Source organism: Mobula hypostoma, chromosome 2 (genome assembly GCF_963921235.1).
Source record: "Mobula hypostoma chromosome 2, sMobHyp1.1, whole genome shotgun sequence".
In the NCBI taxonomy this organism is placed as follows: domain Eukaryota; kingdom Metazoa; phylum Chordata; class Chondrichthyes; order Myliobatiformes; family Myliobatidae; genus Mobula; species Mobula hypostoma.
This window is the reverse complement of record NC_086098.1, coordinates 235,877,499-235,934,407: the sequence shown is the minus strand read 5'-3', so window position 1 is coordinate 235,934,407 and position 56,909 is coordinate 235,877,499. Positions and strand designations below refer to the sequence as shown.

Here is a 56,909-nt window from a genome sequence, read left to right as displayed (position 1 = left end):
TGTTGTATCCTTTGATGAATTAACATACAGATTTCAGGTGATGACACAGACATTGGAGGTGATGTGGATAGTGTGGAGTGCAGTCAGAGGTTACAGCATGACTTCGACAGGATGCAAAACTGGGCTGCGAAGTGGCAGATGAATTTCAACCCAGATGCATGTGAGGTGGTTCATTTTGCTAGGTCAAATATGATGGCAGAACATAGTATTAATGGTAAGACTCTTGGCAGTGTGGAGGATCAGAGGGATCTTGGGGTCAGAGTCGATGGGAGATTCAAAGCTCCTTCGCACGTTGAGTCTCTGGTTCAGAAGACTTACACTGCATTGCTTTAATCAGTCGTGGGTTTGAGTTTAACAGCCGATAGGTATTATTACAGCTTTATAGGACCCAGATCAGAGCGCACTTGCCATACTGTGCTCAGTTCTGATCACCTCACTACAGGAAGGATGTGGAAACAATATAAAGGGTGCATAGATGATTTACAAGGATGTTGCCTGGATTGGGGAGCATGCCCTCTGAGAATAGGTTGAGTGAACTCGGCCTTTTCTCCTTGGAGTGACGGAGGATGAAAGATGACCTGATAGGGGTGTAGAAGATGATGAGAGGCATTGAATGTGTGGATAGTCAGAGGCTTTTTCCCAGGACTGAAATGGCTAACATGAGAGGGCACAGTTTTAAGGTGCTTGGAAGTAGGTAGAGAGGAGATGTCAGTGGCAAGTTTTTTACGCAGCAGGTGGTGAGTCCGTGGAATGGGCTGCTTGCGACGGTGGTAGAGGTGGATATGATAAGGTCTTTCAGGAGACTACTATATAGGCATATGGAGCTCAGAAAAATAGAGGGCTATGGGCAACCCTAGGTAATTTCTAAAATAAGTACAAGTTCGGCAAGCCATCGAGGGCCAAAGAGCCTGTATTGTGCTGTAGGTTTTCTGTGTTTCTATGATGTGTATTTTATTAGCACAGTAGGCCAAAAAAACTACCTGAAATTATAAGAAGAGCTTAGAATTGAATTGAATTGACTTTATTACTTACCTCCTTGATATACACGAGGAATAAAAATCTTTTGGTTACGAAGACCAGAGGAAAAGTGTTTTAACATTGACGGAAGGAGCAGAAAATGCAGCCCAGCAAACAAAAAAAGATTCAATAAACTGGTGAAGGAAAAAAAAAATCAGAGGAAACGAGCAGGAAGCATTAGAAGAAATACAGCAAGTTTACGTAGATAAGTTAAATAAAAAGGAAAACGGGAGAGAAACGTAGATTGCGTGAAGGCTGGTCCTGAGACCGTAGATTCTAAAGCAAAGAAATGGCGGAGAAATAAACAAATGATTTGAGTTTGCTTTCATGGAAACACGTCAAAAGAAACCGTCCAGAAACGTTCATCAGCAGCGCAGTAACGTACTGGGGTAAAAGCAGAAATGTTGTTTTATAGAATTATCTGGCTCTGAAAAATAATAAATCACTGTGAGCTGATGACGGTCTGCGCAAATTTCTGTAAGCGATGGCACAGTAGATCCATTTCTGTCCTACAAATTTTACATGTTTCTACGATTAATCTCACCCTTTAAGAGAGGGAGTAGATAGTGGGCGATATAAAGATGGAGAGAAAGAGAGAGAAAGGGGGCAGGGAGAGAGAGAGAGAGAGAGAGGGAGTTTACCTCTGTACCACGGGGGAAATCAATACTGGAGTGCTGACATGGCAGCTCGGAAAGTGAAATGCAAATAAACAAACGCTGCTCTAGAATTTTCATAGCTAAATTATATCTCATAAACCTGTTTGTTTCTTGATATAGAATATACGCAATAAAATGTGTGAACCAGAAGGTACGGTGTATAAACAAATGGATTTGCCGGACTTCAATAAATATGTAACTGAAGAAGGAGTATTGTGGTCTTCCTACCGTTATGTCAGAGGATAAGATGCATGAATAGATGAGGACAATCAAGTGTCCTCCGTCGTTCCTACATTTCTTTTCTCAGTCACATTCTCCTGCTTTCTTCCTGTAACCTTGAACGATCAATAATTTTTCAATCTCTGCTTTCAATGCAGTCAAGGATTCACCCTCCCTGTCCCTATATGACTACAACATCCTCATATTCACCACCCTCTTGCTGGTTTTGATATATAAATATACATCCATAGCGAATATATATCCAACCGGCAACTCAATCAAAGGTCACACATTCGAAGTAAGTGTACGTCCATTCAGAACTGCAATGGTCAGAACATAGCATATAGAGAACAAGCTGTTGCCCATGCAGCCGACTCCCCTTCTCTACGCAGCCTATACAGTCTGACACCAGAGGCGTAACAGGAGTTGCCAGTCAGCGTTGAACTCAATATAGGACTGCCTGATGGACTCCAGTTTCAGATATGTATTCTGGGTTTACTTCCGAAGTCTTCCCCATGAGTGGGTATTGTCTCAAGGCAGTGGAAGTTTGAGTTCAGAGGTTTCCTTCTCGTAGATCAGCTGCCAACCACGGCTAACGAGCCCTAGCTGGCCGAGGCAAATGGGTTTCATGTGCCAGTAAGCCGCCTTTGTCTCTTAATAGTCAATAGTGTAGCATTGGATTAATGGAGTATTGGAATATCCTGTTAATAGAAATGGTTACGGCGCGGTTAGCAGTTGAACATCAGGTGAAGTCCAGAATCTAAACTTGGTGGTCAGAGGCTATTTCACACGTACGCCATTAGGACCATTTCATATGTAGTGGTAGCTCACCCCCACGACCCAACACTCCCTCCACCTTCCCCACCAGAATATGACAAAAAAGGGCTCGTGTGCTTGCATACGGATCTCTGGAAGTTAATACGTAGATACAATAAAACAAGCAATAGTAAAAAGGCTTACATTAGCATGTGTTCATGTGTACTTGAGCGTTAAACGATGATATTCTCTTCGTCTTAAGCCCATCACCCCTACTGGGGCAAAGGCTGCCGACAGTAGCACGCCAGAGTCCTGTGTCCTGAGCCGAACGTTGACCCAGTTTCGTCCACTTTCACCACACAATTGCATACGTCTTCGAGGCCAAAATCCTTCCTCTTCTGTTGGCGTTCCTTTAGCTCTGGGTTTTTATGGGGTGGGCTTGCTAGACCCAGGCCCAACCCTCCTACTTTCGCAGACGGGCTTGCGACTGTCCATGGCGGATGCCTTCCTGCAATAGGGAGTTAGTATGATCAGAATTGGAATACCGTGCAAGGGTCAGATCTCTCGGGAACGATATGTGATATCACTGACGAAAAGAATACGTTAATGGTTAATATACTGGTTCATATGAAAGGAAATTTAGCAGACCGGGCCTCCTTATATTTAACGAAAGGCCATCTAACTGAAACAACAGGATGGAAATGATGGAAATACAGTGGTAATAGTTTTCCTGGTGAGGATATCTAGAATCAAGTGTCAGAGTATCAAAACGCAACTTCTGTCACTCCGGACCGAAATCAGAAAGTTTTTTTTTCCGTGTGTGTGTGTCAACTTGATGATCAGTCGCTAAGTACATTCAAGAAGGAATTTCAGGGATCTTTAGATACAAGTTGGCGCGTGGCCAAGTGGTTAAGGCGTCGGTCTAGTGATCCGAAGGTCGCTAGTCCAGCTCAGCTGAGGCAGCGTGTTGTGTCCTTGAGCAAGGCACTTAACCACACATTGCTCTGCGCCGACCCCGGTGCCAAGCTGCATCGGTCCTAGTGCCCTTCCCTTGGACAACATCGGTGGCGTGGAGAGGGGAGACTTGCTGCATGGGCAACTGCCGGTCTTCCATACAACTTTGCCCAGGCCTGCGCCTTGGAAACCTTCCAAGGCACAAATCCATGGTCTCACGAGACTAACGGACGCCTATATATATATATATGTTAGACACAAGATGAATTGGTACATATGGATATAGTACAGAAACGCGGAACCCAGGGAAATTATTACCAGCAGCGTTATTCAATGGCAGGGGAGGCGTGATGGTCCAGTGACCGAAAGGCGAACTACTTTCTTTAATCATTTTGTAATGGCTCACACTGCAGTTCCAAAGCGGCGGTTTTGAGGGTGATGATCGTGGGGCCAATACAGGAGTTGTTGGAACTGCGGACTTCCATGATAAAATCGAGTAGCTGATCCTGGGAACGTTTTTGTTATGTCAGGTGATGCATTCTTTGCCATTAATTAATTACCCGTCCTTACACAACACATTCAAGGTCTCTATCACTCATGTTCTCAGTGCTATTAATTAATTTATGTTTTAAATTTGCACAGTTCGTCTTTCTTTTATTCATTGTTTGTTTGTGTATCGTTTTTCATTGATTCTATTCCATTGATTTGTTCTATTCCAAATACCTACAGAAAATGAATCTAGAAGTAGTATCTGGGCTCTAATGTTCCTTTAACTACTGTGGATAATGCTTTTCATACTCAAAAATAAACAGATTCCACAACATTTTGGCTCACTCTACAACTCACGTCCTCAATATTATATATCGATCAGTCTATCTATCTGTCGGTCTCTCTCTCTCTCTCTATCTATCTATATTTATTTATTATAATATTCCTATTATTATTTACATCGAATTTTCCCAACTCTTGTTAGTAAAACATGAAGTCCAGGCATGGCCAAGCATGATCATTTGTCAATTACTAAGAACTTTCGGATTATTCGAGTGCTGTCTAGTATTGTGGCTTTCTGAAGATTTACATAGATATTACTGAGTAGATCTCATCGTTTAATGCGATTGTGTAGTTCCTTTGGGATGACACCATTTGTCGATAATACTATCGAGACAATGTTCAACTTGTTCGTGTTCCAAAGTCTTTCAATTTCTTCTTTCAATAATAATAATTATTATTATTACTACTATTGTTGTATCTTCTCAGTTTGTCTTTTGCGGATTGATGATTCTTCAATTGCAGTTTTGTTCGACTCACTTTCAAAGAATCGACATCATGCTCTCATTATTATATATTTTCTTCTTTATATGAATATTATTATTATTTGTTTTTTTTATTTTCGCAGTCTGTTTTCTTTTGCACACTGAATGTTTGTCAGTCTTTCTGTGTAGTTTCTCATTGATTCTATTGTATGTCATTTTTCTACGGTGAATGCCTGCAAGAAAATGAATCTCGGGTGACATATACAATCCTTGATAATAAATTTACTTCGAACTTAAACTTTGAACATGAGTCGATTAGGATTTATGAATTTTTGCGATTAGCTTTATTTAAATCCAAACAGAAAAGAAAAGTAACAGCGGTGTTTATGACATGGTTTTCCCAAAGCAGGAACTGTGTCAGTACATTCATAAGTCTGTTTTGAAGGCGGTTACAGGGATTTTTTGCAGAGAGTAGGCTTGATCGCTCGATCAGGCAGACATTAGCTGCTGCATGTTGCTAAGTGCAGCCGTCAATCGAATGTCTAAAATCTTGTCCACCCCCAATCCCTTTTCTAGATATTGATCAGACCGGATTGCCTTGGATCTTTGATGTAACACAGCTAAACAAAAATATTTTCAAGGTCGAGGTTAATATTTTTACCGTGATGAATTCACAAACAATAGATTCCAGAGGGCAGGTGGTCAGTCTCCGCCCCCATCCTGCCTCTGCCCCCTCCCACTCATTAACATCCCCGGTTAATAAAGAGTCCGGAGCGTCCAGTTTGCAGACACTGGAACCGGAGACGCTCCCGGTGTTTGCATAGTAGCGAACAGTTCGGTTGGATGTTAGGACGTTCGCTGACTGAAGGAATGTCCCCGGTTCTGCATCTCCTGTGGGCTCTAATGGTCCATTTACCAGGTGAGCGGCGGGTTAGTTAACGCACGAATTATCCGCAAAAAAGAAATTCGTTGAAACTTTGAAAGCCAGTTTTCTGAGAGTCTTCAGCGATTGATAGCAGTTCTGGTGGCTGCAAGTCACCTGGTAGTTTTATTGTGTCTCATTACAGGTATCCTGGCGGTCCCAGTCCTCAATCAGACCCCAGTGCCCGGTCCTGTCTCCGCGGGGCAGACTGCCCGTTTAGAGTGCCGGATACAGAACGGAAACGTTGCAAGTTACACATTTGCTTGGGACCGACATTGTCCCGGGAAGAGACCGGAGGGGGTGATTAGTCATACCACGAGTAATATCATTTACAGAGGACCCGGCATCACCGAACGTTTTCAACCGTCCAGAGACACCTCCGCCAACAGTCACATCCTGACCATCTGCAGCTTGGAGCCCGGCGACTCGGCCGTCTATTACTGCAGAGTGTGGGAAAGTGGTGTTGGTTGGTTCTACGGACCGGGGACGATTCTGGAGATAAAGAGTAAGTAATCCTCTCGTTTTATATCAAATTAGGCTTTCGAAGAAATCTCCATTTCAATCGTGCTGTTAGATGGCTCTATCCTGGCCGAAGTATCGATCTCTCTTCAAGGCAGAATTTGCACATTCAGTTCGGCATCCTTGGCTATTCAGATCCTCGGGAGAACACGATTATTAAATGTCGGGAATTGCTTCCACGTTTTGTTCATCCTTTGAAATTTCCCACACGAGGCAGAGCGACTCGAAAGTCCCAACTTTTAATCCGTAAATCCCGTCCTCATATTCCAGTTGTCGCCAACTCATCTCCCGCACTCAACCCTAAATTTATTAGAGGTCAATCATTCAAACTAGTGTTAACAGGCATGATACGTGATAAGTCAACGTTTCCTAGCTTGTGACAGAGAATGCGTCATTATTGCCAAATACAATGAAGGATAATAAAGGACATTGAAGATGACATACAGATAAAACACTCATCTCTCTGACCCTTTCTGTATCTTCGCCGCTTCGTGCTGCCTTATTGGATGGCGAGATATCGATATCTACCTTGCCACTCCAATACCGGGGCGCCCCCGTCTATGAACGTCTAAAGCTGGAATATCCAAAACCACATAATGGATAGAATATAGATTTGGGGATTTGCCAGGCTCATCACTCCACCCCACCCCGTAACCTCCCCCACCCCACCTCATCCCTCAGATACCTTCCACAGCAAAGAGAACAATACCACCGGGACGGTATCAAATGCGTGAAAATTACCAGACCTGACCTGAGGGGTGGGCAACAGTCTACCAGTACCAGACCTGAGGGGTGGCAACGATTCCATGAAAGGGACCGTCGATGGGTCGAATGCCCGCACTGTGTACCCAAGATTTCACCGATTGTCTGTATAGTTGGTACATTGTGATCATAATTTGACGGGAGCTCGGTCAGTGTGTGGCGCTTTTTAGGAAATTCACTGGCTAATGATGATATTTTCCTCCTCCTCCCATCGCCTTTCTCACACACAGGTAGCGAGAGCAGAAAGCCCTCGATTCACTTGCTCCCTCCCTCTCCCGATGAGACCGGCTCGGGTATTGCCACTCTATCCTGCCTAGTGAGCGGCTTTAAGCCGGGCTTGGTCGCGCTGCGCTGGAACGTGGATGGCGTGGAGACGGACAGTGGTGTGATGACAAGCGCCGTGTCCACGGACACCGACCAGACCTACAGGCTGAGCAGTTACCTGCGAGTAACCACCGCTGCCTGGAACAAGGGCTCGAGTTATTCCTGCAGCGTGAGCCACAGCTCGCTGAGCTCGCCACTGCGAAACACCATCTCTTCGTCCGCCTGTGCGCAGTGAGGCTCTGCCGGTTGGCAGCTCACGAATGCAGTGAAAACTGCACTGATGCGGTGCAGCCGCCTTCTGCAATGTAATTCTGTAGAAAATGTCCATTTCTGGGAACTAATAAAATGTTTAATAAATACAGAGTTGAATGTTCTGATCGCCCATCGTTCGGTACGCGTAATCCTATGTAGAATGTTTCCCTCTCTGCTGTGTCTGAACTTTTGCTGTTTGTAGAATGGGGGGAGAAACACTAGGAGACGGTGACCGTATTGTAATTGAAATTTGTAATATAGCACTTAATTAAGAGGCAACTCAGCGGCGGGTTTACAATCGGTCTGTCTTTACTCGGCTGTTCTCTGGGCGTCGAACGAATTAGTAGTGAGTAACATGACAACTTTAAACTACCTGACATAGACTTACGGTGAAGCCAGTTTAAACGGCTCACCCGCCCCTCCTTATCCAAGCCGTTCTCCGTATACTCTATCTTCAAGGATCAACAATCAATGTTATTCGCCATATACAGCATTAGGAATTTGCTGCAGTGCGTTGGCGTGACATGAAACAGAACATTGAAGCATTACAAGGAATAATTATATAAAATTAAAGGTAGAAATTAAAATCAGCATATGGAATAAAATGTGCACAAATAAATAGCAGCATCTATGTACAATGTACGCAACATATAAAACGAGGTTTAAAGTATTTAAAGTGCAGCGCAGTCACTGGGGTAATAGATGGGGATGTGAGTGTTGCTACAAATGCTTGATCAGATTAATAGCCTGCGGAAGTAACACAAACAAATTGCTGGAGGAAATCATCAGGTCTGGCAGGATCTATGGAAATCTCTCGGCTCGAAACGTCGACTTTCCATAGATGCTGCCTGACCTGATCCGTTGCTCCAGCATTTTGTATCTGCTGCTCCAATTTTCCAGCATCCGCAGAATCATTTGATCGCCTGGGGGAAAATACGTTTAAGGTGATGGAGATGGCGCGAAATACTTGTTTTGATAATTCTAAAACGCTCTCAACTAGAGTTTATTTTGAAAAACAAAGGCAGTTTGCAAGTTGCGTGGTGTCTGCAATGATTTTTCCTGCCCGCCTTTTTCTCCTGGACACATGCAAGTCCTCCAGTGATGGTCGACTGCAGCCAATGACATCTTCAGTTCGTCTGGAAGTTCGCTGCAGATTTTGTATTTTGTCAGAGGATTCTGCACCAAACCAGAGAGTAATGGCTGGTGTGAGAATATTCACCAGTTTGGCAGGATAGAATTGACCTCCCGCCATCACCTGTTTCTCTGCTTACCTTCTTTCTATCCCGCGCCCCCTCCCCCCACGCCCCGCACTTGTTTATCCGGCTAATCCTTAAGCATCCGCTTGCTGTGCGCCTCACCCAGTCCCTGACCGCATCGTGTTCAAAATCCGCCACCGTCTGAGCAAACTCTGACCTCCCACCATGAGTGGTACACTGTCTCCATCTGCGTTAGTGACTCGCTCAATCCATTCACGCACAAGTCTCAAAGCTTCAAACGCCCACTATTCTACCCCTTTTAAATACCGTACATCTCGTGGGTGTGGGTGGGGGAGGAGTGGTAATGGCAACAGGTTATTTAACCACCTAAATCTGTGACCGGACCACATCCGATGTGAAGTGTCTGCTCCATTTCCAATGCGTCCCTGTTGAGACGCGCGGTCTAGTTCCGTGCTCAGAAGTTCTGGCGGAGGAAGATTTAAAAGATGGCGAAAGAGGAATATAATTATATAATTATATAATGCACAGAATCTGGGGTACGTCTCTGTGGGATGCTGATAAACACAGTTGCTCTATCTGAATTTACACTTCATTGCCATCCTGACACTTTTTCATCAAGCCTATTTTATATCCAACTGGCTGTCCCTTCGCAAAAATATTATCTTCTTGACAAGCCTCTTCTAAACCTCGTCTAAATTCACTGTTGAAAACACTAGCAGGATGCCGGACGTTCCGGAGGGTCAGGGGGCAGAGGACAGTGAACTTGGCATTACCAGAGAGAAACACCTTGGAAGCCTGAATAGTCTGCATGTATGTAACTCACCTGGACAAGTTGGTTTCACCCGGGAGCTCTGAAAGTGGTGGTTGAAGAGATTGTGGAGGCATTACTAATGATTTTTCACGAATAAACTGATTTTGGCCCAGTTCCGGAGGAATGGAAAATTGCAAATATCAGTCTACTCTTCAAGAAAGGAGAGAGGCAGAAGAAAGAAAGATATACTCCAGTTAGTCTGACGTCAATGGTTGGAAAGATGTCGGAGTCTTTTGTTACGTGGTTTCATGGCACTCGGCGGCACGTGATAAAAACAAAATCCGTAGTCAGCGTAGTAGCCTTATGGGAAAATTTTATTTGGCATGTCTTTTGGAATTCTTTTAAGTTACGACATGCGGGATAGACAAAGGAGAATCGGTTGTCTGTTGTTCACTTGAAGTTTCAGAAGACCTTTGACAAGGTACCACATATGAGTGTTACACGAGCGTGGCGGTGGACGAACCCAAGTGCAGAATACGGGCGCGGGGGCAGAGTCGGGAGGCGTTATTGACGTAGCGAGCGTGGAATCGGTAACCAGGAGAGTCTTTACCCGGACTCCTGGGTTGGGAAAGAATCCAGGAGCGTTGCTAGACTTGGAACTGACAGTCCTAAGAACCATGAAACGAGGTTACTCACACCGGAGTCGACCAACGAACTGACAGCACCTTGTTGTGATCACTGGGTCTTTATACTGCATTTTCTGATGGAAAGCAGCTGTGTGTAGTTAGTGGAACCGGGGAATGATCAAATTAAACGGGGGGGGGGGGTGGTGGTTTGAGGCCCAATTCCTGAGGCAAATAGCAAGGTGGGGGATTGCCAGAAGGGACCATGATAGGAACACTCCTTCATCGGGAGCCTCCAGGCGATCCTCCAGGCCTGTGTGGATGGCCCCGATGAAAGTCGTGGATGAGAGTCATTGTCATACTTTATTGATCCCGGGGGAAATTGGTTTTCGTTACAGTTGCACCATACATAATTAAATAGTAATAAAACCATAAATAGTAATATGTAAATTATGCCAGGAAATAAGTCCAGGACCAGCCTATTGGCTCAGGGTGTCTGACCCTCCAAGGGAGGAGTTGAAAATTTTGATGGCCACAGGCAGGAATTACTTCCTATGACGCTCTGTGTTGCATCTCGGTGGAATGAGTCTCTGGCTGAATGTACTCCTGTGCCCAACCAGTCCATTATGTAGTGGATGGGAGACATTGTCCAAGATGGCATGCAACTTGGACAGCATCCTCCTTTCAGACACCACCGTCAGAGAGTCCAGTTCCATCCCCACAACATCACTGGCCTTACAAGTGAGTTTGTTGATTCTGTTGGTGTCTGCTACCCTCAGCCTGCTGCCCCAGCACACAACAGCAAACATGATCGCACTGGCCACCACAGACTCGTAGAACATCCTCAGCATCGTCCGGCAGATGTTAAAGGACCTCAGTCTCCTCAGGAAATAGAGACGGCTCTGACCCTTCTTATAGACAGCCTCAGTGTTCTTTGACCAGTCCAGTTTATTGTCAATTCGTATCCCCAGGTATCTGTAATCCTTCACCATGTCTACACTGACCCCTTGGATGGAAAAATCCGTCTGCCTGTTCGTCTGAGGGTGGAAGCCGGATGACAGGCTGACCGGTGCACCTAAGGCTTGACGGAAGGCCTCCCATACCTCCGAAACGAACTGGGGACCTCGATCGGAGACGATGTCCGCGGGGATTTCGTGGAGGCGGAAGACCTGTCGGACCAGAAGATCTGCTGTTTCTTGAGGATGGGAGTTTAGCGAGGGCTACGAAGTACACCGCCTTGGAGAACCGGTCGACCACGGTGAGTACGGTGGCGTTTCCATATGCAGGGGGTAGACCGGTGACGAAGTCTGAGGCGATGTGCGACCAGGGACGACCAGGAACAGGTATAGGACGAAGTAAACCCGCAGGTGGCCGATGAGAGGCTTCTCCCCGGGCACAGATGAAACATGCCGAGACATAGGAACAGGTATCCGCCTCCATGGACGGCCACCAAAAGTGTTTTTTTTCCAGGAGCGCTAGGATCCGATCTCTCCCGGGATGGCAGGCGAACGGAGATGTGTGCCCCCATGCCTGAAACCTGACGGACACGGGCACATACAGGCGATCGCCGGGGTCCTTTACCGGGGTCGGGGTCGCCCCGTTGGGCTTCTTTTACTTTGGATTCGATCTCCCAAGTGAGGGTGGCAACAATGCAGGATGGCGGGAGAATAGTCCCTGGGCTGGAAGTGTTCTTCTTGGAGTCGTATTGGCGGGAGAGCACGTCCGGCTTCCCGTTCATGGACCCTGGACGGTTTGAACCGTCCAAAAAATAATGTCCAATGGGCCTGGCGGCTGTTCATACGTCTGGCGGTCTGAATATACCCCAGGTTTTTATGATCACTCCACACCACAAAAGGTTGTTCTGCCCCCCCGCCCCCCCAGCCAGTACCTCCATTTTTCCAATGGTAGTTTGACCGCCAGGAGGTCCCGATTCCCCACGTCGTAATTCCGCTCGGCGAAGGACGGTTGGCGAGAATAGAAGGCGCAGGGGTGAAGCTTTTCGTCCGAACTTGATCGTTGGGACAGGACTGCTCCAATCCCGGAGTCAGAGGCGTTCACCTCGACAATTAATTGACGGCCTGGGTCCGGATGGACCAGGATGGTAGCGGTGGTGAAACACCTCTTCAGGTCGGTGAACGCCGAGGTCAGCTTCGGAGTCCCAACAGAAGGGGCTAGTAGACGAGGTAACCAAGGTAAGGGGGCTGCCACTTGACTGTAGTCTCTGATAAATCTGCGGTAGAAGTTTGCAAACCCCAGGAATCGTTGAAATTGTTTGCGGGTCGTGGGCCTAGGCCATTCTTCCACCGCCCGGATCTCCTCGGGGTCTGCTCTCACCTGCCCACTCTCAATGATATAACCCAGGAAGCTGACCGAAGGAACGCGGAACTCGCATTTCTCCGTCTTCACAAATAACTGGTTTTCCCACAGTCTCTGGAGGACTTGACGGACATAGTGAACGTGTTCTTGGGGCGGGGAGTTAGAAAATATCAGGATATCATCGAGGTAAACGAATACAAACCGATTAATAAAATCCCCCAGTACATCATTGATTAGGGCTTGAAAAAGGGCGGGAGCATTGGTGAGGCCAAACGGCATGATCCAATATTCGAAGTGGCCAGAGGTGTATTAACGGCTGTCTTCCACTCGTCCCCCTCCCTCATCCTGACTAGATAGTAGGCGCTACGAAGGTCCAGCTTTGAGAAGATGGTGGCTCCATGCAGTGGTTCAAAAGCCGAACTAATGAGGGGTAGAGGGTACTTATTCTTAACTGTTATACTGTTTAGGCCTCCGTAATCAATACAAGGACGAAGCGACCCGTCGTTCTTTTCTACAGAGAAGGAACCGGCGCCTACTGGGGAGGATGAAGGTCCGATAATGCCCACCGCGAGGGACTCACTAATGTACTTGGTCTCTCTGTCTGGTCCGGATAGGTTAAAAAGGCGACTGGTGGGTAGCGAGGCCCCGGGGAGAAGGTCGATGACACATTCATATGCGGAGGCAGGGAAAGGGCCCGTTGTTTACTGAATACCGGTCCCAGGTCATGGTATTCTGTGTGGACTCGTGGGGTTCCGGGACAGGCGGGGTCGCGGTAGCTTCCCTCGGAGATGGGGCTGACCGCAGACAGTTGGCGCGGCAAGACTGGCTCCATTTGGCTATCCTCCCGGTAGACCAGTCGTTGTGGGGATTATGTTGGGTTAGCCATGGATACCTTAGAACTATCGGGGCTTGAGGTGAACGAATGAGACTGAATCGTACCTCGTCCCGATGCTTGCCGGATAGGATCAAGGTCAGGGGCGGTGTACAGTGGGTCACCCGAGCCAGCAGTTTTCCTTCCAGGGCCCGGGCATCCAGGGGGTTACTTAGCGGCTCGCGAGGTATTCCAGCCTGGGAGGCTATGTCTTCGTCCAGCAGATTGTCCTCGGCACCGGAATCCACCAAAGCGGATAGGGACAGAGACAGTCGTTGGTAATTCACCGTAGCTGGGATCTGCATCCGAGTCTGGGGGGCTGAAGGGAGTATCGTCCGGCTCACCAGGGCCCCCTTTTTCACTATTGATCCCTCCCTTTAGGCCGCTGAGGGCAAGTATCCCGGAAATGTCCTCGCTGGCCACAATAGAAACAATCCCCAGCTCTCCTCCTCCGAAGTAGTTCCGCCGGAGAGAGCCGGTTCCGTCCCATCTGCATCGGTTCCTCCCCCAGGGTGGTGGGGACGGTCGCAGCAGGAGCTGCACTTGGAGCGGCTGGGGAAGGGAGGCTAGCTGAGACTGATAAGGTGGACTGTGGGCTTCCTCGAGGAGCGGAGCGACTGGTTCTTTCTCTCTGTTGCTCTTGAAGTCCATTATCGAATCTAGTGGCTGGCGAGATCAGAGAGTCCAGAGAGTCCAGACAGTCCGTGCCGTCCCTCGCTGCCAGTTGATCCTTTATCTTGTCCGAGAGGCCTATCGAAACACCTCCCGTAGGGCCTCGTCATTCCACCCTGAGTCTGCTGCTAAGGTTCGGAACCCTATGGAATGCCTTGCTACGCTTCGCGAACCCTGGCAAAGAGTCAGCAAGCGCTTAGCGGCGTATTATCGCGAATGGGTTGTTCGAAGACCTTCTTCATTTCAGCAACAAAGGAGCGGAAGGAGGAACAAACCTCTGGTTGGTTATCCCATATCGTGGTTGCCCAAGCCAAGGCATCCCCTCGTAACAGCCCCATGATGTACGCAATCTTGGATTTATCTGAAGTGTAGGTACGTGGCTGTAGCTCAAAGACCAGAGAGCATTGTAACAGGAAGGCCCGGCACCTCCCTCGGTCCCCAGCGTAGGGTTCGGGCTCGGGTACGTATGGCTCTCGAGGGGACTGTGTTGCTGATCCCAGGGGCGACGCCATCCCGAGTGGTGCAGGTTGGGTAGTCGGGATTGTTGGAGTGGACGGAAAAAGGGAAGTGGAAACTGTGTCCACCTGTTCACTGACCTTCCGTACATTCGTGGATAGCGTCCGAAGGTTTTCCTTGACCTGCCGAAGTAGTTGGTCGTGGGCGCCCAGTAGGTAGCCCTGGCTGGCGAGGGCCTGTGTACGGGATCCGTGTCCGCTGGGTTCATTAGGGCCAGTTCATTCTGTTACACGAGCCCAAGTGACGAACCCAAGTGGAGAACCCGGGCGCGGCGGCAGAGTCGGGAGGCCTTGTTGACGTAGCGAGCGTGGAATCGGTATCCAGGAGAGTACTTACCCGGAGTCCTGGGTTGGGAGACAATCCTGGAGCGATGCTAGACTTAGAACTGACAGTCCTAGGAACCATGAAACGAGGTTACTCACGCCGGAGTCGACCAACGAACTGGCTTGTGATCACAGGGTCTTTATCCTGCATTTTCTGATGGCAAGCAGGTGTGTGTAGTTAGTTGAACCTAGGAATGATTGGAAATTAAACTAGAGGATTGAGGCCCAGTTCCTGAGGTAAATAGCAACGTGGGGGATTGCCAGAAGGGACCATGACAATGAGGCTGCTTAACAAATTAAGAGACAATGGTGTTGTAAGAAAGATTCTAGCATGGACAAAGTACTGGCTGATTGAAAGGAGGCAAAAAGAAGAATAAAGTGAGCCTTCTCTGGTCCGCGGCTGGTGACCAGTGGTGTTCCACAAGGTGTCGATTGGGACCGATTCTTTCTATGTCAATGATTTGGATAAAGTAATCGATGGCTTTGTGGCCGGTTTCTCAAAAGACACGTGAAGGAACAGGTAGTTTTGAGGAAGTACAGAGGCTACAGATTGACTTAGACAGATTAGAGGATTAGGCAAAGGAGTAGCAAATGGAATACAATATCATGCACTTTGGTAGAAGAAATAAAAGGGTAGACTAGTTTCTAAATGTATGGAAAATTCCAGAATCTGAGGTGCAAAGCGAATTGGGAGTCCTTGTGCAGGATTTCCAAAATGGTAATTTGCAGGTCGAGTCGCTGGTGAGGAAGGTAATTGTGATGTTTGCATTCATCTCAGGAGGGCTAGAACATAACAGCAAGCGTGTAATATTGAGGCTCGATAAAGCACTGGTAAAGCCTCACTTGGAGTACTGTGAGCAGTTTTGGGCCACTTATCTAAGAAAGAGTGGGTGACATTGGAGAGGGTACTTAGGGGCATCGCGAAAATTACTCCGGGATTGAAAGGTTTCTCTTATAAAGAGCGTTTGATGGCTCTGGGCCTGAACTCACTGGAAATTAGAAGAAAGAGGAGGTGACCTCACTGAACCGTATCGACAGTTAAAAAGTCTCGATAGAGTGGATGTGGAGAGGATGTTCCCTATGTGTGTGAGTCTAAGACCAGAGAACACACCCTATTTATAAAGGGTCGTCCTTTCAGAACGGAGCGGAGGAGGAATTTCTGCAGCGAGGGGCCATATCATTGGGTATATTTAAGGCAGAAGTTGACAAGTTCTTGATTAGTCAGGGCATGAAGGAATACGGGGAGAAGGCAGGACACTTGGGCTGAGAGGGAAAATCGACCAGTCATGATGAAATGTCGTAGCAGGCTCGAAGGGTCAAATTGACTAATTCTGGTCCTATATCATATGGTAATATTCTTACCATATTCACACGTTGTTCTTCATCTCTTCAAAATTCGTTTCCCCGTCACAATTTCCAACGCACAAAGCCATAATGACTATCCCTAATCACTCCTTGCCTTTCTAAAGGCTGATGGACCCTTAGCAAATCCTACAATAGCTTGTCGCAGGCTTTTATTTCTCTGGCTCTTTCCTGCAGCACTTTTAAAAAGCCAAAGTTTCAGCCACACACTCATCTTTTGGTACCTCGTCCCTGGGTAGTTATGTTGGAAGACATGTGGGACAAGATGGCGGCGAAGACAAGTTGACAGAATGGATACATTCACTTGGTAGCGAGGATGGGTGAGGTCATGGTCGAAACGTCGGAGGGCAGCAGACATCAGAGGGGATGAGTTGAGAGAGAGAGAGAGAGAAGGGGCGTGTATGTATACTTCAGAGACTCGCAGTGCAGTAGCAGATCAGAAAAAAAAAGAGATACTTCAAATGTAAAAAATCCACATCAGCACATTCAAAATGCCGGTGGATCTCAGCAGGTCAGGCAATATCTCTGGAAATGGATAAAAATCGTCGCTCAGGGACGAACGGGATTGGAAAGGAAGGGGAACGCGTCAGAATTTTTTTTAAGTTTCTTTAATTGGCAGGGTCGCGTTTAATATGTGTTGGGTAAAACCAGATTGGTGATAAAGGATATGAGAAGACTGAATTTCATAGGAGAGGAGAGAGGGCCATAGGAGAAAGAGAAGAAGAAGAAGAAGAAGAAGAAGAAGAAGAAGAAGAAGAAGAAGAAGAAGAAGAAGAAGAAGAAGAAGAAGAAGAAGGAGAAGAAGAAGAAGAAGAAGAAGAAGAAGAAGAAGAAGAAGAAGAAGAAGAAGAAGAAGAAGAAGAAGAAGAAGAAGAAGGGGTGCCAGGGTGGAGTTGATAGGCCCATGAGTATAAGAGGTAACCGTGGGAATTTCAGACCAAGAAAGGAGGAGAGGAAAAGAAAAAAGAATAAAAAACATTACCGGAAGGAGAAATTGATCTTCAAGCCATCAGGTTGCAGGCTACCTCAGCAGAAAACGACGTGTTTCTTCTACACATCAGGATGGCCTCATCGTGGCTGAAGGGAAGGCCATCAACAGACATGTTGGAAAGAGTCTGGGAGTAAAAGTTCAAACTGTGCCATCTCGTGTTACCAATTTCAGCCCCGGGGAAAAGCCTCTGAATATCCACACGATCAATGCCTCTCATCATCTTACACACCTCTATCAGGTGTCCTTTAATCCTCCGTCGCTCCAGGAGAATAGTCTAAGTTCACTCAGCCTATTCTCATTAGGCATGCTCCCCAATCCAGGCAACTTCCTTATAAATCTCCTCTGCACCCTTTCTATCGTTTCTTAATGTCTATATGCTCAAACTTTTCAGTCCTCTGTAAGACATCCCTATAATCGCCAGGTCCTTTTCCGTACTGAATACTGATGCAAATATTTCATTAAGTACCTCCGCAACCTCCTCCGGTTCCAAACACACTTTTCCAATGTCACACTTGATTGGTCCTATTCTCTCACGTCTTATCAACTTGCTCTTCACATACTTGTAGAGTGTCTTGGGGTTTTCCTTCCCTGCTCGACAAACGTTCTCATGACCCCTTCTGGCTCTCTTCATTTTAAAGCTTCTTCCTATTCATCTTATAATTTTCTAGATCTCTATCGTTACCTTGTTTTTGAACCTTTCGTTAGCTTTTCTTTTCTTCTAGACTAGATTTTTAACAACCTTTGTACACCAAGATTCCTGTACCCTACCATCCTTTCCCTGTCTTACTGGAACGTACCTATGCAGAACGCCACGGTAATATCCCTTGACTATTTGCACATTTCTGTCATACATATTCCTGAGAACATCTGCTCCCAATTTATGCTTCCAAGTTCCTGCCTGATAGTTTCATATTTCCCCTTACTCCAATTAAATGTTTTTTCCAACTTTCAGCAGGGCCATACCCCCACCTCTTTTGTCTCCCTCCTTGTCCTTTCTGAATCATCTAAAACCTTGCACTCTAAGTAGCCATTCTTGACCCTGAGCCATCCAGGTCTCTGTAATGGCCACAACATCATAGTTCTGATCCATGCTCTAAGCTCATCCGCTTTGTTCAAGATACTCCTTACGTTAAAACAGTCACATCACAAACCATCATTCTGAGCGCATCCCTTCCCTATCACCTGCTTATCCTCCCTCTCACACTGCCTACAAGATTTCTCTATTTGTGAGACAACCGCCCCTTCTTCCGTCTCTTCAGTTCGGATCCCATCCCCAGCAATTCTAGTATAAACTCTCCCCAGTAGCCGAAGCAAACCACCCTGCCAGGGTATTGTTCCGTTTCGGATTCAAGTGCAACCTATCCCTATTGTACAGGTCACGCCTGCCCGAAAGGAGGTCCCAATGAGCCAGACATCTGAATCCCTGTTTCCGACTCCAATCCCTCAGCCACGCATTTATCCTCCCCCTCACTCTATTCCTATACTCACTGTCGCATGACACAGACAGTAATCCCGAGATTACTACCGTTGTGGTCCTGCTTCTCAGCTTCTTTCCAAACTCCCTGTATCTCTTTTTAGGATCTCCTCCCTTTCCCTACCTGTGTCGTTGGTACCAATATGTACTACGGCCTCCGGCTGTTCAGCTTCCCACTTCAGGATATCGTGGTTGCGATCAGAAACATACCGGCTCTGGCACCTGGGAGACAAACTACCATCCGTGTTTCTTTCCTGAGTCCACAGAATCGCCTGTCTGACTCTCTGACTATCGATTCCCCTATCACTGCTGCCATCCTTTTCCTTTCCCTACCCTTCTGAGCCGCAAGGCCAGACTCTGTGCCAGAGGCGTGGCCACTGTTGTTTCACCCAGGTAGGTTATCTCTTCACCACCTCCCCCCACCCACCTGTACTCAAACAGGAGTACCTATTGTTTAGGCGGACAGCCACAGGGGTACGCTCTAGTAGCTGACTCTTGTCCTTCCCTCTCCTAACTGTAACCCACTTATCTGTCTCCCGAGGCCCAGGCGTGACTCCCTGCCTATAGCTCCTCTCTATCACCTTTTCACTTTCCTTGACCAGACGAAGGTCATTGAGCTCCAGTGCCCTACCCCTGTCCCTAAGGAGCTGCAGCTCGACGCTCTGGTGCAGATGTAGCCATCCGGGAGGTGGGAGTCTCCCGGACATCCCACATCCAACACCCAGTACAGAACACCGGCCTCGCAAACATACTTCCTATTCCTATTCTTCACAAGTAACTCACCTCGCCTCGACCCGTTATCGCCGAGGCCCCGTTGAGCCAAGCCCTCCTAATCCAACCCAGTACTAGTTGTCCATTTTTGGTCAATATCACACTGAACCATTCCTGTCTATGACCCTCTTAAGTGTCTTTTGAATCAAACTCCATCTGACATTTTCAGCCTATTTTCCCAACTGCTCAACATCACGCTGCAAGCTTTAATAGCCTTCCTCACTATTCTCTACGTCCCAATCTTGGTGTCATCCACAAAATTGCTGAACCAGTTAACGACATTGCCGTCTAAATTATTAAAACAGATGATAAGCAACTACTGACCCAACAGCGATCCCGTGTAACATCACTAGTCAGTGTAATTACATGTTGCCTGCAGCTTTAAGGATATTATTACAATGTTAGCGTATTGTGGGAGGATGCGGCTTTAAGTATTCAAGTATCACTACCATTGAAATGGAGACTCGCATGTCCTTAAGGTGCATTTTTCAGTCTTAAAAATACGAATTATTCAATCTCTCGGGTAAGGATCTGAACAGAAATCCGTCAATCGCGTAGCGAGTGGCTGCACCGGTGTGATCTGAATATTTGCAGACAACGTGTTAATTCTCAGGTTGGTGACAATGCATTTGGAAGTAACAAAATGCTTCACATGTCTCTTCCTCTCGTGATCTTTCTCTCAGGAAAGATCAACCTCCAGATATCACATACGAAAGAATATCTAAATTGTCTACCATTGATTTGTACATTGTATATTACATTGGGATGACCAAAGGTTAAAAAAATCCAACGAGATCTTCAAAGTTAGATCAGAGACTGGGACAGGACATGCAGTTATCTAACTGAATTTCCACAAGTGAACATGAGGTGGCAGTAGAGCGCAGCCAACGACCTTGGTGGGATGTGACCTGGAAAATAGATTTACAGTAAAAATGAAAGGGAATATTTCATCAGATACAAGAGCAATTCACTCAGCTACCGAAGATCCTTACACGCGTGCAGTGGAGGGAATTCAGCCCCTTGAGCTTTTAAATAAGTTCCGAAGACTACTTGATTAATCAAATGACGTTCACTGAAGGAAGATGGGCCTATTCATCACCTATTGTAAGGGCATACGAAGTCTTCTTGCCTACAGTCACAAGACTCATTTATTTGCCCACAACTCATTCCCACTCACAATCTTCACCACCACGGTGTAGCAATGTGATCAACAATTAATGTGAGATCCAGCTTCTTGCAGATATTCACGGGAACCACGAAATACAATAGAATCAAAGAAAAACTTCAATCGTTGAAGGATCAGATAGAGGGAGCTATGAAAGCCAATGTCGAAAAAGCTCTCTTTGCGGCGTTATCTACTTGTGAAGCAACTTTAAAAGAACTAAGAGTCTGTATGCCCAGATCCCTTTCTTCTATTGCACACCTCAATGCCCCGCCTTTCACTGTGTAAATCCCACCCTCGTTATTCCGGCTGATGTGAAACTTTTCACACTTGTCTTCGTTAAAATCCATCTGATATTTTCAACCTAAAACAAATGAACGCAATTGGAATTATTTCAATCTCAACATATTATTTTCATCCCAGTTCCATTGAGGAAGTTTGTATGTAAGTTCACTTTAAAAATGGTAGTCAACATTAACTAATTTGCCATTTCTGGAACAGAAAGGAAAAGATATATACTGAAATCGTTTGGCTCAAAACGTCGACTCTCTATTCATTTCCATAGATCCTGCTTAATCTACTGAGTTGTTCCAGCATTCTGTATGTGTTCCTCTGGATTTCCAGCATCTGCAGAATCTCTTGTGTTTATGGCCTGAAAATTGTTAAATTAGTACCCCGTCTTTCAGGTTATGAAATCCCATCACATGTTGACTGATCCATTTTTGAACTATATCACGGTGCTTCATAGATTCTTCCAAAGACTTGAAAGTGTTTACATAAAAGTTTTCTGCTGGAGGAACTGCACATTTCTAACGCGGATTACAATAGTTTTTATTTATTATTGCATGCTATTCTGAGCATGGTTCAGAACACAGAGAAGTTTTGTCATGGTATTCGTTGTTATATGGTCATTCCAAAAAGCCGATCTGCATCGAAACAAGCGTGCTTCTTTTCGATAAAACTGGCTGAGTTTTATCTTCCGCATCGAATGAAGGTAGTATTAACATTTTTTAATTGCCACAGTCGGCTGTGGATGCTATTGGATATATAATATTTAAATCGGAGGTTCACAGGTTCTTGATTAGTAAAGGTGTCAAAGGTTACGGGATAAAGGCAGGAGAATGGGGTTAAGAGGGGTAATGATTGATTCTACTATGGTTATTGGATATATTGAGATTCCCTGCGAGAAAATAAATCCAAGGGTTGTATATCGCTCCATATATCCACTTCGATAATAAATTTACTTTGAATCTTGATGATAGATCAGCCATAATGGAATGGTGGAGGAGACTAAATGAGCCGAACGGCCGATTCCGGCTCCTATATCCTATGGTCTAATACTGTACGGTCTGAGCAGAAGAGTTACGGTGCTTTCTTCTTTCTCCTGTGGTAACTAGTACAAATGATGGTGATTAATGAAATTGTGTATTTTAGTTAGTAGCAAAGGCAGTGTTAAAAGGAATGAATCAAATGTATTCCCACATGTTCTCCACTCCACCTCCCCACCCCCACCCCTCACCGTCTCCACCGAGTTATTCTTTGCTGGCTCATCAACACACTAATTTAACATTAGGTTAGGAAGCAGTGAGGAAGAAAAGTTTAGCCTTTTGCAGGAAGGTGAGATTTCAAAAGTGTGGAGTGCCTGCTGCATCTCTACTGGCCCGAGGTTAGACTATCTCTGTACTGTAAACAGGTCTGTTTTCTGAATGAAATCTTACAATCTATAGAGACTGTGTTCTCTGGATGAGAGGGTCGAACGGTGAGCAGATACTGAGAGGGATGCGCTCAGTCTTTGCAGCTAAGAAAAATGACAGGCGAATGCTTTGAAAGTCAGGATACTGAATGAACTAACAGAGTATATACGAGGTGAAACTGAGGATTCTCTGCCTCCCTCCCAGAGATCTGCTCTTAATTAATCACTAACAAAGTTGCAGACTGGGATCGATAGGTGCTTGGGCACTGAGAGATTCCAAGGAAATGAGAATAAGGCCAAACGGTTCTGCAGCGACCCTGAGTCATGAACTTATTGAAAGAGGAGCGCATTCCAGGAGCGCACCTGTGTTTTGTTCACCGTTTATGTGTCCGGGAACTTCATCAGTATATGAAATATCATAGATTGCTTCTTTCTCCTGTGGTAACTAGTGCAAGCGTTTGTGATGAAAGAAACGGTGCATTTCAGTAAATAGCAATGGCTATGTTAAGAAGAATGTTTATATGCATTCCATGTCGTCATGTTCCTGTGAAAGATTATAGTGCGCTGCGTTTAGTTTCAAGGAATGAGAGAGACTGCAAGCCGTCAAATCCAATCTGGCTGACCTCCAAAAGTTTCCCTGGACATGCAACTCAAACCGACTGTCCGCTTACCATTATGAATTTATCAGAGTTGTGACTGTCAGGTCCCACTCGTCACTCCCTGTGTTGCATTCTCTCTCTCTCTCTCTCTCTCTCTCTCTCTCTCTCTCTCTCTCTCTCTCACACACACACACACACACACACACACTGGTACAGTTATTTGTTGTTAAGAACGTTTGTCGTGCTTCAGCATCGCCAGAATACCTAATATGCCTTTTGGAAGAAAACACTGTTTAAAAATATGAGCAATTTAGAGATTAAACTTAAGTCGGAGACTTTACCACTAATTGCATTGCCTCAATGGAAAATACTTCAGTGATTTTAAATTCGCCATCTGTCTCTTTACCACCCTCCCGGGACCCAGTGACCGCACCACCTGCACCGCTTAACAAACAAGACAGAAACAGCATCAATTTGTGTAACTGCTGCTAAATAAAGTCTGTGCAAACACCGCCCCGGTCCCCACGGGGATATGACGGAGTCCACATCTGCATCAGTGTCACTCGCAGACACAAGCTGACTGAGTTTGGGAACCATCGTCAGCGCTGGGTCTGTTGTGGGGCAACAGGCAAATATCCGAGTTCATCACGGAATGATTTAAGATCTCAGATCACAGCTCCCCCAGACTGTGTTCGCGTCCCCAAACCAACTTCACCCAGACAAAGATATAGAAGGGAAGGCGGGGGGTGGGGGGGGTGGGGGGGGGGCACATTCGGCAATCCAACCCGCAAAGCACTTCAAATAGCCCAGTTTGGTCCCTCGACTACAACTTCCCTTTTCTGCACCTTCTCAATCTCCTGCAATTCCCACTTTGCTGACAAACACACTCGTTATTTTTACTTCGATATCATTCTGGTCAGAGTATCAGTTATATAGAGAACCCCAGCAAATATCTGCCCTACCCTTTGATTGGTTCTGGTCACCTCACTACAGGAATGATGTGGAAACTATAGAAAGTGTGCAGAGGAGATTTACAAGGATGTTGCCTGGATTGGGGAACATGCCTTATGAGAATAGGTTGAGTGAAATTGGTCTGATCTCCTTGGAGCGATGGAGGGTGAGAGGTGACCTGATAGAGATGTATAAGATGATGAAAGGCAATCATCGCGTGGATAGTCAGAGGCTTTTCCCTAGGGTTGAAATGGCACAGTTTTATGGTGCTTCGAAGTAGGTACAGAGGAGATATCAGGGGTAGCTTTTTACTCAGAGAGTGGTGAGTGCGTGGAATGGGCTGCCAGCGACTTTGGTGGAGGTGGACACAATATGGTCTCTTGATCGACTCCTGGATAGCTACATGGAACACGGAAAAATTGATGGCTGTGGGTAACCCTAGGTAATTTCTCAAGTAAGTACATGTTCGGCACAGCATTGTGAGCCGAAGGAACTGTATTGTGCTGTAGGTTTTCTACGCTTCTATGCTTATATATATTTTATGAAATTAGTTGTGGTGTCCAATAGTAACACCCCAATATTATCATATTTCACCGAGGGCACGTCACTGTGGCATTGGGCTGTTTACTCGTAACTGTGGTGCGCCATACATGCACATTGAAATATATATTTTATGAAATTATTTGTGGTAATAATTTGTTTTATGTGTTGTGTGTGATGTGTGTTTTGTGGGTGCGCAGTGGTTGGGTAGAACGTTGTTTCACTTGGTTGGGTATACTGCCAGTCAGATGGCAATAAACTTGAAATTGAACTTGAGTTTGAAATCAGAATGAACCAACTTACTTCAGCTGGAACTGATCCAACATTGACAACGAACCACATAAGGAAGCACTCGATAGGGTTTGTCAGAAACATGGACCGTAAAATACACGTAACGAATGAAAGAAGGCTAGATGGCTAAGGAGGCTGATTTGATAAACACACAGCGCACCGCTTAACATCTCAAATACAATCTTGATTAACTGAGCAATTAAACCTGAGGAAAAAATATTCAAGCTCAGTGGATGCAAAGATCTTTGGCGAGATAGTGGTGGGTTGTGGGGCTAGAGAAGGAGGAACCTCTCGCTCTGGAAAGAATTTCTGATGCAGACTGGGGACAATAGAAGGAAATATGGCTCCTCTGCTGTAGAAATATTGTAGAGCTGAAATGTGGTGATGGGGACCTAAATCATGAACAACAGAGCCGAGGTGATGCTTTACGAAGGACCTTCCTCCTCGTGTGAGATCAACTGAGTCACAGTGAGATCAGACTGGCCCGTCCAATTATGTTTTAAATATAACTCCTCTCATCTGCGATGATAGTGATGTGTATCAGGACATATTCACCATCGCTCAGCCAGCTTTAAATCACATAAAATGGGACAGAAAGTCTTACCTTCACATTTACCACTGACATAAAGCAGAGTATTATTGTGTCAATATAGATAAGAACTGTGTTGCAAACCAGTTTGCTTATTTCCGGAAAATCTCTGACAAATGACCGTTAAGCGAACCAAACATTAGGCCAGGGACTAAATTGCGGCGAAACATTGGAGGAGCGAAGAATCGGCAGAAGTTCTATGCACCACAACTAAGCATGGCAGATTGGCGCTGGAGTGAGAGCAATCTACAGGTTGACATGGGAAGGGAAGAGAGACTCGATAATCGTTGATTCCCGTGGAAGCCAGGTTTAGCAGTTCGTTGTACGGATTCTGGATATTTGGAGCAGCAAAGCAGAACGTACACGGGAAAAGTAGAAATGTTTTTTTAATAGAAATATCTGGCACTGAAAAACACGGTCAGCTGACAATATTCTGCACAAATTCCGTAAGCGATAGCGCAGTAGATCCGTCTTGGTCCCGTAGATTTTAAATGTTTGCACAGTTAAGCTCAGCCTTTAAGAGCGGGAGTAGAGAGTGGACAACAGAAATTGGGAGATAATGAGAGAGAGAGAGAGAGAGAGAGAGAGAGAGAGAGAGAGAGAGAGAGAGAGAGAGAGAGAGAGAGTGAGAGAGTGAGAGAGTGAGAGAGAGAGAGAGAGAAAGAGAGGGGGGGTTTAACTGGGAGGGAGAGACAGCATGTCAGTTTCCCTCACTACTAAGGGCGAAATCAATATGTTTATCAATACTAGAGTGCTGACATGGCATCTCGGAGAGTGAAATAAAAATTAACAAAAGCTGCTCTAGAATTCTCATTGTCAAATTATATCTCATGAATCTGCTTGATTCCTAAAATAGAATACACACAGTAAAATGTGTGAACCAGAAGATGTGGCGTATAAGCAGATGTATTTGCTGGGCTTCAATAAATACGTAACTGCAGAAGGAGAATTGTGGTCTTCTTACCGTTACATCAGACGGTAAAATGCAGGAATAGTTTAGGCCAATCGTCCCATCGCGTGTCTTCCGTCATTCCATTATTCATTTTCTCAATCACATTCTCCTGCCTTTTCCCTGGAAACTTGAACAATCAATAACTTATCAATCTCTACCTTCAATCCAGCCAGGGATTCGGCCTCCATGCCCCTGTAAGGCTACAACATCCTCATATTCACTACCCTCTGGCTGGCTTAGGTAAATAAATATACATCGATAACGAATACATATCTAACCGACTTCTCAACCAAATGTCACAATTCGAAGTAAGTGTCCGTCCTTTCAGAGCTGAAATGGTCAGAACAAAATATTTGTGCGCAATGTTATTAAAAGACGAAGAAGAGACAAGTAGCGAATTGTACAAATGTATTTAGACACATATCGCTCACAGAAACAATAACGGGTGAGAGCAGATTGAGGAAAATGATTTTAGCGGTGGCGAAGTAAATGAGAAGCGGAACTCCGCTAAAGTGAATTTATTGATTGTCAATAAACCGATAAGCAAAGAACACTGAGAGAGAGAGAGAGAGAGAGAGAGATGGGGGGGATGAGGGGTAGAGCTGGAAAGAGAAAAACAGAGGAGAGAGAGAGAGAGAGAGTGGAGGGCCTGAGAAAGAGAAGTGTTGGGTTGAGAGCAAACAGCGGGTGGGGGGGGGGGGTGAGGTAGAAATAGATGAAAGAGAGTTGACCTCAAGAGGCGGCAACACGGCGTATTCACCGGTAGTGCGCTAATGGAAAGCTAACGAGCTAATAAGGTACTTGAGACACAACAATACGATAAGCCTGAACTGATGCGATTTATGAAAGTAACAACATGTGTGATGATTCAGGTTGAGTGACAAAAAACACAATACAATAGCTGGTAATTAGTAAATATCCCGCATAAACAGAATATTTTATTAGAATTTAGCAAAAGGTCTTGCTCCATTTATGTCAAACAGTAGAATATAGGAGTGGAATTTGACCATTTCTCCACTCACACTTCTGCGCCTTCTAATCATTTAATCATCATTGAATTTCATTTCAATTCTATTCTTCTGCCTTCTCTCTTCATCCTTAACCTCTTCATCCACAATAACCTGCCACCCAGGCCATGCTCTTTTATCGCTGCTGCCATCGGGCAGGAGGTACAGCAGCGTTAGATCTCACAGCACCAGGTTCAGGAAGAGTTAATACCCTGTAAAGATCAGGTTCCTGAACCAACGTATATAACTTCGCCGACCTCAAATCTGAACTGATGGATCTCAAGGTAGCATTAAAGAGACATACTTCCACTTTCATAATAAATTTACTTTGGCGTTAACTTTGGTAAGAATTGGCGTGTATCACGAAAAAAACAGCTGCCTTCGCCATGTTCTCCGTATTATTTATTTTCTTATGCACTTATTATCACTTTAATACTTTTTGCTGTTCACAATTTATATTACATGTTTGACTGAGGGAGCTGCGAAAGAAGAACCGAGGCGTGATGACAAAAATTTATTTGCTCTTTTCGGCGTTTCGGAGGAGTTAGATACAGATGGAATCCGTAGGCCAGCGAGTTAAGACATGCGGCTAAACACGAGATCGTCTATTTTTGCAGATACAATAACATTATGCATTGCTCATCAATAGGTTCGGATTTGAAAAATCTTGAGTCTGCTTCTTTTGAGAATCTACCCTGGTCGAGCTCGACCATAGATATCTCGGCCTAGTTGTCTAAGTTGTAAACACACGCCAGGGCAATATGATATAGACTGCAAGCTGTTGCCCATACAGCAGGCTCCCCCTCTCTACACAGCCTATACAGTTTGGCGCCAGTCGCGTCGCAGAAGTTGCCAGTCAGATCTGAACTCAACATAGGACTGCCTGAGGGACTCCATCTTGAAATATTTCCTCAGGGTTTTCTCCCGAAGTCTTCCCCGTGAGTGGGTATTCTTGAAAGGCAGCGGAAGTTTGAGATCAAAGGTTCCTTCTCGTACATCAGCTGGCAACCACGGCGAACAAGTCCTATCTGGCCAAAGCAAATGTGTTGACGGTACCAGTAGGCTGTATTTTCTCTTAATAATCAATACTGAGGCATTGGATTAATGGAGTATTGGAATATCCTGTCAGTTGAAATAGTTATGGCGCGCTCAGCAGTTAAACATCACGGGAAGTCCAGAATCTAAACTTGGTGGTCAGCGGGTATTTCACACGTACGCCATTAGGACCATTTCATACGTAGTGGGAGCTCACCCCCACGACCCAACATCCCCTCCTCTCCACCAGATTATGACAAAACTAGGGCTCGTGTGCTTTCTTACGGATCTCTGTAAGTTAATACGTGGATACAATAAAGCAAGCAATAGAAGAGAGGTTTACATTAGCGTGTGCTCATGTGTACTTGAGCGTTGAACAATGATGTCTGCTTCTTTTTCAGCTTGTCACCCGTACTGCGGCAAAGGCTGTCGTGAGCAGCACGCCCGAGTCACCACACGACTTTATACGTCTTCTCGGCCAACGTCCTTCCTCTCCCAGGAATGAGGATTTTGGAGCTTCTGGTGGCGTCTCTGTTCCTCTGGGTTTTTACGGGATAGGTTTGCTAGACCCATTCCCAAACCTTCTCCTTTTGCAGACGGGCTTGCGACTGTCCTTGGCAATAATAAAGGGAGCTGGTATGATCAGAATTGGAATACTGTGTGAGGGTCCGATCTTCCCGGGCAGGATATGTGAAATCACTGACGAAGCGAATATGTCATTGATTAATACGGTTGATTTCCGTATAGAAGGAAACAAAGCAGACCGGGACTGTTTGTTTTTTTTTAACGAGAGGCCATCTAACTGAAACAACGGGATAGAAATGATAGAAATACAGCGGTAATAGTTTTCTTGGTCGGGGTATTTAGAATCAAATGTCAGTGTATCAGAACACAACTTGTGTCACTGCAGGCCGAAATCAGAAAGAAATTTGATTTTTTTTCTGTGAACTGGATGATCAGTCGCCAAGTACATTCAAGAAAGGATTTTGAGGGATCTTTACATACAAGAGGAATAGATACATATGCAGAAACGCGGACCCAGGAAAATTATTACCTACAGTGTTATTTAATGGTAGGGGAGGCGCGATGGTCCAATGACCGAAAGGCCAAATGCTGTCCTCATTCATTTTATAATGGCTCACACTGCAGGTCCAAAGCGCCAACAGTTTTCAGGGTGGTGATTGTGTGGCCAATACAGGAGTTGTTGGAGCTGATCCCCGTAGCGTTTTTGTTAGTCAGATGATGCATTCTTTGTCATTAATTACCCGTCCTTACACAACACATTCAGGGTCTCCATCACTCAAGTTCTCAGTATTATAAATTAATTTGGTTTTAAATTTGCTCTGTTTGTCTTTCTTTTACTCATCATTTGTTTGTGTATAGTTTTTCATTGATTCTATTCGATTGTTTTGTCCTATTCTAAATACCTACAGAAAATGAATCTAAAAGCAGTAAATGGACTCCAGTGGTCCATTTACTATGGACTCAACTTCAAGGACTCTTCGACCCATAGAGTCCTTGACGTTCAGTCCATAGGCTGCGGAATCAGTTCAGTTTTAATTATGAGTGAAATTATTTATGTATCAGTCTATCAATCTTTCTAACGACACCGGTGCCAAGCTGTATGGGTCCTAATGCCCCTCCCTTCGACAACATCGGTGGCGTGGGGAGAGGAGTCTTGCAGCATGGGCAACTGCTGGTCTTCCATACAACCTTGCCCAGGCCTGCGCCCTGGAAACATTCCAAGGCGCAAATCGATGGTTTCATGAGACTAACGGATCTTTCTATCTATATTTATTTATTATTGTTATTATTATTTGCATCTCATTTTCCCAGCTCTCGTTAGTAAACCCTGAGGTACAGGCATACCCAAGCATGCTCATTTGTCAATTACTAAGAACTTCCCGACGAATCTAGTGCTGTTTAATATCGTGGCTTTCTAAAGATTTACTGAATAGCTTTAATTGATTAATGCGATTGTGTACTGCCCTTGGGATGATACCATTAGTTGAAAATACTACCGAGAGAATGTGCACCTTGTTCCTGTGCCAAAGTCTTTCAAATTCCTCCTTAAGTAAAAATAATTATTATTGTATTTCCTCAGTTTGTCTGTTGTGCATTGATGATTGTCACTCTTTGTATGTCGGTTTTCATCGATTCTTTTACAAATTTTGTTCTACTCGCTTTCAAAGAATCTACGATCATGATTTCGTTATCATATATTTACTTATTTATAATGAAAATGATTGCTATTTATTTTTCTATTCTCGCAGTCTTTTGCACACTGACTGTCAGTCTTTCTGTGTAGTTTTTCACTGATTTTATTGTATGTCATTGTTTTACTGGGAATGCCTGCAAGAAAATGAATCTCGGGTGACATATACAATCCTTGATAATAAATTTACTTCGAACTTAAACTTTGATCCTCAGTCGATTTGGATTTATGAATTTTAAAATCAGCGTTATTTAAATCCAGACAGAAAAGGAAAGTAACAGCGCGTTTATGACATGGTTTTCCAAACGCAGGAACTCTGTCAGTACATTCATGAGTCTGTTTTGGAGACGGTTACGGTGGATTTTTGCAGAGAGTAGACTTGGTCGCTCGCTGAGACAGACATTAGCTGCTACATGTTGCTAAATGCAGCCGTCAGTCGAATGTCTAAAATCATGTCCACCCCCAATTCCTTTCCTAAGTATGGATTAGACCGGATTGCCTTGGATCTTTGATGTAACATAGCTAAACACGCGTATTTTGAAGGTAGAGGTTAATATTTTTACTATCATGGAATTCGCAAACAGTAGATTCCAGAGGACGGGTGGTCAGTCTCCGCCCCCATCCTGCCTCTGCCCCCTCCCACTCATTAACATCCCCGGTTAATAAAGAGCCCGGAGCGTCCAGTTTGCAGACACTGGAACCTGAGACGCTCCCAGTGTTTGCACAACAGCGAACGGTTCGGTTGGAAGTTAGGACGCTCGCTGACCGAAGCAATGTCCCCAGTTCTGCATCTCCTGTGGGCTCTAATGGTCCATTTACCAGGTGAGAGGCGGGTTAGTTTACGCACGAATTATCCGCAAAGAAATTCGTTGAAACTTTGAAAGCCACTTTTCTGCGAGTCTTCATCGATCTATAACACTTCTGATGGTTGCAAGTCACCTGGTAGTTTTATTGTGTCTTATTACAGGTATCCTGGCGGTCCCAGTCCTCAAACAGACCCCAGTGTCCGGTCCTGTCTCCGCGGGACAGACTGCCCGTTTAGAGTGCCGGCTACAGAACGGAAACGTTGGAAGTTACGCCTTTGGGTGGGACCGACATCGTCCCGGGAAGAGACCGGAGGGGGTGATTGGTCATAGCACGGGTAATAGCATTTACAGAGGACCCGGCATCACCGAACGTTTCCAACCGTCCAGAGACACCTCCGCCAACAGTCACATCCTGACCATCGGCAGCTTGGAGCCCGGCGACTCGGCCGTCTATTACTGCAGAGTGTGGGAAAGTGGTGTTGGTTGGTTCTACGGACCGGGGACGATGCTGGAGATAAAGAGTAAGTAATCCTCTCGCTCTATATGAAATTACGCTTCCGAAGAAATCTCTGTTTCAATCGTGCTGCTAGCTGGCTCTACACTGGCGGAAGAATCGCTCTGTCTGTTTAGTGCAGAATCCGCACATTCAGTTCGGCACGGTAGGTCATTCAGATCCTCGGGAGAACATGATTATCTACTGTGGTGAATTACTTCCGCATATGGTACATCATTTGAAAGTTCCCACCCAAGACAGCACCATTCGAAAGTCCTGTCTTTTAAACCGTTAATCTCTTCCTCATATTCCAAAGGCCGCCAACTTAACTCCGGCACTCAACCATGAATTTAATGTAGGTCAATCAAACCAATGTTATCTGATACGTTATAAGTCAACGCTGTTGCAGTTTGTGACAGAGATTGCGCCATTATTGTCAAATACAATGAGGAATTAGAACAGACACTGAAGCTGAAATACTGAAAAAAGAAACGCTCATCTCTCTGAGCCTTTTTGTATCTTCGCCACTTCGTGCTGCCTTATTGGCCGGCGAGATATCGATATCCACATTGCCACTCCAATTCCGGAGGCAACCCTTCTGTCAACAGCTAAAGCTGAAATATATATAGCCACATAATAGATGGAATTTAGATTTGGGGATTTTTAGGTGTCTTCTCCCACACCCATCCCCGACCCTCGCAACCAACCAGGTACCTCCCTATGCAGAGAGAACAATATCACCAGGCCGGCATCAAATGCGTGCAATTTACCTGACCTGACCTGAGGGGTGGGCAACAGTGTCATGATAGCGTCTGTCGGTGGGTCGAATGGTAGCATTCTGTACCCATACTTTTCACTGATTGTCTGTATCGTTGGTGCATTCTGATCATAGTTTGACGGGAGTTCGGTCAGTGTGTGGTGCTGTTTTGGAAATGCACACATTAATGTTGATATTTTCCTCCTCCTCCCACCACCTTTCTCACACACAGGTAGCGAGAGCAGAAAGCCCTCGGTTCTCCTGCTTCCTCCCTCCCCGGAGGAGACCGGCTTGGGTTCCGCCACTCTATCCTGCCTCGTGAGCGGCTTTAAGCCGGGCTTGGTCGAGCTGCGCTGGAGCGTGGATCGCGTGGAGACGGACAGTGGCGTGACCACAGGCGCCGTGTCCACGGACACCGACGAGACCTACAAGCTGAGCAGTTACCTGCGGGTTCCCGCCGCTGCCTGGAACAAGGGCTCAATCTATTCCTGCAGCGTGAGCCACAGCTCGCTGAGCTCGCCTTTGCGTAACACCATCTCTTCGTCCGCCTGTGCGCAGTGAGAGTGTGCCGGCTGGCAGCTCACGAATACAGTGTAACCCGCACTGGGGCTGTGCAGTCGCCTTCTGCAATGTAGTTCTGTAGCAAATATCCATTTCTGGGAACACGAAAAATGTTTAATAAATGCAGAGATGTATGTTTTGATCGCCAATCGTTTGGTACACGTATTCCTATGTCGAATGTTTCTCACTATGCTGTGTCTGAACTTCTGCTGTTTGTAGAATGGGGAGATATTCACCAGGAGACGATGACTGTATTGTAATTGAATTTTGTAACACAGCACCTAATAAAGAGGCAATTCAGCGGCGGGTTTACAGTGGCTCTGTCTTTTATCGGCTGCTCTCTGTGCGTCGATGAATTAGTAGCGAGTAACATGACGAGCTTGAACTACCTTTCTTAGATTACAGTCGAGTCAGTTCAAACGGCTTATCCGTCCCTCCTTATCCAAGCCGTTCTCCGTGTACTCCATCTTCAAGGATCAACAATCAATGTTATTCTCCATATACAGGTCAATGCATTAGGAGTTTGCTGTGTTGTGTTGGCGTGACATGAAACAGAACATTCAAGAAATATAAGGAATAATTAAATAAAATTCAAGTTTGAAGTTAAATTCAGTATATGGAATAAAATGTGCACAATAAGAGCATCAATGTATAATGTAAGCAACATTATAAAACAAGGTTTAAAGTATTTACAGTGCAGTGCAGACACCGGGATAATAGATAGGGTTACTGCAAATGTTTGATCAGATTAAAAGCCTGGGGAAGTAACAAATTGCTGACAGAAATAATCAGGTCTGGCAGGATCTATGGAAAGCTCTCGGCTTGAAACGTCGACTGTTTATTCCTTCCTCTCGATGCTCCCTGACCTAATGTGTTCCTCCATCATTTTTTATCTGCTGCACCAAATTTCCAGCATCTGCAGAATCACTTAATTACCTGGGGGAAAAAAAAACGTTTAAGGTGATTGCGATGGCGTGAAATGTTTCTCTAAATAGTTCTAAAACGTTCTCCACTAGGTTTTTTTTTTGGAAAAAGGCAGTTTGCAAAGTGGGTAGTGTCTGCAATGATTTGTCCTGCCCGCTTCTTTGTCCTGGACACATGCAAGCACTCCAGTGATGGTCGACTGGAACCAATGACATCTTCAGTTCATCTAGCAGTTCGCTGTAGATTTTGTTCTTTGTCAGAGGATGCTGCACCAAACCAGATAGGAATGGCTGATATGAGGATGCTCTCCAGCTAGGAAGTGTAGAATTGCACCTCCCGCCATCACCTGTTCCTCTGCTTATCATCTATCCATCTCGTCCCCCACACTTGTTTATCCGACTAATCCTTAAACACTCGCTTTCTCTGCGCCTGAACCACTCCCTGACCTCATCGTGTTCACATTTCAGCCACTCTCTGAGCAAACACTGACCTCCCACTTGAGTGGTGCACTGTAAATATGTTTCCCCGTGTCTCAGGTCTTCCCTCCATCTGAGTTAGTGATTCCCTCAATCCATTCACGCTCAAATCTCAAAGCTTCCTCCGTACATCTCGTGGGTGTGGGTGGGGGTGGTGGTAATGGCAATAGGTTATTTAACCACCTAAATCTGTGACCTGACCACATCCGATGGGAAGTCTCTGCTCCATTTCCAATCCGTCGCTGTTGAGACGCGCTGTCCACTTCCGTGCACAAAAGTTCTGTCGGAGGAATATTTCAAAGACCGGTGAAGAGGAATATAATTATATAATCTACAGTATCAGGGGGTAGATCTCTTTGGGATTCTGGTATATTTCACTGCCATACTGACACTTTTTCATCAAGCCCATTTTATATCCAATTGGCTACCTCATCGCAAGCATATTATATGATCTGCTTGACAAGCCTACTATGAGATACCTGGCCTAAATTCACCGTGGAAAACACGAGCAAAATGCGGGACGTTCCAGAGGGTCAGGGGCAGAGGTCTGTGAACTTGGCATTACTAGGAAGAAGCTTCTTGGAAAACTGAAAGGTCTGCATGTATATAACTCACTTGGACCAGTTGATATACACCCAGGGGCTCGTAAAGGGATTACTGATGATCGTTCAAGAATCAACTTATCTTAGCATAGTTTCGGAGGAATGGAAAATTGCTAATGTCACTCCACTCTTCAAGAACGGAGAGAGGCAGAAGGAAGGAAAATACAGGCCAGTTTGTCTGACCTCGGTGGCTGGAACGATGATGGAGTCAATTGTTAAGGATGTGGTTCCATGATACTTAGCGGCACAAGATAAAATAATCCGCTGCCAGCGTGGAATCCTTTTGGGAAAATCTTACCTGAAAAGTCATTTGGAATTCTTTAAAGATATGGCATACAGGATAGACAAAGGAGAATCGGTGGGTATTGTGCACTTGGAGTTTCAGAGCACCTTTAACAAGGTACTACGCATGAGGCTGCTTAACAATTTAAGAGCCAATGCTGTTGCAGGAATGATTCTAGCAGAGGGAATGCATTGAAAGGAGGCAAAAAGAGGAATAAAGTGAGCCTTCGCTGGTCGGCAGATGGTGACCAGTGGTGTTCCAAAGTGCAAACTATGTTCTAAATGGAGAGAAAATTCCAGAATCTGAGGTGCAAAGCGACTTGGGGATCCTTGTGCAGGATTTCCAAAACGTTAATTTGCATGTGGTAGTGAAGAAGGCAACTCTGATGTTTGCATTCATCTCAGGAGGACGAGAACATAACAGCAAGGATGTACAAAGTAATATTGAGGCTTTATAAAGCACTGGTAAGGTCTCACTTGGATGTGAGCAGGTTTGGGCCCCTTATCTAAGAAAAGGTGTGGTGAAATTTAGAGGGATCTTAAGGGGTTCTCGAAAATGTTTCCGGGATTAAAAGGCTTGTCAGATAAAGAACGTTGGATGGCTCTGGGCCTGTATTCTCTGGAATTAGTAGAGTAAGGGGTGAGCTCATTGAAACCGTCGACCGTTGAAAAGCCTCGTTAGAGCCGAGGTGGAGAGAATGTTCCCAATTTGGGTGAGTCCAAGACCAGAGAACACAGCCTCAAAACAGAGGGGCGTACTTTTAGAACGGAGCTGAGGCGGAATTTCTTTAGCCAGTGTCACTAGTTTCGGAAATGGCCAAAGTGCGGAGCGAGGGACACTGAAGCTGATCGACAGTTCACAGACTTTAATGCAAACAGTGTTACAAGGAAAATAAAGCAATAAACACTAGGCCAAACAGGGCCGTTGACTAAAACTCTCAGATGGAAAACGAGGCCTACACTGTGGCTGAAAGGAAAAACTAAATTTAAAATGAATACCGCTAGACTTCAGAGTCAGTTGACTCGACAGTCCAATTTGTCAGGCAAGGCCGAATGTAAACAGGAAGCGAATCGTTGCTATGTTGTGTTCAAGTCTCCACAAGTACCACAACGGAATGAATTGAGTTAAATATTATCAGTATGAAATAATAATTAGCTAAGACGTGCATATTGACGAGCGCAATTGCCGTATCTGCCGTGCTGCCGAATCCGTGGTTGTGACAGCCAGAGAGTGGTGAATCAGTGAAATTCGATCGGACAGGCGACTGTGGAGGCCAGGTCACTGGGTACAATTAAGGCAGAGGATGACAAATTCTTGATGAGTCGGGGATGAAGGGATGCTGGGAGAAGGTAGGAGGTTGGAGCTGAGAGGGAAAATGGATCATTCATGATGCAATGGCTTATCAGGCTCGATGTGTCAAATTGACTAATTCTGCTCCGATATCTTATGGTAATATTCTTGACATATTCTGCATGCCGTTTGTCATCTGTTCAAACTTCCCTTCCCCGGACACAATTTCCCATGCACACGATCACTATCTCCAATTGCTCCTTACCTTTCCAAAGGCGGAAAGATACTGACCCTAAGAAAATCCTCCAATAACTTGTCTCTACTGGACTTACGATTGCAGGCTTCTATTTCTGTGGCTCTTTCCTGCAGCACTTTAAAAAAGCCAAATCTTTAGCCACACCCTCAGCTTTTGGTACCTCACCCCTGGGTAGTTATGTTGGAAGACATGTGGGACAAGATGGAGGCAAAGACAAGTTGCCGGAAAGGACATGTCGGGAAGAGTATGACAGTGAAAATTCAAATGTTTTGTCACTGGGCAAAATACGTTTTTGACGGATGGAGAACAAGACAGAGACAACCAACCAAAATAAATTCCAAATGAATACAGATGTCTGTTTTCAGTAGGCCTCTATGTGCACCTGGCGATGTCAATGCAGCCGCTGTATTGCAGGCTTCAGTTAACGATGTGCTCAGGGGCATGTTAAACCAGTGTTTGGTTTTTGTATTTATATGACGTCCTTATCTATTCCCGTTGTCATTGGGAACACACCTAGCCTATCCTCAGAGTCTCAGACGGCCCATCGAAAATAACCTGTACGCCAGGCCCGAAAAATATGAGATCGGTAAAGACTAGGTATCGTTTTGGGACTGTATCTTTACCCCATCAGGTGCTCAAACAGACCCTATTAAAATTCAGACAGTTACAAAGTGGCCCAAACCATCTACAGTGAAGCAGGTACAGTGAATCTTGCGAACTTCTATCGCCACGTCATACGGTATTTCGGCCCTGTCGCGGGTCTCATAATTTTATTCACCAGAAAGATCTTGGTAGGATTCCTCTGGACAGACGGTGCCGACCATGCATTTTCGGAGTTAAAGCGACGTTTCACCACTGCCTCAATTCCGCAAAACCCAGACCCATCACAGCCAAGCCAAGAGGGCTCTCTCTTCACACGGTTTAATTCCAGTTTTGCTTATCGTCCAGGAAGCTAGAATAACAAGCTGACGCTCTCTCCTGACGGATATGAGGATAATGCCAATCCGGGCGCCATTGATCTTCGCTTGGGTATTGCTGTTCCGGTGATATAGGTGAGAGCCGGCCAACAGTCGGACCCAGGTCCAGATGCGGGGGCCTTACAGCCAGCTGCTTGTCTCTGCTGCGATGCATTCCAAACTGCTGGAATGGGGTCATTCCTCCCGTCTGGCTGAACAACCGGGAATTCAACGGACGCAGGAGTTTATAAAGATTTAATTTTGGGGGCCATGTCCGTTCCAGGATGTCCACGACTTTGTATCTGCTTTTCGTACCTGCACTCGGAACAAGACGTCACACCAGCGTCCTGCGGGTCTGCTCTGTCCACTGCCTGCGTCCCACCCCACCCCCCGGTCCCACCTCTCCGTAGATTTCATCACTGGGCTGCCCCCTCAATGGATGCACTACCATTTTGGTCATTGGGGATCGATTTTCCAAGGCTGCCCACTTCATTACTCTCCCTCAGCTCCCATCAGGCCATGAGACTGCCACACTCATGGTTCAACCTTTGTTCAGTCTCCATGAATTCCCTCAAGACAACATGGCTGATCGTGGACCACTGTTCACTTCCCGCTTTTGGAACGTTTGCTGTTCTCTGTAGAAGCCACGGCACGCCTCTCATCTGGTTTCCGCCCCCAATAAAATGGCCAGAATGACAGAGTGAGCCAGGAGTCGGAGACAACCCTGCGCTGATTTGCTTCTTCAAACCCAACGTCCCACAATAAACTCTAGTCGTCCTCTACGCTGTCTATCTATCTTAGATTGCGTATTGTGTAAAACCCAGATCTTATTAGGGAGGGTAATGTAAAAGAACCCATATGGGGTAGTGATCATAATATGATTGAATTCATACTACAATTTGAAGGGAGAAGCATAAATCGCATACATCAATATCGCAATGGAATAAAGGGAATTATAGAGGAATGAGAGAGAAGCTTACCCGGATGGATTGGAGGAGGATACCGGCGGGAATGACGGCAGAGTAGAGATGGCTGAAGTTCTGGGAATAATTCACAAGGCGCAGGATACATACTGTATGTCCTCAGCTGGCAGAGGTAAGCAACCGTGGCTGACAAACGAAGTTAAGGACTGCATCAAAGGGCCTTGGCTTTTAAGGTGGCAAAAGTGAGTGGGAAATTGGATGATTGAGAAAATCTAACAAAAGGCAACGAACAAAGCTATAAGAAGGGAAACGACAAAATAGAGTGGCTAATACTGAAAAAACAGGATACCAAATGTTTTTGCAGTTATATGAAGAGTAAAAGGGAGGTGAGAGTTGATACCAGACCACTGAAAAATGATACTGGTGAGGTAGCAATGGAAGACAAAGAAATGGCAGATGAACTTAATCGGTACTTCGAAAAGAATCCCAGTAATGAAAGAGGAGCGTTTGATAGCTCTAGGTTTGTACTCGCTAGAGTTTCGAAATTTAATCGTGAGTGGGGGAACTGTCATTGCAACTCATCGAATATTAAAAGTTCTGTATAAAGTGGATGCGGGGAAGAACTTTCCTCTCATGGGCTGTCTTGGGCTTGAGGGCACAGCCTCAGATTTGAAAGCCGTCCATTTAGAACAGAGATGAGGAAACATTTCATTAGCCAGAGAAAGGTGAATCTGTCGAATTTATTGCCGCAGACGACTATGCAGGCCAATTAATCTGGTATATTGTTAGGCGGAGGTTGATAATTTTTGATTAATCAGGGAATCACAGATGGCGGGGAGCAGGCAGTAGAATGGGGTTGAGACTGCGAAAGTATCACCCATGTCAAAATGGCGGAGCAGTCTCGATGGGCCGAATGGCACAATTCTGTTCCTATATCTTATGGTCACATGAATTTGCGATCGTAAAATAGAAACGTACTGGACGAGTAAGTTTAAAAACGCAAACAACAGGAATTCTGCAGATGCTGGAAATTCCAGCAACACACATAAATGTTGCTGGTGAACGCAGCAGGCAAGGCAGCATCTCTAGGAAGAGGTGCAGTCTGACAAGGGTCTCGGCCTGAAACGTCGACTGCACCTCTTCCTAGAGATGCTGCCTGGCCTGCTGCGTTCACCAGCAACTTTTATGTGTGTTGCTGGACGAGTAAGCACGTCTTTCATTGGACCTGGAGTGGCCACTGTTAAAAACGCGCCGCCATCTTACCAGTGACTCTCTAACCTAGTCCTATTTGCCTGCATTTGGTCAATATCACACTCAACCATTACGATCTATGATCCTCTTAAGTGTTTTTTAACTTAAATTCCATTTGCCATATTTCAGCCTATTTTCCCAGCTGCTCAACATCACGCTGCAAGCTTTAATAGCCTTCCTCACTATTCACTACGTCCCCATCTTGGTGTCATCCACAAAATTGCTGATCCAGTTGACAACATTGCCATGTAAATTATTAATATAGATGCTAAGCACTTACCCACTCAGTACTGATCCCTGTGTCCACACCAGTAGTCACAGCTCGCCAGTGTGAAGGACAACCATCTACTCCCGCTCTCTAGCTTCTCCCACCAAGGAAATATTGGATACTTTAGCCTTCATGTGGTACTTTCAGGGACTGAATCACTTGAACCAGCTTCCATGTGGAACATTATCAATAATTTATCGAAATCCCTTTAAAAACCAACGGATGGATCACATCCAGTGCACACAGAAGCAATGGATGCAACGTGTTCTGTGTTGAATATGAACATCAGTTGCTCTTATCCTGCCTTCTTTTCTCGATCAATTTGGAATTCTATCCCGGGTCTTTCAATACAAACACCTCTTTCTACTGATTTGATGCCATTCTTTGGCAGTAGAGCCACACCACCCCCTCTGCCTACCTTCCTATCCCTCCAATATAACGTGTAACCGTGGACATTCAGCCACGATCCCGTGATGGCCGCGACCTCATACCTGGGAATCTATAATACTTCAGCAAGATCATCCACCTTATTTCTTATACGACGCACATTTAGATACAACACCTTGAGTACCGTATTTGCTATCCTTTCTGACTCTGGAACCCGAACGATTTGATACTCAGCCGACTGGCTGCAACTTAGTCCCATCACCTGCCTGCCCTTCCTGACAGTCTGATTGCACGCTATCTTTACTTTTTTACCATCCTTCCTATACTGAGTCCCTTCAGCCCGGTTCCCACCCCCTGATAAATTACTTTAAACCCTCCCCAAGAGCTTTAACAAACCTGTCCGCAAGAATATTCGTCCTCTTCGGGTTCAGGAGCAACCCGTCACTTTTGATCAGGTCATATCTCCGCCAAAAGTGATCCCAGTTATCCAAGAACCTGAAGCCCTGCCCCCTGCTTCACCTTCTTAATCACGCGTGCATCTGCCAAGTCATCCTGTTTCTGCCATCACTGGCGCGTGGCACTGGCAGCAATCCAGAAATTACTACTATGGATGTCTTGCTTCTCAGTTTTCTACCAAGCTCTCTGAATTCTCTTTTCAGGACCTCGTTGATACCAGTTTGTACCAAGACATCTGGCTGTTCCTTATCCCTCTCCAAAACGCTGTGGACGCGATCTGAAACATCACTGCCCCTGGCAACTCGGAGGCAACATACCAACAGGGTGTCCCGTTCACGTACACAGAACTTCCTGACTGTTTCCATCACTATGGAGTCCCCTATCACGACCGCTCCCTTCTTCTCCCTCTTTCCCTTCTGTACCATGGACCCATGCTCAGTGGCTGTAACCCGGTCGCCCTGGCATTCTCCCGGGAGGTCATCCCCCACAAAAGTATCCAAAGCAGTATATTTGTTTTTGAGGGGAATAGCCACAGGGGTCCTCTTCTCGAACTGACTATTTCCATTTCTCCTGTCACCCCAGCTACTCGGCTCCTGCACCTTCGGGGTTACTACGCCCTGTAACTTTGATCACTTATATCCTCAATCTCCCGTACGGGACGTAGGTCATCCAGTTGCTGCTCCTGATCCCTAACACGGTCTTCAATGAGCTGCAGCCTGATGTACTTCACACAGATGTAGTTCCACGGGAAACTCTGGGTCTCCCAAGACTCCAGCATCCGGCACAAAAAACACACCACAACCATTTAAATGGCACTGAAAGAGAGGAAAAAAAAGTTAAAAAGGAAACATTGACAGACGCTTTACACAGATCCAACGCCTTCCCCGCGCCTGCTGCGACAATGACCGCTCCGCTTATCCCTTCTGTACTTTTATTTAGTACGTAGAGCTCTGTTGTCGCCGCTGATAGGCCCTGTGCAATGGGAGTTGACATTCTCAGCCCATCCTGGTCATTTTGCGCGAAAACTCGCGTTCATGGCCAATCTCCCAGATAGACCTCTACTCAGACGGTTCAACGGTTTTTGGGAGCGAGGATACCCCGCAGCCCAGTAATGCCGACATTTCGTTACAAAGTTAAGGAGTGTATTTGACCTTCCACCACGAGGTCAGAAGGTTGCCCACGTACTCTTGGATTGCGCCAAGGCAGAGGGACTGTGAGAGCCTATGCAGTCAAATTCCTCACGCGTAGAGTAGAGACGGGTTAGAATGAGAGATCACACATCACTGACCTCCAGGATGAACTGAGCTCAGGGGTGAGGCACGAGATCGCTGTTCCGGACGAACAGGATAGTCTGGATGATCTGATTAATCTTCGCCTTCACCCTCCCCACACCACCCAGCAACTAGTCCACGAAGGAGCCTATGAAAGATCCGTAAAGACCCTATATCGTTTTAGGACTGCATCTTTACCCCATGAGGTGCTCAAATGGAAGCTTGTAAAATTCAGACAGTTACAAAGTGGCCCAGACCATCTACAGTCAAACAGATACGGTGCATCCTTGGGCTTGCGAACTTCATACGGCATTTCGGCCCTATCGCGGGCCTCATAATTGAAGAAGCAGAAGAAAGCCCTTAACTCCGAGTGGAGTCATCGGGACGCCGCCGTGATGGCGTTTTTTAAGTAGGCTTTCTTATTTTTACGCGGTCGAGTTGCTAGCTCGACGCTCAATCCAGCACGGATGGAAAGCGAACAAGGGGGCCGGCTGAATTTGAACTCGGCAGTCTTCGCTCCGAAGTCCGGCGCTGATGCCACTACGCACCAGCCGGCCCTATCGCGGGTCTCATAATTGTATTCACCAGAAAGATCTTGGTAGGATTCTTCTGGACAGACGGTGCCGAGCATGCATTTTCGGAGTTAAAGCGACGTTTCACCACTGCCCCAATTCTGCAAAACCCAGACCCATCACAGCCGTTCACAGTCGAGGTGGATGCATCGGGTGGCGGCATGTCCTCGCTCAGCGCTCTTCTGCGGAGAGCCGGCTGCACCCTTGGCCCTTCCTTTCCCGTCGCTTGACTACAGCCGAGAAGAACCGCGATGTTTGGAACCGGAAACTTCTGGTTGCCAAGGAGACCCTCGAAGAATGACACACTGGCTGGAGGGGGCAGAGGATCCTTTCTTGCTGTAGAGAAATCAGAAGAACCTCTCCTGCGTTGAGCATTCAAAGAGACCCAATCTCGACAAGCCAGGAGGTCTCTCTCTTCATACGGTTTAATTCCAGTTTTCCTTATCGTCCAGGAAGCTAGAATAACAAGCTGACGCTCTCTCCTGACGGATATGAGGATAATGCTGATCCAGGTGCCATTGATCCTCGCTTGGGTATTGCTGTTCCGGTGATCTAGGTGAGAGCCGGCCAACAGTAGGACCCATGCCCAGATGCGGGGCCTGACAGCCAGCTGCTTGTCCCTGCTGCGATGCGTTCCAAAGTGCTGCAATGGGGTCATTCCTCCCGTCTGGCTGAACAACCGGGAATTCAACGGACGCAGGAGTTTATAAAAAGATAATTTTGGGGGCCATGTCCGTTCCAGGGTGTCCAAGACTTTGTATCTGCTTTTCGTACCTGCACTCGGAACAAGACGTCACACCAGCGTCCTGCGGGTCTGCTCTGTCCACTGCCTGTGTCCCACCCCACCCCCTGGTCCCACCTCAGTAGATTTCATCACCGGGCCGCCCCCCTCAAAGGATGCAACACCATTTTGGTCGTTGTGGATCGATTTTCCAAGGCTGCCCACATCATTGTCCTCCCTCAGCCCACACCAGGCCGTGACACTCATGGTTCAACACGTGTTCAGTCGCCATGAACTCCCTCAAGACAATCCAAGGGTTGCATATCTACTTCGATAACAAATTTAGTTTGAACTTTGATGATACAACAGCCATGATGGAACGATAGAACAGACTATATGAGCCGAATGGCCGATTTCTGTTCCTGTATCCTATGCTCTAATGTTGTACGGTCTGAGCTGTGCTGGCTTCTATCTGGTATGGTAACTACTGCAAGTGCTTGTCATTAATGAAATTGTGCATTTCAGTTCATAGCAAAAGATGTGTTAAGAAGAATGAAACAAACGTCCCCCCGCCCCCCACACCGTCTGCCCCCAGTTCCCAGTTATTGGATGCTGTCTCATTAGGCATATAACTTTAACATTAGGTGAAGAAAGTAGTGAAGTGGAAATGTTGGTCTTTTGCAAGGTGGTGAGATTTCAAAAGGGTGCAGTGCCTGCTGAATCTCCACTGGCCCGAGGTTAGACTGTCTGTGTACTGTAAACAGGTCTGTTTTTTGAATGAAATCTTACACTCGCTATGGAGACTGTGTTCTCTGGACGAGAGGGTTGACCCGTGAGCAGGTACTGAGAGGGACGCGCCTAAGTCTTCGCAACTAAGAAAAATAAGAGACAAATACTTTGAAAGTCAGGATACTGAATTCACTAACAAAGTACATACGATGTGAAACTGAGGACTCTCTGCCTTCCTCCCAGAGATCTGCTGATATTTAATCACTAGCAAAGTTGCAGAAGGGAATCGACAGGTGCTTTGACACCGAGAGATTCCAAGGACAGGAGAATAAAGCCAGACAGTTCTACAGCGACCCTCAGTCATAAACGTGTTGAAAAGAGGAGCGGATTCCAGGAGCCCACTGGTGTTTCGTTCACCGTTTATGTGTCCAGGAATGTAATCACTTTAAGAAATTTCATAGATTGCTTCTTTCTCCTGTGGTAACTAGTGCAAGTCTTTGTGATGAAAGAAATGGTTCATTTCAGTAACTAGCAATGGCTGTGTTAAGAAGAATGTATATATACGTTCCATGTCGTCATGTTCATGTGTCAGCCTTTAGTTTCAAGGAATGAGAGAAGCTGCAGGCCGTCGAATCCAACTTGGCTGGCCTCCGAAAGTTTCCCTGGACACGCATCTCATTCCGACTACCCGCTAACTATTATGCATTTATCAGAGTTGTGACCGTCAGCACCCACTCATCACCCTCTCTCTTTTTTGAAAATATGTACATCTTAGCGATTAAACCTATGTCTAAGACTTTGCCACTAATTGCATTGTCTCAATGGAATTTTTAAAATAACCAGCCGGTTCTTTCCCTCCCTCCCCGGGACACAGTGACCGCACCACCTGCACTGTTTAACAAACAAGACAGAAACAGCATCAATTTGTGTAACTGTAGCTAAATAAAGGCTGTGCAAACCCCGTCCCGGTCCCCACGGGGAAATGACGGAGACCACATCTACGACAGTGTCACTCGCAGACACAGGCTGACCCACATGTGAACCATCGTCAGCGCTGGGTTAATTGGACTGAGCAGTGTCTGGGTCTGGTTTGGGTGAACAGGCAACTGTCCGAGTTCATCACGGAATGATTTAAGATCTCAGATCACATCTCCCCTAAACCCTGTTCGCGTCCCCGAGCCAGCTGCACTCAGACAAAGATATAGAAGGGAAGAGGGTTGACATTCGGCCCTCGAAGCCCAATACCAGTTCAAACAACACATTTCGGACCCTCGAGTACAACTTCCCTTTTCGGCACCTGCCAATTCCCAATTCATCAGAACTACGTGAGTTTATTTTAACTTCAATATCCTCCTGATCGGAGTATCAATTAAATAGTGAAACCCAAAAAATAACAGCCCTACCCAATGATAAAAGGATATATAATTTCTGTCCAAAGTGAGGCAACACTCCCGGAAATGAGGACGCTACTACAGTGTCGCTACGGTGGAGGTAGCCTCCTATTTGCCGTCTATTTTGTCGAAACTCCACTTTCTACACCATAATGCTTACCAAACATAGAATATTGTAAGCAAAAAAGTTTTGGGTTCCGTATCAAAGAAGGGATGTACTGGAGGGGATTCTGAGGAAGTTCATGAGAGTGAGCCTGAGAAATGAAAGAGTTAACGTATGAAGAGCGCTTGTATCTCTGTGCATGTACTCTCTGGAGTTTAGAAGAATGAGATGATGGGTGTCTCATTGGAACGTATTGAATATTGAAGGGACTAGATAAAGTGGATCTGGAGAGGATGGTGCCCTATAGTAGCCGAGTCTAAGACCAGGGGGCAGAATCTCAGAATAAAAGCACGTCCCTTTGGAACCGAGACGAGGAGAAAGTTCTTTAGGCGGAGGGTTGTGAGTCTGTGAACTTCATTGCCGTTGTGACTGCAGGAGCCAAGTCATTGGAATGTTTAAAGCGGCGGTTGTTGGGTTCTTAATTAGTAAGGGCGTCAGAGGTTACAGGGAGAAGGCAGGAGTATAGGATTGAAAAGGATAATAAATCAGCAATCAGTGAATGGCGAGTAGACTCGATAGATCGAAAAGCATAATTCTGCTCTTATGAGTTATGGTCTTATAGTCTTAAGCCGCCTCTCATTTTCAATTTCAGCCTAAACAGGCCTATACCCGCTGCCGCGGGACTCAGCTCGCAGCCCAGGCCCACGCATGAACTTCAGCGCCATGCCGGTCTACTAGATAGACTTGTGTAAGCGTCTCTTTGAGGGGAGAGATAAAGCAACTGGACTCTGCACATACTGAAATTGACATGGATCAATGGTTATCTTTAGAACGTTTTAAATATCCACCAACCTATAAGGGATTATGAGGGGAAATTCCAAAAAATCCATTACTAACACTCAAAGTTTCAGCGAGGTCTCATCGCCGGGGTACGAGACTGCTTACGGTTTACCTGTACTGCGCACTACAGGCACTTTGAATTATGCTTTACAAACTTACTTGTTTATGTGCTGTGTGTGATATATGTTTTTGTGGGTGTGCAGTGGTTCGGTGGAACGTTGTTTCCTTTGGCTGGGTGTATGTACAGTCAGATGACCAAAAAAAAAAGCTTGAAATTGAACTTGAGTTTGAAATCAGAGCGAACCAACTTACTTCAGCTGGAACTGATCAAACATTGACAACAAACCACGTAAGGAAGCACTCGACTAGGCTGGACAGAAAGATGGACCTTAAAAACTATGTAACGAAGGAAAGAGGGTATATGTTAAGGAAGGTGGTTCGATAAACCAGAGCGCACCGCTTAACATCTCAAATACAATCTCCTTTAGTTCAGCAATTAAATCTGAGGATAAAATATTCAGGCGCAGTGGATGCAAAGATCTTAGCCAGATAGTGGTAGTTCTGGGGCTAGAGAAAGAGGAACCACTCGCTCTGGAAAGAATTTCTGATGCAGACTGGTTACGATAAACGGAAATATGGCTCCTGTGCCGTAGAAATGTTGTAGAGCTGAATTGTGGCAATGGGGAACAACATCATTAACACAACCGAGCTGACGCTTGACGCAGGACTTTCCTCGTCTTGTGAGAGCAACTGAGCCAGAGTGCAATCAGACTGGCTTGTCCAATTATGTTTTAAATATAACTCCTCTCATCTGCGACGACAGTGGTGTGTATCAGGACATATTCACCATAGCTCTGCCATAAAATGGGACAGAAAGTCCATCATCACATTTACCAACGATATAGTATTATAGTGGCAATATAGATAAGCATTGTGTTTCAAACCAGTTTGCTAATATCCGGAACACCTCTGACAGATGACCGTTAACACAGCCAAACATGAGGTCACGGGACTATAATGCGCAGAAACCTTGGAGGAGTGATGAATCGACAGAAGTTCTATGACCAAAGCTAAGGATGGCAGGTTGGCGCTGGAGTGAGAGAATCTACGGGTCGACACGGGAAGGGAGAAGAGAACTCGATAATAGTTGTATTCCCGTGAATGTTGGGTTTAGCCGTTTGCTATACGGATTCCGGATAACTGGACCATCGGTTAATCAGGGTAGCTGCTTACTTGGGCCAACATGTACTTGTAACGACATGTCCTAATTAACAGGAATCCACATCTCTCGCTTGAGTGGACATAAGTAAAATAACGGATTGCAAATGTTGCATTCTTTGAGGAATTGAAGAGCAGATTTCAGGCGCTGTGTATTTTAATGACACAAAGGTCAAACAGAATTGCCTGAAATGATAAGAAGAGTATTGGACGAAGGGAAAAGTGTTTTAACATTGACGGAAGAAGTAGAAACTGGAATCCAGCAAAAAAGCTTCAATAAACTGATGAAGGAAAGAAAAATGCCAGTTGAAAGGAGTAGGAAGTATTAGAAGAAACACAAGAAGTTTACATGTAGATGATAAGTAAAAGAGGGAAAGGTGGAAAAAACGAGATCGCTTGAAGGCACGTCCTGAGACCGGAAAGACTGAAGCAATGAAATGGCGGAGATATAAACAAATGATCTGAGTTTGCTTTCACGGAAACAATAGACAGGAAACCGTCCAGAAACGTTCAACAGCAGAGCAGAAAGGTACTCGGGAGAAAGTAGAAATGTTGTTTTTTTATTTAGAAATATCTGGCACTGGAAAACAATAAATGAACGTGAGCTGACGACATTCTGCGCAAAGTTCTGTAAGCGATGGTGCAGTAAATCGGTCTCGGTGCTGCAAATTGTGAATGTTTCTACAGTTAAGCTCACGCTTTAAGAGAGGGAGTGGAAAGTGGACGATAGAAAAAGGGAGATAATGAGAGAGAGAGAGAGAGAGAGAGAGAGAGAGAGAGAGAGAGAGAGAGAGAGAGAGAGAGAGAGAGAGAGAGGGGGGGGGTGCCAGGGAAGGCAGACAGAAAAGTGACATTTTACCTCAGTACTGCGGGAGAAATCAATATGTTTATCAATACTAGAGTGCTGACATGGTATCTCGGAGAGTGAAATACAAATTAACAAAAGCTGCTCTAGAATTCTCAAAGTCAAATTATATCTCATAAATCTGCTTGGTTCCTAAAATAGAATGCACATAGTTAAATGTGTGAACCAGAAGATATGGTGTATGAGCAGATGGATTTGCTGGACTTTATAAATATGAAGAAGGAGTATTGTGATCTCCTTACCGTTATATCAGACGATAAGATGCAGGAATAGATGTGGACAATCGTCCCACAAAGTGTCCTCCGTCATTCCATCGTTTATTTTCACAGCCACATTCTCCCGTCCTCTCCCTGTAACCTTGAACAATCAATAACTTATCAATCTCTGCCTTCAATCCAGCCAGGGATTCGGCCTGCATGTCCCTATATGGCTACAACATCCTCATATTCAGTACCCTCTGGCTAATTTAGATATATATACACCCATAGCGAATATATATCTAACCGTCGACTCAAACAAATGTCACACATTCGAAGTAAGTGTCCGCCCTTTCAGAACTGAAATGATCAGAACAAAACATTTGTTCGCCATGTTTTTGAAGGACGGAGAAGAGGCGAGTACCGAATTGTACAAATGCATTTGTATTTTAAATACAAATCGCGCACAGAAACAATAACGGGTGATAGCAGATTAAGGAAAATGATTTTAGCGGTGTCCAAGTGAATGTTAAGTGGAACTCAGCTAAAGAGAATCTACTAATTGTCAATAAAGTGATAAGCAAAGAACAATAAGAGAGAGAGGGGGGTAGAAAAATTAAGAGAGAAACAGAGCACAGAAAGAGCGAGAGGTGGGCTGAAAAAGAGAAGGGTTGGGTAGAGGGGAAGGCGGGGGAAGGTAGAGAGAGACAAGAGATAGTTGACCTCAATAGGCAGCAATACGGCATATTCACCGATAATACGGTAATGGAATGCTAACGGGATAACAAGGTACTTGAGACACAGGAATACAATAGGCCTGAACTGGTGAGATTTATGAAAGTAACAACATGTGTGACGATTCAGGTTGAGTCACAAAAAACGTAATAAAATAGGTGGGAACTAGTGAATGTCCTGCATAAACAGAAGATTTTATTAGAATTTATCCAATGCTAAAGAAGAAGAAAAAACGTATTGAGTTCTTGCTCCAATTATATCGAACAATAGTATCCAGGACTGGAATTTGCTCCACTCAAACTTCCGTGCCATATAACCCTTTATTAGTCGTTGATTTCCATTTCAACCCCACTCTTCTGCCTTCTCGGTGTCCCTTAACCCCTTCATTCACAATAATCTCCCACCCTCTTCGTCGCTGCTGTTACCATCGGGCAGGAGGTACAGGAGCCTTAGATCTCACAGCACCAGGATCAGGAGCAGATATTCCCCTGCAACCATCAGATTCCTGAACCAACGTATATAACTTTACTGACCTCAAATCTGAACTGGTGGATCTCAAGATAGCATTAAAGGGACATACTTCCACTTTCATAATAAATTTACTTTGACGTTAACTTTGATAAGAACTGGTGTGTTTCACGAAAAAACAGCCACCCTTCACCATGTTCTCTGCATTATTTATTTTCTTATGTATTTATTATCACTTTAATACTTCTTGCTGTTCACAATTTATATCACATGTTTTAATGAGGGAGCTACATGTGCACTCCCGAGGTGTGGTGACACAAATTTATTTGCTTTTTGCGGCGTTTCGGAAAGATTAGAATTCATACAGATGGATTAGGTAAGCAGGCGGAGGTACGACATGCGGCTGAACATTAAGTCATCTACTTTTGCAGATCCAATATCATTGTGTATTGCTAATCAATAGTGAGGGACTGGATTTGAAATGCCACGAGTCTGCTTCTTTTGAGGCTCTCCCCTGGTCGAGGTCGACCATAGATATCTCGTCCTAGTTGTCTAGGTTGTATACAAGAGCCAGGGCAGTATGATATGGAGAGCAAGCTGTTGCCCATACAGCAGGCTCCCCCCTTCAACGCAGCCTATACAGTTTGGCACCAGTGATGTCGCGGGAATTGCCAGTCAGTGTTGACCTCAACATAGGACTGTCTGATTGACTCCAACTTCAGCTATTTCCTCAGAGTTTACTCCCGAAGTCTTCCCCGTGAGTGGGTATTCTCGCAAGGCAGTGGAAGGTTGAGTTTAGAGATTTCCTTCTCGCCGAAGCAACTGGGTTTAAGATGCCAGTAAGCCGCCTTTGCTTTTTCATAATCAATGGTGAGGGATTGGATTAATGGATTATTGGAATATCCTGTTAGTTGAAACGGTTACGGCGCTTAGCAGTTAAACCACACTTGAAGTCCAGAATCTAAACTTGGTGTCCAGGGGCTATTTGACACGTATGTCATTAGGACCATTTCATAGGTAGTGCGGGCTCCCCCCTCCCACGACCCAACACACCCCACTACCCGCCAGATTATGACAAATTTAAGGACGCGTGTGCTTGTTTAAGGATCTCTGGACGTTAACACGTAGAGACAATAAAGCAAGCAATAGAAAAAGTTTACATTAGCTCGTGCTTGAGCGTTAGACAATAATGTCTCTTTATTCTTAAGCCCATCACCCCTACTGGGGCAAAGACTGCCCACAGCAGCACGCCAGAGACCTGTGTCCTGAGCCGAACGTTAATCCAGTTTTGTCCACCTTCACCACACGACTTCATACTCTTCTCGGCCAGAATCCTCTCTTTTCCAGAAATGAGGATTTTGCAGCTTCTGTTGGCGTTTCTGTAGCTCTGGGTTTTTATGGGAAGGGTTTGCTGGACCCATTCCCAAACCTCCTCCTTTCGCAGACGGGCTTGCGACTGTCCATGGCGGATGTCTTGCTGCAATAATAAAGGGAGCTGGTATGATCAGAATCGGAATACCGTGCGAGGGTCGGATCTTCCCGGGCAGGATATGTGAAATCACTGATGAAGCGAATATACTAATGGTTAATACGGTTGATGTCAGTGTATCAAAATAAAACTTGTGTCATTCCGGACCGAAATCAGAAAGAAGTTTGCTTTCTTTCTGTGAACTGGATGATCAGTCGCTAAGTACATTCAAGAAGGGATCTGAGGGATCTTTAGATACAAGAGGAATTGATACATGTGGATTCAGTGCAGGAAGGCAGAACCCCGGAAAATTATTACCTGCAGTGTTATTCAATGACGGGGAGGCGCGATGGTCCTGTGACCGAAAGTCGCAGCTACTCTCCTTAATCATTTTGTAATGGCTAGCACTGCAGGTCCAAAGTACCAATGGTTTTCAGGGTGATGATCGTGGGGCCAATACAGGAGTTGTTGGAGCTGTGGACTTCCATGTTAAAATCGAGTATGCCATTCCGCAGCTGACCATAGGAGCGTTTTTCTTCGGTCAGGTGATGCATTTTTTGCCATTACGTAGTTACCCATCCTTACACAACACATTCAAGGCTCTATCACTCATGTTCTCAGTGTTATTAATTAATTTACTTTTTAAAATTTGCACAGTTTGTCTTTCTTTTACTCATTGTTTGTTTGCGTATAGGTTTTCATTGATTCTATTCTATTGTTTTTGTTCTATTCTATACAGAATCAAAAAGTATTCTAGGAAATGAATCTAAAAGTAGTATATGGTAACATACGTAGTTTATAATAAATGTGCTTTGAACCTGCTACTTTGAATCGTCTGTGATATATTGTCATTTATTCTGTTCCAATATAGTTTGTGGCCAATAGTCACTGCTGACCCTTGATACTGGAGGATTGAGCAATGGTGTCGGTCTTTGAATGGCATGGTCGGATTTTCCAATTCGCCGTTTCAGAAGGCAATTGCCCGAAAATTTTTATAAGAATATTTCTTGTCATTGATGATGGTGGTTCGGCGAGGACGCTTTCCAGATGGATGCCTGCTGTGATATCTGGGGCTGGTGGTGTGTTGATTGACCGCTGACATGCACAAACAGCACTCTTTGTCTGAGAATTGACCCTAAAATCTGGGGTGAATTCAGGTTTCACCCAGGCCCGCACTTCCGCCGCTGTTGACACACGACATGGCAACATGGACCGCAAAGGGTAACACCTAATACCCTCCAACCATCAGACTCTTGAACCAGCGTGGATAACTTCACTCATAATCAAAACTGAACTGGTTCCACAACCTGTGGACTCACCTGCAAGAACTCCACAACTAAAGTTCTCAATTCTATTTATCTATTAGTCTATCAGTCTGTCTATCTACCCAGCACTTGTTAGAAAACCCGAGGCGTTGCCAAGCTCATTTGTCATTTACTAGGAATTTCCGGACTATTTCTGTGCTGTTTAGTATCGTGACTTTCTGAAGATTTACAGAGATATTGCTGTGTTGCTCTAATTGTTTAATGCTATTGTCTAGTGCCCTTGGGATGACGCCATGGGTAGATATTACCATCAAGACAAAGTGCACCTTTTTCGTGTTCCAAAGTCTTTCAATTCCCTCTTTTAATAATAATTATTATATTTATTAGTGTATTTCCTCAGTTTGTCTATTGAAAATGGATAACTTGGTACTTTGTGTGTAGGTGTTCATCGATTCAATTGCATTTTTGTTGTCCTCACTTTCAAAGAATATATAATCATGTTCACATGATTATATATTTATTTATTTATAATGAATATTATTATTTTGTTTTTTTCTATTTTCGCTGTCTGTTTCCTTTTGCACACTGAATGCTTGTCAGGCTTTCTGTGTAGTTTTTCATCGATTCTATTGTATGTCATTGTTCTACTGTGAATGCCTGCAAGAAAATGAATCTCGGTATAATATATGATAATAAATTTACTTCGAACTTAAACTTTGATCATTAGTGGATTTGGATTTATGAATTTTAGCAATCAGCTTTATTTAAATCCTGACAGAAAAGGGATAAACAGCGTGTTTATGACATGGTTTTCCAAACGCAGGAACTGTGTCACTACATTCATAGGTCTGTTTTGAAGACGGTTACAGAGACTTTATGCAGTGAGTAGGCTTGGTCGCTCGCTGAGACAGACATTAACAGCTAAATATTGCTAAATGCAGCCGTCAATCGAATGTCTAAAATTATCTTCAAACTCATTCCCTTTCCTAGATATTGATCAGACCGGATTGACTTGGATCTTTGATACAACATAGCTAAATAAAAATATTTTGAAGGTAGGGGTTAATGTTTTTACGATCATGGAATTCGCACACAGTAGATTCCAGAGGACGGGTGGTCAGTCTCCGCCCCCATCCTGCCTCTGCCCCCTCCCACTCATTAACATCCCCGGTTAATAAAGAGCCCGGAGCGTCCAGTTTGCAGACACTGGAACCGGAGCCGCTCCCGGTGTTTGCACAACAGCGCACGGTTCGGTTAGAATTTAGGACGCTCGCTGACCGAAAGAATGTTCCCAGTTCTGCATCTCCTGTGGGCTCTAATGGTCAATTTACCAGGTGAGAGGCGGGTTAGTTTACGCACGAATTATCCGCAAAGAAATTCTTTGAAACTTTGAAAGCCACTTTTCTGCGAGTCTTCAGCGATCTATAACACTTCTGATGGTTGCAAGTCACCTGGTAGTTTTATTGTGTCTCATTGCAGGTATCCTGGCGGTCCCAGTCCTCAATCAGACCCCAGTGTCCGGTCCTGTCTCCGCAGGACAGACTGCCCGCTTAGAGTGCCGGATACGGAATGGAAACGTTGGAAGTTACACATTTGCGTGGGACCGACATCGTCCCGGGAGAACACCGGAGGGGGTGATATATCATAGGACGGATAATACCATCTACAGAATAGTCGGCATCCCTGACCGTTTCCAACCGTCCAGAGATACCTCCGCCGACACTCACATCCTGACTATCGGCAGATTGGAGCCCGGCGATTCGGCCGTCTATTACTGCAGAGTGTGGGAAAATGAAGTAGGTTGGGTCTACGGACCGGGGACGATCCTGGAGATAAAGAGTAAGTAATCCTCCCGTTTTATATCAAGTTATGCTTCTGAAGAAATCCCCATTTCAATCGTGCTGCTGGCTGGCTCTACACTGGCGAAAGAATCGATCTGTCTCTTCGAGACAGAATCCGCACACTCAGCTCGGCATGGTAGGTCATTAAAATCCTCGGGACAACACTACTATTGAATGTGTGAATTACTTCTACATTTGAATCATCCCACAAGAGGCGGCACCAGGCCATCACTCGAAAGTTCCGTCTTTTAACCTGTTAATCCATTTCTCATATTCCAAAACCCCCCAACTCATCTCCCGCACTCAAACCTAAATTTAATAGAGATTAATCGTCCAACCCTCTGTTAACTGTCATGATCCGCTAGAAGTCAACGCTATCGCAGTTTATGACGGAGAAATGCGTCATTACTGTCAAATACAATGAAGGATAATAACAGACACTGAAGCTGTCAGACAGGGAGAACGCTCATCTCTCTGACCCTTTCTGTATCTTCGCCACTTCGTGTTGCCTTATTGCACGGCGAGATATCGATATCTACATTGCCACTCCAATCTCGGGGTGCTCCCGTCGATCAACAGATTAAGCTGAAATGTCGACAAGCACATAATAGACGGAATTTAGATTTGGGGATTTGTAGGTGTCTGCCCCTACCCCACCACCCAAGTACCTCCCTCAGCAAAGAGGACGGCGTCAAAAACGTGTCAATAAGTTGATTGGGAGCGGTTTGGACAATTTTGCTCAGACTGGTGCTTCGTCTGGAGTTAACCGTCTGCGAGAGCTGCGGGTACCAAGAAAAGGATCTGAATAACACACATTTCTAACTGTAACCCCGCGAGGGCGCAGTCCCAGACCTGAAGGGTGGGCAACAATTCCATGATAGCGTCTGTTGATGGGTCCAATGGTCTGTTCCCAACTTTTCTCTGATAGGTGCATTGTGAACCTACTTTGCCGTGAGTTCGGTTCGTGTGTGGCACATTAATGATGATATTTTCCTCTTCCTCCCACCGCCTTTCTCACACACAGGTAGCGAGAGCAGACAGCCCTCGGTTCTCCTGCTTCCTCCCTCCCCGGAGGAGACCGGCTTGGGTTCCGCCACTCTATCCTGCCTCGTGAGCGGCTTTAAGCCGGGCTTGATCGCGTTGCGCTGGAGCGTGGATGGCGTGGAGACGGACAGTGGCGTGACGACAAGCGCCGTGTCCACGGACACTGACCAGACCTACAAGCTGAGCAGTTACTTGCGAGTAACCACCGCTGCCTGGAACAAGGGCTCAATCTATTCCTGCAGCGTGAGCCACAGCTCGCTGAGCTCGCCGCTGCGCAACACCATCTCTTCGTCCGCCTGTGCGCAGTGAGGCCCTGCCGGGTGGCGCTCAGGAACGCAGTGTAACCCCCACTGGGGCTGTGCAGCCGCTTTTTGTAATGTAATTCTGTAGCAAATGTCTATTTCTGGGAACTAAAAAAATGTTTAACAAATTCAGAAATGAATGTTTTGATCGCCCATCTTTTGCGACGCATAATCCTATGTAGAATTATCTTCTCGCTATGATGTGTCTGAACTTCTGCTGTTTGTACAGTGGGGAGAGATTCACCAGGAGACGATGACTGTATTGTGATTGAATCTTGCAACACAGCACTTAATAAAGAGGCAACTCAGGGGCGTGTTTACAGTGGCTCTGTCTTTACTCGACTGTTCTCTGTGCATCGAATGAATTAGTAGCGAGTAACATGACGAGCTTCAACTACCAGACATAGACTTAGTCAAGTCAGCTCAAACTGCTTATCCGTCCTTGCTTAGCAATGCCGATCTCTGTGTACTCCATTTTCTTGGATCAATAATCAACGTTAGTCACAATATACAGTTCAATGCATTAGAAATTTGTTGTGGTGTGTTAGCGTGACATGAAACAGAACATTCAAGAATTATAAGGAATAATTATATAAAATTAAAGTTAAAAATTAAATTCAGTGTATGGAATAAAA

General features: G+C 45.4%; 3 protein-coding genes across 3 annotated transcripts; all 3 read left to right on the top strand.

Moving 5' to 3' along the window:
* Positions 1 to 5,686: 5,686 nt before the first annotated feature.
* Positions 5,687 to 7,617, top strand: LOC134337093 (immunoglobulin lambda-1 light chain-like). The gene is made up of 3 exons (XM_063031932.1): positions 5,687 to 5,774; positions 5,923 to 6,282; positions 7,289 to 7,617. The coding sequence occupies exons 1-3, from the start codon at positions 5,699 to 5,701 to the stop codon at positions 7,615 to 7,617; spliced, it is 765 nt and encodes a 254-aa protein (XP_062888002.1). The 5' UTR covers positions 5,687 to 5,698.
* A 23,640-nt stretch (positions 7,618 to 31,257) lies between these two features.
* Positions 31,258 to 33,474, top strand: LOC134337088 (immunoglobulin lambda-1 light chain-like). Its single transcript, XM_063031916.1, has 3 exons — positions 31,258 to 31,377; positions 31,523 to 31,882; positions 32,844 to 33,474. The coding sequence occupies exons 1-3, from the start codon at positions 31,329 to 31,331 to the stop codon at positions 33,170 to 33,172; spliced, it is 738 nt and encodes a 245-aa protein (XP_062887986.1). The 5' UTR covers positions 31,258 to 31,328; the 3' UTR covers positions 33,173 to 33,474.
* Positions 33,475 to 54,308: 20,834 nt separating this feature from the next.
* LOC134337084 (immunoglobulin lambda-1 light chain-like) lies at positions 54,309 to 56,370 on the top strand. The gene is made up of 3 exons (XM_063031903.1): positions 54,309 to 54,421; positions 54,567 to 54,926; positions 55,953 to 56,370. The coding sequence occupies exons 1-3, from the start codon at positions 54,373 to 54,375 to the stop codon at positions 56,279 to 56,281; spliced, it is 738 nt and encodes a 245-aa protein (XP_062887973.1). The 5' UTR covers positions 54,309 to 54,372; the 3' UTR covers positions 56,282 to 56,370.
* The last annotated feature ends 539 nt before the right edge of the window (positions 56,371 to 56,909 follow it).

Coding starts and splice junctions, on each gene's coding strand:
- LOC134337093 (XM_063031932.1), top strand. CDS start 5,699: ATGTTAGGACGTTCGCTGACTGAAGGAATGTCCCCGGTTCTGCATCTC. Junction 5,775..5,922: donor TCTAATGGTCCATTTACCAG/GTGAGCGGCGGG, acceptor GTCTCATTACAG/GTATCCTGGCGGTCCCAGTC. Junction 6,283..7,288: donor GACGATTCTGGAGATAAAGA/GTAAGTAATCCT, acceptor TCTCACACACAG/GTAGCGAGAGCAGAAAGCCC.
- LOC134337088 (XM_063031916.1), top strand. CDS start 31,329: ATGTCCCCAGTTCTGCATCTCCTGTGGGCTCTAATGGTCCATTTACCA. Junction 31,378..31,522: donor TCTAATGGTCCATTTACCAG/GTGAGAGGCGGG, acceptor GTCTTATTACAG/GTATCCTGGCGGTCCCAGTC. Junction 31,883..32,843: donor GACGATGCTGGAGATAAAGA/GTAAGTAATCCT, acceptor TCTCACACACAG/GTAGCGAGAGCAGAAAGCCC.
- LOC134337084 (XM_063031903.1), top strand. CDS start 54,373: ATGTTCCCAGTTCTGCATCTCCTGTGGGCTCTAATGGTCAATTTACCA. Junction 54,422..54,566: donor TCTAATGGTCAATTTACCAG/GTGAGAGGCGGG, acceptor GTCTCATTGCAG/GTATCCTGGCGGTCCCAGTC. Junction 54,927..55,952: donor GACGATCCTGGAGATAAAGA/GTAAGTAATCCT, acceptor TCTCACACACAG/GTAGCGAGAGCAGACAGCCC.